Below are 72,089 nucleotides of genomic sequence, written 5' to 3'. Positions count from 1 at the left end.
GGATTTGTAATCACTCTCGGCTAGATTTGGAGTTTGGCGGTAAAAGGGCTGTTAACGCTCCGCGGGTTTTTTTCTGGCCGCACCATAAATTTAACTCTGGTATCGAGAGTTCAAACAAATGCTGCGTTAGGCTCCAAAAAAGGAGCGTAGAGCATTTTTACCGCAAATACAACTCTCGATACCAGAGTTGCTTACGGACGCGGCCAGCCTCAAAAACGTGCTCGTGCACGATTCTCCCATAGGAAACAATGGGGCTGTTTGAGCTGAAAAAAAACCTAACACCTGCAAAAAAGCAGCGTTCAGCTCCTAACGCAGCCCCATTGTTTCCTATGGGGAAACACTTCCTACGTCTGCACCTAACACTCTAACATGTACCCCGAGTCTAAACACCCCTAACCTTACACTTATTAACCCCTAATCTGCCGCCCCCGCTATCGCTGACCCCTGCATTACACTTTTAACCCCTAATCTGCCGCTCCGTAAACCGCCGCCACCTACGTTATCCCTATGTACCCCTAATCTGCTGCCCTAACATCGCCGACCCCTATGTTATATTTATTAACCCCTAATCTGCCCCCCACAACGTCGCCGACACCTACCTACACTTATTAACCCCTAATCTGCCGAGCGGACCTGAGCGCTACTATAATAAAGTTATTAACCCCTAATCCGCCTCACTAACCCTATCATAAATAGTATTAACCCCTAATCTGCCCTCCCTAACATCGCCGACACCTACCTTCAATTATTAACCCCTAATCTGCCGACCGGAGCTCACCGCTATTCTAATAAATGTATTAACCCCTAAAGCTAAGTCTAACCCTAACACTAACACCCCCCTAAGTTAAATATAATTTTTATCTAACGAAATAAATTAACTCTTTTTAAATAAATGATTCCTATTTAAAGCTAAATACTTACCTGTAAAATAAATCCTAATATAGCTACAATATAAATTACATTTATATTATAGCTATTTTAGGATTAATATTTATTTTACAGGTAACTTTGTATTTATTTTAACCAGGTACAATAGCTATTAAATAGTTAAGAACTATTTAATAGTTACCTAGTTAAAATAATTACAAATTTACCTGTAAAATAAATCCTAACCTAAGTTATAATTAAACCTAACACTACCCTATCAATAAAATAATTAAATAAACTACCTACAATTACCTACAATTAACGTAACACTACACTATCAATAAATTAATTAAACACAATTGCTACAAATAAATACAATTAAATAAACTATCTAAAGTACAAAAAATAAAAAAGAACTAAGTTACAGAAAATAAAAAAATATTTACAAACATAAGAAAAATATTACAACAATTTTAAACTAATTACACCTACTCTAAGCCCCCTAATAAAATAACAAAGACCCCCAAAATAAAAAATTCCCTACCCTATTCTAAAATACAAAAATTACAAGCTCTTTTACCTTACCAGCCCTGAACAGGGCCCTTTGCGGGGCATGCCCCAAGAATTTCAGCTCTTTTGCCTGTAAAAAAAAACATACAATACCCCCCCCCCAACATTACAACCCACCACCCACATACCCCTAATCTAACCCAAACCCCCCTTAAATAAACCTAACACTAAGCCCCTGATGATCTTCCTACCTTGTCTTCACCATGCCAGGTTCACCGATCCGTCCTGGCTCCAAGATCTTCATCCAACCCAAGCGGGGGCTAGACATCCACTGAAGAAGTCCAGAAGAGGGTCCAAAGTCTTCCTCCTATCCGGCAAGAAGAGGACATCCGGACCGGCAAACATCTTCTCCAAGCGGCATCTTCTATGCTCTTCCATCCGATGACGACCGGCTCCATCTTGAAGACCTCCAGCGCGGATCCATCCTCTTCTTCCGACGACTAGACGACGAATGACGGTTCCTTTAAGGGACGTCATCCAAGATGGCGTCCCTCGAATTCCGATTGGCTGATAGGATTCTATCAGCCAATCGGAATTAAGGTAGGAATTTTCTGATTGGCTGATGGAATCAGCCAATCAGAATCAAGTTCAATCCGATTGGCTGATCCAATCAGCCAATCAGATTGAGCTCGCATTGTATTGGCTGATCGGAACAGCCAATAGAATGCGAGCTCAATCTGATTGGCTGATTGGATCAGCCAATCGGATTGAACTTGATTCTGATTGGCTGATTCCATCAGCCAATCAGAAAATTCCTACCTTAATTCCGATTGGCTGATAGAATCCTATCAGCCAATCGGAATTCGAGGGACGCCATCTTGGATGACGTCCCTTAAAGGAACCGTCATTCGTCGTCTAGTCGTCGGAAGAAGAGGATGGATCCGCGCTGGAGGTCTTCAAGATGGAGCCGGTCGTCATCGGATGGAAGAACATAGAAGATGCCGCTTGGAGAAGATGTTTGCCGGTCCGGATGTCCTCTTCTTGCCGGATAGGAGGAAGACTTTGGACCCTCTTCTGGACTTCTTCAGTGGATGTCTAGCCCCCGCTTGGGTTGGATGAAGATCTTGGAGCCAGGACGGATCGGTGAACCTGGCATGGTGAAGACAAGGTAGGAAGATCATCAGGGGCTTAGTGTTAGGTTTATTTAAGGGGGGTTTGGGTTAGATTAGGGGTATGTGGGTGGTGGGTTGTAATGTTGGGGGGGGGGGGTATTGTATGTTTTCTTTTACAGGCAAAAGAGCTGAACTTCTTGGGGCATGCCCCGCAAAGGGCCCTGTTCAGGGCTGGTAAGGTAAAAGAGCTTGTAACTTTTTAAATTTAGAATAGGGTAGGGAATTTTTTATTTTGGGGGTCTTTGTTATTTTATTAGGGGGCTTAGAGTAGGTGTAATTAGTTTAAAATTGTTGTAATATTTTTCTTATGTTTGTAAATATTTTTTTATTTTCTGTAACTTAGTTCTTTTTTATTTTTTGTACTTTAGATAGTTTATTTAATTGTATTTATTTGTAGCAATTGTGTTTAATTAATTTATTGATAGTGTAGTGTTAGGTTAATTGTAGGAAATTGTAGGTAGTTTATTTAATTATTTTATTGATAGGGTAGTGTTAGGTTTAATTATATCTTAGGTTAGGATTTATTTTACAGGTAAATTTGTATTTATTTTAACTAGGTAACTATTAAATAGTTCTTAACTATTTAATAGCTATTGTACCTGGTTAAAATAAATACAAAGTTACCTGTAAAATAAATATTAATCCTAAAATAGCTATAATATAATTATAATTTATATTGTAGCTATATTAGGGTTTATTTTACAGGTAAGTATTTAGCTTTAAATAGGAATCATTTATTTAATAAGAGTTAATTTATTTCGTTAGATAAAAATTATATTTAACTTAGGGGGGGTGTTAGTGTTAGGGTTAGACTTAGCTTTAGGGGTTAATACATTTATTAGAATAGCGGTGAGCTCCGGTCGGCAGATTAGGGGTTAATAATTGAAGGTAGGTGTCGGCGATGTTAGGGAGGGCAGATTAGGGGTTAATACTATTTATGATAGGGTTAGTGAGGCGGATTAGGGGTTAATAACTTTATTATAGTAGCGCTCAGGTCCGCTCGGCAGATTAGGGGTTAATAAGTGTAGGTAGGTGTCGGCGACGTTGTGGGGGGCAGATTAGGGGTTAATAAATATAACATAGGGGTCGGCGATGTTAGGGGCAGAAGATTAGGGGTACATAGGGATAACGTAGGTGGCGGCGATTTGCGGTCGGAAGATTAGGGGTTAATTATTTTAAGTAGCTTGCGGCGACGTTGTGTGGGGCAAGTTAGGGGTTAATAAATATAATATAGGGGTCGGCGGGGTTAGGGGCAGCAGATTAGGGGTACATAAGTATAACGTAGGTGGCGGTCGGCAGATTAGGGGTTAAAAATTTTAATCGAGTGGCGGCGATGTGGGGGACCTCGGTTTAGGGGTACATAGGTAGTTTATGGGTGTTAGTGTACTTTAGGGTACAGTAGTTAAGAGCTTTATAAACCGGCGTTAGCCAGAAAGCTCTTAACTCCTGCTTTTTTCAGGCGGCTGGAATCTTGTCGTTAGAGCTCTAACGCTCACTGCAGAAACGACTCTAAATACCAGCGTTAGAAAGATCCCATTGAAAAGATAGGCTACGCAAATGGCGTAGGGGGATCTGCGGTATGGAAAAGTCGCGGCTGTAAAGTGAGCGTTAGACCCTTTAATCACTGACTCCAAATACCAGCGGGCGGCCAAAACCAGCGTTAGGAGCCTCTAACGCTGGTTTTGACGGCTACCGCCGAACTCTAAATCTAGGCCTCTACGAGGTGTTTTGTGTTTATTCGTGGGTTTTTCCCCGTTCATTCTGTTTTTACAACTTTGAGCCTTGTCTGGCTCCAGATTTCCATCATGTTAGTACTCACGGTCCATGCCATGTCTAAGACAGCAAGAACCATTGAATAAGACAAGCCATTATAGTACAACACATGACAACATTACATAACCAACAAGCATACAACCAGATCAAAACAAGACAAGGCAAAACAAAAATAAAACAGAGCAAAAGAAAAAAAAAAAAAAAAAAAAAAAAGGGGGAAAGTATCGGTTACTCTCTACCCCCCCCCTCCGATTACCAAATACCAAGAAGGACTATTTCTGAGTTTTTAAATGGGAAAATCAGATAATCAATTTCCCTTTCATGAAATGTTTTTATAAAGGCTGCCCATTTATTAAAGAAATTTTTTATATCTGATTCCTTGTCAATGTTTGTGTCTTTCTGTTCTAGTACGCATTGTTTTTTTAAGTAGTTCTTAACTTCGGTAATAGTCGGCAATGTTCTCATTTTCCATTTTTTACAGATCAGATATCTAGATGCTAAGATAGTGAGATTTACTAACTTTTCGTTCCTCTGATAACTATTTTCTATATTTAAACATAATATGATTCGATATAGTGATAGAGTGATTGTCTCGATTTTCAAGGCAGTTTTAAGCCAGTATTCTAACTTGTTCCAGAACCTTCTAATTTTAGGACATTGCCAAAACATATGTACCAGGTCTGCCGCAGGATAAGAGCATTTTGGACATTTGTTAAATTGTTGATTGTGCACTCTGAGGCCTTTCTCCGGGGTGAAATAGGCCCCGTGAAGGAGCTTAAGATGTGCCTCTCGCCAGGTAGCTGACAAGGTGGTTGATGCTACTTTGTTAATTGATAGCTGAAGAGTTTTTGGTTCTATGTTACTCTGGAGTATTAGGGAAGACCATACCGCTGCCATCTTGTCCAGAGTAAGGGCACCCTGATTAGCACTGAGTATACGATAGCAAGGGGTAATAGATGTGTATCCATTTTTAGCTAAAGTTAACCAGCTTTCCAATTTACCTAGCGCCCAAGACCAGCCCGCCTCTTTAGTTAATTCAGCGATATAATGTCTTATTTGCAGATATGCAAAAAAATCTTTATTGAGAAGATTAAATTCATTCTTCAGTTCTTCAAAGGTCTTAGTACATTTTCTATCGCTGTCTATTAATTGAGATATCCTGACAAGGCCGTTATTATGCCATCGATTAAAGACTGCTGAATTTATACCTGCTTGGAACTGTGGATTCCCTGTCAAGGGAAAATAATTTGAAACCGTAGTATTTATTGCTAGGACTTTGGTTATTTTCCACCAAGCCTTGATGGGATTATATATAGTTTTAAGTTTCTTGATCTCTACTGGGAGCTTCTTTGGTAGACAGTGAATCATGGTTAATGGAAGGTATGGTTCGCAGACATTCATTTCTAACTCATTGTTAAGGATATAATTCTTAGTAAAGATCCAATCCGTAATTATACGTGTTAAGAAGCTAAGGTTATAAAATCTAATATTAGGTATTGCTAAGCCTCCAAAATCCCTTGGTGCAGTAAGTTTGGCAAGGGATATCTTAGATCTTCTCCCTTGCCATAAAAATTGTCTAAGTATGGTATTGAAGAAGCGAATGTCTTTCTCTGATAAGATTAGCGGGACGTTCTGCAGAATATAGAGAATTTTAGGAAGAAGAATCATTTTGAATAACTCTGATCGGCCAGATATGGATAGAGGCAGGTGCTGCCAATCTTTTAATTTCTCCTTAAAGCTAGTTAATATGGGTGAAATGTTAAGTTTATATAGGTCTTTTAAATCAACTGGTATGTAAATCCCAAGATATTTAAAGGATTCATAGACCACACTAAATGGAGTGTTTAAAATGGAACTATTATTTCTCCTCAACCAAAGAATCTCGGACTTTGTTTTATTTACTTTATATCCTGAAAATAGACCGAAGTGATCAGTTAATTGAAGAAATTTTGGTATGTTAAGCTTTGTATTGGAGAGGTAGATTAAAAGATCATCTGCATATAATCCCACTTTTATTTCATAATTCCGAATTTTTATACCTTCTAAGGATGCTCTTATCATAATTGCCAGGGGCTCAATAGCTATATCAAAAAGAAGCGTAGAGAGAGGGCATCCCTGGCGTGTCCCCCTGTCTATTGTGATCGGGGAGGAAATAATATTATTTATTATTAATCTCGTATGGGATTGTTTATGTAGATTTTCTAGGAAATTGGAGAAATTTCCTGTAATCCCAAATTTTGTTAAAGATGTTATTATGTGGTTAAAAATAACCAAATCAAACACTTTTTCTGCGTCGATTGACAGGATAGCTAAATCAGGGATGCCCTCTCTCTCCACCTCGGAGGAGGGAAGGTTCTGGGTATAGTCTAGAGTGACAAGAAGTTCTCTAATTTTTGCAGCAGAGTTTCGGTTATTAAGAAAGCCAGCTTGATCCGCGTGAATTATTTTTGTTAAGATATTCTGTAATCTATTCGCTAAGATAGATGTCATGATTTTGTAATCAGAGTTTAGGAGGGCAATAGGTCTATATGACTCTTTTTGTGATGGGTCCTTCCCTCCTTTTAAAATCAGGGTCGTAAGTGAGGAAGAGAAGGAAGGTGAGGCCGGTTTGCCGTTAATATACATCTCATTAAAGAGATTGCTCAGGTAAGGTGTTATTTGAGCTGATAGAATTTTGTAAAGTTCATTTGGGAGTCCGTCCGGGCCTGCTGCCTTATTAAGGGAAAGGTTGGAAATTACTTTCTCTATTTCTTCTTTTAAAATGGGAGAGTTAAGACTGGATGTCTCTTCATCCGAGGCTGATGGGTAAGTGATTTTACTCCAGAATTCTGATGCTTTCACAGCATCATAGCCTCTGCATGTGTATATGTCACGGAAGTATTCTATAAATATACCCGCTATTTCTTCTGGCTTCGTTACCTGTTTTCCATTGTGAGTCAGTTTTTCTATCGATGGTTTTTTTCCTTCATTTTTAACTAGTTTGGCAAGCATTTTTCCGGATTTATTGCCAAATCTATAAAGTTTGGCTTGAAACCTAAGTTCTCTATGGGTTTCTTGGGTCATTACGAAAGTGTCTCTAGTGCTTTTGGCACGGATATATTTCGCCCAGTTTAAAGGAGTTTTTTCAAGTAAAAAACAGTTGTATGAATTGATCAGGGAATTGTTCATCTCCCTCTCTCTTAACTTTACCTTTTTGGATAGGGTGGCAGAGTAGGCGATAATTTCACCTCTAAGAACTGCTTTCGCAGTCTCCCAGAATATGTCAGGGCGCTGTATATATTCTTTGTTAAAATTAGCATATTCAGCAAATTTATCCCTCAACCATTTTTTAAATTTTAATTCTGTAGTTAGATGATAAGGAAAGAAAAATCGTGAGGTATTAGTTTTGAATTGATCAAGACAAAGTTCAAGAGTAATGGGTCCGTGGTCAGATAGAAGGATTGGCATTAATCCTGCTTTTACTTTTGTTATTGCTATACGTTCATCAATTAGGAATAAATCAATCCTAGAGAGGGTTTTATGAGCTTTTGAGAGGCAGGTGTAATCTTGGGCGTCAGGGTTCTGGACTCTCCAGATGTCACGTAATGCTAAGTTATGCTTAATTTTATTGAATATTTTAGAGTCTAGATTATCTTTTTTCTGTTTTAACTGTTTGACATTATTTCTGAGTCTGTCTAGGGGACAATGTGGTGCCATATTGAAATCACCTCCTAAGATCAAATGTCCTTCAGTAATTAATAGGAGTTTTGACTGGATTAGGTTCCAGAACTCTGGGTCGGAGATATTTGGTCCATATATGTTACATAGTGTATAAATTGTCTGTGCGATCTTCAGCTTTACCAGAATGTATCTCCCCCCGGAGTCAGCCTCAGAGTGCAATATCTCTACCTTGGCTCTTTTTCCAATCAGTATAGCCACACCTCTCTTTTTCCCAACACTCGGTGCTGCAAGGACCTCTTTGACCCATTGTGCCTTTAGTTTTAGAGATTCTTCTGAATTTAAGTGGGTTTCTTGTAAGAAACCGATGTCGGTTTGGGCCTTCCGCAGGTGGGTAAGTATCGCCTTTCGTTTAATGGGAGTCGAGATGCCTCCCACGTTCCAAGATACTATTTTTAATTTATTAATCCCTTGTGTCATTTACATGTGGAGAGGGGGGAGGGAGAGGGTCGAGAGGAAGGAGAGGAAAAAAAAAAAAAAAAAAAAAAAAGGAAAAGGAAAAGAAAAAAGGGAGGAAGAAAGAAAAAGAGTGCATACATACAATAGACAAAAACCACCCTATCCCAAGGGGGTTCCCTAATCACAGGGCCTAACTTCTCAGTGTATAACGAAATCATTTTTTAGTGAGGTTGTGAGTTCAAGGTTTTAAAGAAATTTTCAGCCAATTGGGCATCTTCAAATATATGTGTTGTATTATTAACTACAAGTCTGAGTTTGGAGGGGTAAATTATAGTGGCGTGATGACCGTTCTGCATGAATTTGGTACAAATTGGGGCCAGCTCTCTTCTCTTGGAAGCTGTGTATGCAGAGAAATCTTGAAAAATTAAAATCTTAGCGCTTTCTATGAAGATGGGCTGGTTTTTCCGAAAATATTGTAATATCATATTTTTGTCCTGAAAGTTAAGTAGTCTTGCAATAACCGGTCTAGGACGATTGCCATTTTTGTTATCTGAACGAAGGGTGCCTAACCTATGGGCTCTCTCCACCAGAATCGGGTGATAGGTTGGAGGAATTTTAAGGGCCTTTGTGAGTGTGTCTGAGATAGAACAGCATAGGTCATCGAATTGTTTGTCTTCTGGAAGACCAATTATCCGAATGTTATTTCTTCTGGAGCGATTTTCCAGATCCTCCAGCCTATCATAGATTTTTTGAGTATTATTGCTCAGACTTTCTAGTTTAGAGCTGTGCCCTGACGTTAGATCTTCTAGGTCTGACACTCGCTGCTCCATTTCTTGCAGCCTGTTGGAGAATTGTCTAATCTCTTGGGTGAGTGACGAAATGTCCTGTCTGATCTCTGCCCTAAGAACATCAAATTTAGGTGTGAGAGCTTCTGAAATGCTTGCAACCAGACTCTGTAGAGTGGAGGGTTCCGGCAACGCTATTGTATGGGCTGAGGTTGATTGTGACTCAGTGATAGAATCCTGAGTGTTTTTAGGTTTCCTGTCCCTGTGTCTAGCTGCCATGTTTGGAGAGGGTGTCTTAGATGCAATAGATACAAATTTATCCATAAGCCACGTGTCTATTTGTGATAGTGACGGGGAGGGTGTTAGTAAAGAGCACTTCCAAAAGGGGTGAAAGAGGAAAACCAGGGGGAATTAAGTAGAAGTGATATTCCTATATGAGGTTAATCCAGAGAAGTGACAGAGTGTGAGGACGCGGTGAGGTGGAGGATAGTGAAAGAAAGTTGTGTTTCAAGAAGCAGTATTTGTGATCAGCAATAATGGGTAAATAAGTGAGGTGTAGTGTGCTTAAGCTAGTCTAAGGTGGCTAATGCAGGGTTCTGTAAGAGATAAGTTTAGTCTAATTACCGAAGTAAATGATAAGGTGTTAGTGCGGGTGAAGCTAGGGTGTTTATGATTTTGGCAGAGTAGCAATTATGTGGGATTAATGAAAGTTTCAAATAATAGGATTCTGCAAAGTGCTCAGTCCCTAATGTTATAGCCACAACAGACAATTACGTAATTCTCTAATATGAGAGTAAGGGGATTTTAGACAAATGCTCACTTCCTCTCTTCTTCAGGAGATAAAGGGTTTCTTATCTGCTAAGGAGTGACAGTATAGGTTACTAGCTCCCTAGATAAATTAATTCTAGAAGTCAGCACTAAGTTATTTTAACAGATACTCTAGTTATAGTTCTCTTATAGAAATAGTCAAGTTTTCTGTATGTTTGGATTTTATGGTTTCAGCTACAGAATGGTTCAGGTGGAAAGACCAAGGATTTTCAATTTTACTAGCCCAAAAGTAATATAAGAAACATTATAAAAAATGTTAGTTAAACAGTAACATTTCTATGATAAATTTTGAAGTTTTGAGATTTACAAACAATGATATAATAGATAGTAGTACTATATAGGTAACCAAAGTAGATAATAGCTATTCATTCTCTTAGTGATGCCAGAGACTATGAGCAGTTTTAAAGAGAAGAGCGTTTAGAGAGTTGTATTCATAATGTACGAGATAAACAAAATCAGAAATGGAAACAGTATGGTGTCGTCTTAAAGTGATGTACTGATCCTATCTGAGCAGTATTGTTTTGATTGTATAATTTTATGTGTACCAATGTCACTAAGTGGTAGTAGTACAAAGTTATTAATATATTGGCCAAGCAACTTTTTATAGGCCTGTATAGTGCTAGAATGATAGTTACCTGTCTATAGGCATAGGTATGGCCCCTTTATTAGTAACAGTAGACCAGTGTTGCTCAGTAGGTCTCACGGTTCAGCATACATTTAAGATCCTATATAATGACAATCTAGCAATGTAGTCGTGTTGTTCATAGGGTATTATAAAAAGATCTAGAGCTATAACCTTATGTTATGATAGAGAAACAGTAAAATTATAATACTCATATAGCATTATAAGTACAATATCAATATAGTTATATTAGAGCATTTCTCAAGGTGATTTCTTTTTTTGTGTTTAAGGAGCACAAGAAGAGACGGGAATCATGCATAATATGTCCATATATCTAAATTCTGTACACTATTTAACAGATATAGTAGAGTCCCAAATTGGATACTTGGTAGTTTGCAGTTCAGTATTATTTTCCCTTTGTTTTTTTCCTTCTTTTCTGTTCCCTTTCCCTTACTTTTGCCCAAAGTCTTGTCATAGAAAATGTTAGCAGCCAGACCTTGGGGTATTGACCTAGGTAAGAAGGTTTTTTCTCTTTTTTTTTTTCCTCTTTAAGGGGTACAGAGCCAGTACAGTTCAAACAGAAGCATTAATGGCAGTTTGCTTGTAATATACAGTTAACATGTAGAGAGGTTGTGTTTGGAAAAAAAAAAAGCAGGAGTAAGAGGACACAGGTGTAAGTCAATTAGATACTTTACCGGCCCCTGGCCATAGATATGGGGTGTCCACGGAGATTTCCTTAAGAGACCAGTCTCCCCCTACACGCAGCACCGGTGGGAGGGGGAGTACTAGGTAGGCAAAAGTAGCTGAGGAAGTCCTGGAGATTACTGCATGCTAGAACAAATCCAGAGAGACTGCAAGAAGGGTCGCCGTGACTCAGGACAGGACCAGCAGCGCAACAGATGGACGTGACCCGGGCCCCTCACGCAGCACCGGTGGGAGGGGACGTCCGGGCCAATGGGGAGCAGCGCCCTGGAGATCCCTGCGCCTCCTCACTGCCCTGTCATCAGGGATGCTGCGGCTCGATGTATCCGGTGTGCGGCACTCACCCGCAGTCCTCCAGGCGGCCAGGGACTCCCACCTCAGAGCCAGGTAAGAGTGCAGGGGCAAAAGGGAGAGCTGCACCACAGACCGGTGCCCGGATAAGCTGTTAAGTTCAGCTCCACTGCCACAGATTGTTTAGAGGGATAAGAGTGAGTTGAAGTCCCAGATGGCTGAGGTTCCCGGCGTTAGACACGTCTTGTTTTATATCTAGGCAGGTGGGGACATTCTACACCTAGAGCTGGTAGAGTTTTCTACGTGTACAGCTGTCAGGAAAGAGGTGTTTGGGGCAGTAGCAGCATTAAGTATGGACAGCGGGCAGAGAGTCGTCCTCTTTTTTTTTATCCTCCTTCCCAGCTTTCTGCCAAGGTATAGCGGTTTTGATTAAATCTCTACTAGGAAATGATAGGAGAGATTAGGTCCTTATAAGGCTGCTACATGCAGCTTAGTGCAATGGAGTGGCACCACAAAGGATTCCGGTAGCGATAATTCTGGCTATGCAAGCCGCCCAGGGTCCAAGGGCTTAGGCGCAGAGTTCCCGCCACTGAGCTTGCAGGAGAGGTGAGCCAGAGCAGGTGTCTCACGTGACCACACACCTGAGCTCCTCCTCTTTAACATCTATTTTTACCGGACATATTTACCAATACCTATATTCCTACATTTTATACTTATACCATATTAACAGAGTATTTGCCCATCAGCTACCATTTCAACGATCTTGTGCTCTGTGTACTTTTAATTTCCACGTTAACACTGTTGTTTTTATTTTTAATTTTTTGCATGGTTTCACGATTTTAGCCTTGGTGACTTTTTTTGAACCTCCAGGGCCTCTGTACTTACGCTTGCGCATGCGCAGTTGCGCTAGGAGGACGCCACAGACTCTGGCAGGATCGTCACCAGGTAAACATTTAAATAGTTCACTGTATTATTTGTTTTGTAAGGTCTGAGGAAGGGGGTGACCCCGAAAACGTTCACCAAAGTAAAGTTATTTTACTAAAGTATACGGAGAGTGCCTTTCTTATTTCTTTTTATATATATATATATATATATATATATATATATATATATATATATATACTTACATACATGATTGTACATAGGTATAGATATATACACACACATATATATATATACACACACACATATATATATATATATATTTATAATTACTTGTAACATATTCTGCTATGTGCAGAACATTGGAATGTGAAATATTTACAGTATATATATATATATATATATATACATATATATATATATAGAGAGAGAGAGAGAGTTAAAACCTTTATTAAATATGAATATTGCATAAATATGCTTGCATTTTATTTCATGTACTTGACAGCAAAGGACTCCAAAGCACTTACATATATGTCTATATATGTATACATATGTATTTATTTATATGTGTATGTCTTTAAATACATAAATACATATGTACACACACACACACACACATATATATATAATATATACTGTATATATATATATATATATATATACACACGCACATACATCTTTAGACATGTACAGTATATGTATGTATCTCTATGTTAAAGCCCTTATAACTTTTGTGCGCAATAATTTGTTTTTTAAATACATTTTATTAGATTGTGTTTTCATTAGTGTAACTGTATTTTGTAATATATTTTTATGTGTTTTGTGAAACAGTTAACCAGAGCTCTGAGGATGTGGTAATCATTCTAGCGTAAATCGCAATTGCGCTCAAGCGATCGTGTTTACTTTCAACTTGTAATACAAACGGTAAACCCGGCGACTGCAAACAACTGTCACATTCAATCCGCTCATCGCCGTTTCACCGCGGCTCATGGATCTCTTCTGTGTCACGTCACGTTGCCTAGCAACGTGACGCGGTTGTTCTGTACACTCCTCCTGACGTTGACGTCTATCTCTCCCTTCAAAAGTCCGGCGGGAGATCTTCTCGGGGCCCGTTTGTCTTCCTGAATCAGAGCGCAACCTGACATCCAGCGTGTTCTTCAGCTCGGCGTGTGACTTCACAACATGCCTGCAGCTAGTCTCTCTCTGCTTCTCCCATCTGCCTGATACATTTGATCTACTCCGGAGTGTTACAGCTTCTCTCTCTCAGTAAGGATAAAACCGGTTCTCATCAGGACATCAAGATTACGGTACCGTACATCCTCCTTATTGTCTGTTCAATGAGTCTGTGTTAACACCGCATACAAGGACTGTTTGAGCTGTCTTAAGACTTCTATAATTACCTCGCTATCTGTTTGTTTGCTAACCTGCTTAAAGGGACATTTGCTTTATCAAACCTGCTAAAAGGATTACCTCTCTGTTTGTTTGCTAACCTGCTTAAAGGGACATTTGCTTTATCAAACCTGCTAAAAGGATTACCTCTCTGTTTGTTTGCTAACCTGCTTAAAGGGACATTTGCTTTATCAAACCTGCTAAAAGGATTACCTCTCTGTTTGTTTGCTAACCTGCATAAAGGGACATTTGCTTTATCAAACCTGCTAAAAGGATTACCTCTCTGTTTGTTTGCTAACCTGCTTAAAGGGACATTTGCTTTATCAAACCTGCTAAAAGGAATATCTCTCTGCTTGTTTGCTAACCTGCTTAATGTGACATTTGCTTTATCCAATTCTACAAAAAGGAATTCCTATCTGTTTGCTTTATAACCTGCTTAAAGGGACATTTACTTTTATCATTCCTGAGTGGGTCACGTCCTGGATATTTCTCAGTGTGCTAGCGTGTGTTTTACTTTTCATGCTAGCAGTTGGGTTGAATCCTGGGCTGATCCTTTTCGGCTGATAGTACAAACGGGCCAAAAATGGACCCCACTGAATTATCCATGGTCGTGACCCACCAGGGACAGTTTTTGGGATCTCATGCTACCCACTTGCAATCCTTGGACGCAAAGTTGGATCAGATAACTACTTTACTTCAGAATATGGCTGCTCCTATACCTCCTAATCCTATTCATTTGGATCCCTCTCCTCCTACGAATCCTACCAACCAGTCACAAGGTCAACTCAGTCCGAGGATACCCCTTCCGGACAAATATGATGGGAATCCTGAGGATTGTAGAGGTTTTCTGAATCAGTGTCACCTTCATTTTCGGAATAGTCCTCTTCTTTTTGCAACCCCCTCTTCTAGAATCACTTTCCTTATATCCTTAATGAAAGGTAGAGCCTTAGCCTGGGTATCACCTTTGCTAGAAAAGAATGATCCAATACTCCAGGATGTGGATACATTCCTCTCTGTCTTTTCAAATGTCTTCGATAAACCGGGGAGGTCCGCCGCTGCTGAAGCTTCCCTCCTAGATTTACGACAAGGTGGTCAATCTGTATCTCAATATGCCATTGAATTTTGCACCCTAGCTTCTGAGACTACTTGGAATCAGGGAGCTCTTAGAGCAACTTTTCGTAAAGGACTCTCTGAACGTCTCAAAGATGAGTTGGTCTATCGTGAACTTCCAGAATCTTTAGAAGCTTTGATAAATCTTTGTATTTGCCTCGATTCCAGATACCGCGAACGCCAACAAGAAAGAGAAAGAAGTCAGAGATCTTCTAATCAACCTTTTCGTCTGGTTCCTCGCCTCTCTAACCCTGTAACTCCCGCTTCTCCACCTTCCGACCAGGCTGAACCAATGGAAATAGGCACCATTAGATTAACCAAAACTGAACGTCTGAGGAGACGCTCTCTTGGACTGTGTTTGTACTGTGGCCTTAAAGGACATTTATTAAAGGATTGTCCTACCAGACCGCTAAAAGCCAGGGCTTAACTTCTGTCCAGGGAGTTAAGCCAAATAGGATTTCATTCCCTCAATAATAAACTTTTTGTTCCGGTATCTCTTCAAATTGGAGGAGACAAGATTCATGCTCAAGCCCTTATTGACTCGGGTGCTGGCGGAGTCTTCATCGATTCCACATTTGTAACTTCTCACTCTATTCCCTTAAGTAGAAAAGAGTATTCTATTCCTGTCTCCACTGTTAGTGGAGATCCTTTGGGTCCCGGACTCATCCAGTTTGCTACTAGACCCATTCTCTTTTCTGTAGGAATTCTTCATTCGGAGACAATATGTTTTGATGTTATCTCGACCCCTCAATTTCCCATAATATTGGGTCTTCCCTGGCTCCAGTTACATAATCCTGTCTTCTCTTGGACTCAAGGCGAACTCACTTCCTGGGGATCTGCATGTCAAAATAGTTGTCTTCAAAGACCCACTAAAGTGCCTCTCACTATTGCTCTCACTACTGACTCTTCTGGGTCGTTACCCACACCTTATCAAGATTTTGTTGATGTTTTTTCCAAGAAAGAAGCAGAACGTCTTCCCCCTCATCGTCCTTTTGATTGTCCCATTGATCTACTTCCTGGTGCCACCTACCCTCGTGGCAAGACGTATCTGCTCTCAAGGCCTGAGAATGAAGCCTTGGAGGAATATATCCAAGATAGTTTGGCTAGAGGTTTTATTCGACCTTCCTCTTCTCCTCTAGGGGCAGGTTTCTTTTTTGCAGGAAAAAAGGATGGAGGTTTGCGACCTTGTATTGATTACCGGGGTTTGAATCAAATCACAGTCAAGAATAGTTACCCCTTACCCCTTATTCCTGAACTGTTCACCTATCTTCAAGGAGCTACAATATTTACCAAACTGGATCTTCATGGTGCGTACAATCTTATCCATATGCGCAAGGGTGATGAATGGAAAACTGCCTTTAACACTCGTTTTGGGCATTATGAGTATCTGGTCATACCTTTTGGGCTATGTAATGCCCCTGCTGTGTTTCAACACTTTGTGAACGAGATCTTTCGGGATTTTTTGAACACTTTTGTCATCATATATCTTGACGATATTCTAATTTTTTCTCAAAATTATAAGATCATGTGCACCACGTCAGGAAAGTTTTGCAACGGCTAAGAGACAATCACTTGTTTGCCAAATTGGAGAAATGTTCTTTTCATAAAAAATCCATACCCTTCTTGGGTTATGTAATATCTGAATCTGGATTTGAAATGGATCCAACTAAACTCTCTTCCATTTTGGATTGGCCTAGACCTGATTCTCTTAAGTCTCTACAACGTTTTCTTGGCTTCGCCAGTTATTACAGGAAATTTATCAAAGGATGTGCAACTATTACTACTACCCTTACTTCGCTCACTAAAAAGGGGCAAAACTGTAAAGATTGGCCTCCAGAGGCTGTTAAGGCTTTTGAGTCTCTCAAAAAAGCCTTTTCTTCTGCGCCCATACTCCGCCACCCAAATCCGGATTTTCAATTTATCTTAGAAGTGGATGCTTCTTCTGTTGCTGCTGGGGCTGTTCTCTCTCAACGAATACCGGACACAGGAAAGATTCATTCTGTAGGTTTCTTTTCCAGGAAATTTACCTCTTCCGAATTAAACTACGACGTAGGCAATAAAGAGTTACTTGCCATCAAGATGGCTCTGGACGAATGGAGGCATTGGCTGGAGGGTACTACTTTACCATTTTCCATACTCACAGATCATAAAAATATTCTTTATCTCCAAACTGCCAAACGATTGAATTCCAGGCAGGCTCGTTGTCTCTATTCTTCTCACGTTTTCATTACAATCTTTCTTATATACCTGGTTCTAAGAATATAAAAGCAGATGCTCTTTCCAGACAATTTCAATCTATCTCTACTCCTGAATCTGGTACCATCCTTCAACCACATAAAGTCATAGCTCAGTTATCAACTTCTTGCTTACTGGATTTACAGACTGCTCAAAAGGACCTTCCTTCGTCTTGCAAACCTCCTGATGGTTTACTGTTTGCCCCTGAACGTCTTCGCTCCAAGATCCTACATTGGGCCCATGATAGTCCTCTCTCCGGACATCCTGGCATCAGTAACACTGCTCGGAATCTCAAACAGTATGTCTGGTGGCCTACTCTCACTCAAGATGTTAAAGACTATGTATCTGTTTGCACCCAATGTGCTACCAATAAGACTCCCCGTCAACTCCCTTCTGGTTTGCTTCAGCCTTTGCCCATTCCTCACCAGCCTTGGACCCATTTATCTATGGACTTTATTACTGACCTTCCTCTTTCTGCTGGAAACAACACTATTTGGGTGGTTGTCGACAGGTTCACTAAGACAGCTCATTTCATTCCTTTGCCTGGCCTACCCTCTGCCAAAAGCCTCTCATAGCTTTTTCTTTTGCATATTGTGAAATTACATGGGTTTCCTCTGGATATCGTCTCCGATAGAGGAGTACAATTTGTTTCTCGGTTCTGGAAATGGCTCTGCAAACATTTTGGTACTACTGTCTCTTTGTCTACCTCACATCATCCGCAGTCTAATGGCCAGACTGAAAGAGTTAACCAGTGTCTGGAGACTTATCTTAGACATTATGTGGACCATCATCACTCTAATTGGACTCATTATCTTCCTTTGGCAGAGTTGGCTCATAATGCCCGATACAATTTGTCTCTTCAATCTTCTCCTTTTTATGCAGCTTACGGATTTCAACCCAGAACATTTCCTCTGCATACTACTTCCACTGAAAATCCTGCTTCTGATCAAACTGCTCAGAGATTAACTCGCCATTGGCGGATGATACGTCGTCTTCTATCCAAAGCCTCTAGTCGATATAAGCTCTTTGCGGATCACCGACGGAAGAAAGCACCTAAGTTTCGTCCTTGGGACAAGGTTTGGATTTCTACGCGTTATCTTCATCTCAAGCAACCTTCTACTAAATTGGGTCCACGATATGTGGGTCCTTTCCGAATACTGGGTCAAGTTTGTTCTACTTAATACCGAGTTGCTCTTCCCAAAACTCTCAAAGCTCACCCTGTCTTCCATGTTTCTCTTTTGAAACCTGTGTTATCTAATAGATATTCTAAGTCTCTGCCCAAGCCTCAACCTCTCTTGGTACAGAGACAGCCTGAGTTTGAGGTTGCTCACATTCTGGATTCCAAACTTCGTGGCAAGAAATTATACTATCTCATCCATTGGAAGGGCTGTCCAGTCATGGAGTGGACTTGGGAACCAGCCCATCAAGTGCACGCCCCTGCTTTAATTAAGGCCTTCCACAAAATTTATCCTGCTAGGCCTGGTCCTGTCCCCCGGAGGGGTCTTGAGGGGGGGGTGCTGTCACATTCAATCCGCTCATCGCCGTTTCACCGCGGCTCATGGATCTCTTCTGTGTCACGTCACGTTGCCTAGCAACGTGACGCGGTTGTTCTGTACACTCCTCCTGACGTTGACGTCTATCTCTCCCTTCAAAAGTCCGGCGGGAGATCTTCTCGGGGCCCGTTTGTCTTCCTGAATCAGAGCGCAACCTGACATACAGCGTGTTCTTCAGCTCGGCGTGTGACGTCATAACATGCCTGCAGCTAGTCTCTCTCTGCTTCTCCCATCTGCCTGATACATTTGATCTACTCCGGAGTGTTACAGCTTCTCTCTCTCAGTAAGGATAAAACCGGTTCTCATCAGAACATCAAGATTACGGTACCGTACATCCTCCTTATTGTCTGTTCAATGAGTCTGTGTTAACACCGCACACAAGGACTGTTTGAGCTGCTTGAGACTTCTATAATTACCTCGCTATCTGTTTGTTTGCTAACCTGCTTAAAGGGACATTTGCTTTATCAAACCTGCTAAAAGGATTACTACACGTTATCTTCATCTCAAGCAACCTTCTACTAAATTGGGTCCACGATATGTGGGTCCTTTCCGAATACTGGGTCAAGTTTGTTCTACTTAATACCGAGTTGCTCTTCCCAAAACTCTCAAAGCTCACCCTGTCTTCCATGTTTCTCTTTTGAAAACTGTGTTATCTAATAGATATTCTAAGTCTCTGCCCAAGCCTCAACCTCTCTTGGTACAGAGACAGCCTGAGTTTGAGGTTGCTCACATTCTGGATTCCAAACTTCGTGGCAAGAAATTATACTATCTCATCCATTGGAAGGGCTGTCCAGTCATGGAGTGGACTTGGGAACCAGCCCATCAAGTGCACGCCCCTGCTTTAATTAAGGCCTTCCACAAAATTTATCCTGCTAGGCCTGGTCCTGTCCCCCGGAGGGGTCTTGAGGGGGGGGTGCTGTCACATTCAATCCGCTCATCGCCGTTTCACCGCGGCTCTTGGATCTCTTCTGTGTCACGTCACGTTGCCTAGCAACGTGACGCGGTTGTTCTGTACACTCCTCCTGACGTTGACGTCTATCTCTCCCTTCAAAAGTCCGGCGGGAGATCTTCTCGGGGCCCGTTTGTCTTCCTGAATCAGAGCGCAACCTGACATACAGCGTGTTCTTCAGCTCGGCGTGTGACGTCATAACATGCCTGCAGCTAGTCTCTCTCTGCTTCTCCCATCTGCCTGATACATTTGATCTACTCCGGAGTGTTACAGCTTCTCTCTCTCAGTAAGGATAAAACCGGTTCTCATCAGAACATCAAGATTACGGTACCGTACATCCTCCTTATTGTCTGTTCAATGAGTCTGTGTTAACACCGCACACAAGGACTGTTTGAGCTGCTTGAGACTTCTATAATTACCTCGCTATCTGTTTGTTTGCTAACCTGCTTAAAGGGACATTTGCTTTATCAAACCTGCTAAAAGGATTACCTCTCTGTTTGTTTGCTAACCTGCTTAAAGGGACATTTGCTTTATCAAACCTGCTAAAAGGATTACCTCTCTGTTTGTTTGCTAACCTGCTTAAAGGGACATTTGCTTTATCAAACCTGCTAAAAGGATTACCTCTCTGTTTGTTTGCTAACCTGCTTAAAGGGACATTTGCTTTATCAAACCTGCTAAAAGGATTACCTCTCTGTTTGTTTGCTAACCTGCTTAAAGGGACATTTGCTTTATCAAACCTGCTAAAAGGAATATCTCTCTGCTTGTTTGCTAACCTGCTTAAAGTGACATTTGCTTTATCCAATTCTACAAAAAGGAATTCCTATCTGTTTGCTTTATAACCTGCTTAAAGGGACATTTAATTTTATCATTCCTGAGTGGGTCACGTCCTGGATATTTCTCAGTGTGCTAGCGTGTGTTTTACTTTTCATGCTAGCAGTTGGGTTGAATCCTGGGCTGATCCTTTTCGGCTGATAACAACCATGATAAACCCCTAATAACTTGTTAGTAACTGTCTCAGGGTTTTTTCCCTGCTTTGTTTGCCATGTGCTGCGTGCAGCCATTTTACTTACCTCTTACTGAATCTGGTGCAGAGTGTCTGATGCTGCTCATTTCCTGCACGTCCTCTTATGGCCGGACTGGTGTACATCATCCGTGTAAGACAGGTTGCAGTCTCAGAATTGTGATGTCATCACTTATTATTTAAAGGGCCTATGTTCAGTATGCTTTGCCCTTGCGTTGTCTCAGACCTGTTTGTGAGTTCCTGTGTATTACCTGGCTCTCTGACGTCCCTCCTGGTTCCTGACTCGGCTCGTCTGACTACTCGCTTTGGCTCCTGACTCGGGTCGACTGACTACCAGTTCTGGCTTTGACTACTGGCTTATTTGACTTGTGTGATTATTTTTGTACTTCTCGTCTCAGTCTGATTCCTGGCACCCTGACATTACGCAGGGGTCATGAATCCTGATGGTACTTATAATCCACCTTTACCTACCATCATTTCCAGGATGGATGAACAGGATCACCGCTTGGATGAATTTGCACTAGCCCTGCAAACCCTGCTGGCTCACACTGCACATTTGGACCAGAGTGTCCCACAAGTTATGGCTGCTCCTGTTTCTGCTGCTGCACCTAGTCCTACCAGGAGCATGTCCAGTTCTGCACCTCTACCTCAGCGATATGGAGGCGATCCTATACAGTGCAGAGGGTTTTTGAACCAGGTTGGCATTTACTTTGAGATGTTAACTCAGGCATTTCCCTCTGACAGAGCTAAGGTGGGATTTCTCATTTCATTCTCTGACACAGCTCTTGCCTGGGATATTCAATTGTGGGAGACTAATAATCCTGTGATTTCACATTACCCTGAATTTGTGGCCTCCTTTCGAAGGATTCTTGATGTTCCGGCTTGCTCCTCCTCTGTTGCTAAACGACTCATGTCCATTCAGCAAGGTACGAGATCTGTTGCTCAGTATGCCATTGAGTTCCGTACGCTTGCCGCAGAGGTAGGTTGGAACAATGAAGCCCTTTTTGCCGCCTTCTTTCATGGGCTCTCTGATTAAAGACGAAGTTGCTGCCAGAGATTTACCAGAGGATCTTGAGGCATTGGTGTCTTTTTTAATCCTAATTGACATCAGACTAAGTGAGAGGCCCTCTTTCAAGGAGCGCTTGCGGAAGCCTCCTATTATGTTGTCTCCTACATGTTCGTTCCCACCCATGCCTCCCTCTCCTCCCATGCCACCTGGTCCAGAGTCACCAGGTACTGCTGAGCCGATGCAGTTGGGATTCACGCATCTCTCAACGGAGGGCCTTTAGGAGGAGAGAGGGGCTCTGCCTCTATTGTGGGTTACAGGGCCACCTTTTAAAGTCTTGTCCTACATGGCCGGGAAATGCTCGCACTTAAGGTCCTGTCGGGGGCAGACCTTGGGAGGTTTATCCTTGTCCCCAGAACCGCTAAAGGAGAAACCTTTGGTCATGGTTGTCCTTTCCTGGGTGGACTCCTCCATAGTCACCCATGCTCTTGTTGATTCCAGTGCTGTGGGCTATTTCATTGACAGTGCTTTTGTATCAAAGCATTCCATTCCTGTATTGCCTTGGTCCGTCCCGCTTGCTATTGAGGCCATTGATGGCAGGCCCCTTCAGCCTGCACACGTTACTCATGAACCCACTCCATTGTCCATGGCTGTTGGGGCTCTCCATTTTGAAACCCTCCAGTTCCAGGTGATAAACTCATTTTCCGGTTGTTCTGGGTTATCCCTGGCTCCAAAAGCACAATACCAGTCTCGACTGGCGCAGGCCTGATATTTTGTCATGGTCCCCGCAATGTATCTCCACTTGTCTTTGGAAACCAGTCAAAGTCTTGTGCACTTCTTCGGTATCTCAATTGCCAGAGGAGTACAGAGAGTTCCTAGACGTTTTTGACACGGTGCATGCCGGTACGTTGCCTCCTCACCGGTCTTACGATTGTGCCATAGACCTGCAACCCGGAGCCATTCCTCCTCGGAGCCGGGTTTACCCTCTGTCTGTTGCAGAGAATTGTGCTATGGAGGAATATGTTGCCGATGCTCTGTCATGGGGGATCATCCACAAATCCTGCTCTCCTGCAGGGGCTGGCTTCTTCTTTGTGAAGAAAAAGGGTGGCGAGTTAAGACCATGCATCGATTATAGGGGTCTTAATCTTCTTACCATTAAGAATGTTTACCCTACTCCGCTCATTATGGAAATATTTGACCACCTCAAGGGAGCTACGGTCTTTTCTAAACTTGATTTGAGAGGAGCATATAATCTCGTTAGGATTAAGGAGGGCCATGAATGGAAAACAGCTTTTAACACCAGGAGCAGGCATTATGAGTATCTTGTAATGCCCTATGGCCTATGTAATGCTCCAGCTGTTTTCCAGGAATTTATTAATGATGTCCTACGAGATATGTTGCAACAGTGTGTTGTGAGAACGGCCTGTTTTGTAAACTTGAGAAATGTGAGTTCCATCAGACTCAAGTAACCTTCCTAGGTTATGTAATCTCCATTGCAGGGTTCTCCATGGATCCTGACAAGTTGTCTGCAGTCCTGCAGTGGCTTTGCCCAGTTGGTCTTCGCTCTATTCAATGTTTTTGGGCTTTGCCAGTTACTATAGGAAGTTTATTAAAAACTTTTCTTCCTTGGTCAAACATATCACTGAGATGACCCGTAAGGAGAATGATCCACTCCATTGGTCACCTACTGCCAATAAGGCTTTTGAAAATCTTAAGACTGCCTTTGCTGCTGCTCCAGTTCTGGCTCATCCTAACCCTGTCCTGCTTTTATTCTTGAGGTCGATGCATCTGAGACTGGAGTAGGTGCCCTCTTGTCTCAACGTCCTACACCTGGCGGTTCCTTGCATCCGTGCAGTTTCTTCTCTAAGAAATTGTCTCTGACGGAGTGCAATTATGAAATTGGCGACAGGGAATTACTGGCCATAATTTTGGCACTCAAGGAATGGAGGCACCTTCTCGAGGGTACTAGCGTACCAGTGCTCATTCTTGCTGACCAAAAGAATTTGACTTATCTATCCGAAGCAAAACGTTTGTCGCCCCGACAGGCCAGATGTCGCTATTTTTGTCTCGGTTTAATTATGTGGTCTCCTACCTGCTTGGTAGTAAGAATGTTAGGGCTGATGCCCTCTCTCGACAATTTTCGCCTCTGTCCAAGGAGGAGTCCGTACCTATTCCAGTTATATCTCCTGACCATATTTTGGCTACCATACATACTAATTTGACTACTCCCTTGGGGGAGGAGATCCTGGCTGCACAAACCAATGCACCTCCTGAGAAACCTAGTGGTAAGTGCTTTGTTCCTGAGAGTCTTCAAACTAAACTATTGCACACTTACCACTATCCTAAAGCCGCAGGTCACCCGGGCAAGAACCAAATGATTTGGTCTGTCACTCGACAATTCTGGTGGCCAGGTCTTTGTTCTGATGTTGCTGCGTATGTTGCCTCCTGCTCAGTCTGTGCACAGAATAAGACTCCTCGACGTCTTCCTGTGGGTCTCCTTCAACCTATTGCTAATGGTGAGCGTCCTTTGACACATCTTTCCATGGACTTAATTGTCGAGCTCCATGTATCCAATGGCAATACTGTTATACTAATGGTGGTTGACCGTTTTTCTAAAATGTCACATTGCATTCCCTTGAAGAGGCTGCCTACCACTCAGGAACTTGCTTCAATTTTTGCCCGGGAGGTCTTCCATTTACATGGGTTACCCAAGGAGATAGTCTCGGACCGAGGTAGCTAGTTTGTCTCCAGATTTTGGCATTCCTTTTGTGCTCAAATGGGTGTCCAGCTTTCATTCTCCTCGGCATATCACCCTCAATCCAATCGGGCTGCGGAACGGTCTAATCAAGATCTGGAACAGTTCCTCTGTTGAGGATAGTGAAGCACCAGTATTACTAATTCATGGTTGCTTTATTTATAAAAATCAAGTTGGTCATCTTAATAAATGTATGTTGAAGACATTCCTGTAAGTTAAACTAGAAACCTAACATCATGCATTTTAAGATTTGCATCAAAGATACAAATTGGCACTTAAACCACCCAATTTCTCAAAATATAGGGCTAGGAGTTTGGTGATATACAATATTATGGATTTGCTATACATTCAGTTGATTTATATTGTGCAGTAGAACCTAGGAATGCAAAACCTGTTTGTTAAAAATAAATAAACAAATAAACAATAATAAAAAAAAAAAATCAGAGGCACATATTTTGCTAATCTTTAGAAAAAATATTCTATACCTGTCCTCATATAAATAACAAGGATTTGATGATGTCCAATCCTAAGTGTAGGGGTCTTAATCAGAATGACTGAGCTACTGGTGAACCCAATATTCTCAGATTTAGTAAAGCTCATAGCTCAATATCCTGGTCTGTAAGTGTAGTCAAGTTAGAAGAATATGTTATTACCCCAATAGCTGAACCTTATACATAATTGGAATAAAATAAACGTGGGCACAAACCATGATAATGTTATACACAGGGAACACATTTGCTTAACCTTTTGTACGCAGGTTGATATTGCTATTACAAAAGACTTTGTTTTAGTTAAACCCTGATATTTCACTTGTTTTACAAGGTCTTTCACAAAAGACATGTCCAACAACATTATAATTTTCCCTGTTTAAATATACTGTATTTTTTGGCAAGGTTAGCTATTTGAATTTGGAATAGTCAGCAAGAAAAATATTAATAACAGACAGGTTAATTATTTTCTAATGTTTGATTTAGACAGTATAAAAAGGATGAATTTATCTGAGAGTTTAGGCTTCTAAGAGGTCCTCTCCCAAAACATCTGCAGCCATGAAGTGGATAATCCTAACTGCCTTGCTAATTATTTCCACTGAATCAAAAAATCTATACAAAAGAGATTCAGGTAAGAATAAGAAGAATTAGCAGTCATCATTACAGGATGTTTAATTTTATAAGCATTTTATAAAATGTAATAATTATTTTAATAGATGTGAATATAGTTGTGAACAGATTATTACACTTGGTAACTGCATAAATAATTTAAAGAGATATATAAACATATTTTAATACTTTTAAACCCTTCCCAGTCAAATACCTTTAAACATGCAATACATTTTTTACTAATTTTAATATAATTATTATTATTATTATTGGTTATTTGTAGAGCGCCAACAGATTCCGCAGCGCTAATGCTTTTTGAATAGAAATACTTTAAATTCCAATGCTCATCAATTAAAAAAAAATGTTTTTTTTTTTTGTTTGTTTTAGATATTTTTATATATATATATATATATATATATATATATATATATATATATATATATATATATATGTATATACAATATCTATCTATATTCAAATATATATATACATATATTTTATAAAGAAAAAGTACAAACATATATATATATATATTTAAAGAAAATCTTTTAGTAAAGAACATAGGAATGTAAAAGTATTCCTAACGCACCTTTGGCTTTAGCGCAATAGATCTTGCGCAGTGTTTGGTTAGCGTGTGAGCAATAATTAAAAAAGTTTTTTTGTAGCACGCTCCATAGAAGTCTATGGGGAGAATGAGTTAGCGTGGTTGCAATATCCAAAATCCTGAGCCTACGTCTTTCGCACTCACACTAACTTTTTACTTTCAACTTGTAATACGTGTGTAAACACGGCCGCAATCATTTTTTACTTTGAGCGTAGTTAGTGCTCGAGCGGAATTTTTTTTGTCTCTTAATATTACTCACTGCATCACACCTTATGTCAGTCATGCCACCCTAGACATGGGCATTTTTAAACAGACATTTTGCACATAAGATTATTATTTATGTTGCACATGAGAAAGTGAATAAAACACCCATAATCCTTTAGTTTTATGTACACAATTTTAAGAATACAGTTAAATAACCATGTTTTCCTTTTTCCTTGTTTTATTTAGAGCCTCATATCAGGTTCCTTGGGGAAGTTTACAAGAAGGTGGATACCATAGACTTCCGAGGGCTGTACGTATTTATTTTTTTAAATGAGAAAACATATTTCTGTGTTTCTAACACAAATTCAAGTTAGCTTTCATTAGATATATTAAAGGGACATGAAACCCCAAATTTTTCTTTCATGATTTAAGTAGAACATACCATTTTAAACAACTTCCAATTTACGTCTATTATTAAATTTGTTTCATTCTCTTGGTATCATTTGTTGAAGGAGCAGCAATGCACTACTGGTTTCTATCTGAACACATGGGTGAGCCAATGACAATCGGTATATATATGTAGCCACCAATCAGCAGCTATAACCTAGCTTTTCTCTGCTCCTGAGCTTACCTAGATTAATCTTTCAGCAAAGGATAACAAGAGAAGGAAGCAAATTAAATAATAGAAGTAAATTAAAAAGTTGTTTAAAATTGTATGCTCTGTCTGAATCATGAATGTCTAATTATGATTTTACTGTCCCTTTAACGTTATATGAAAACCGCAAATTTGTTTTTCATGTTTCAGATAGAACATGACATTTTAAACAACTTTCTAATTTACTTCTATTATCTAGTTTTCTTCACTCTCTTGGTATCTTTTGATGAAAAGTAGGGACTTCATTTTAGGAGATTGCACTATATGGCAGCCATTTTATCCATTAGCATCAGCACTAGATGACAGCACTACTTCCTGCCATGTAGTGCTCCAGACGGCTACCTAGGTATCTATTTAACAAATAATACCATGGGAACAAAGCAAATTTGAGAATAGAAGTAAATGGGAAACTTTTTTAAAAAAAATTGTTTGTTCTGTCTGAATCACAAAAGCAATTTTTGGAAGTTTCATATCCGTTTAATAATATTCAAAATAAAATAAACTGAAATCTTATAGAATGATACCGATAGGATTACTCAACAATATGTTTCTGTTTTAAAATACACTTTGTTCATATGGCAAAAAGAATAGTTTTTCTTAAAAACATTTTTTTTTCTTTGTCGTATCTAAAACGTTTCAATGTGGATTACAGTTTTTTTGGTTAAAAGCAGATATTACTGTGCTATAAAATAAACATTTGTTTTTCTTATAATTTTGGGGCATGTGTGTGTGTCACTGCAACCAACAGAGATATAGAAGTCTTCTTTAACACAAAAAATTAGGTTGGCAATATTATGAAATATGAATAAAAGAGTTCAAATAAATTGCTGCATCCTACACACTCACAAACACCCACAGAAAACACACAAAGACATACACACACAAACACACACACAGACACCCACAGAAAACACACAAAGACATACACACACAGGCACCCACAGAAAACACACAAAGACACACACACACACAGAGAAAAACACCGACAGAAACACACAGACATACATACACACACACCCTCACAGAGACATCCACAGAAAATGGACAAAGACAGGCACACAAACCCTCACAGAGAGATCCACAGAAAAAAATACATACACACTCATAGAGATACCAACAAAAGCACAAAGACATAAACACAGACACCCACAGAAGGTACAATTTCTGCACATTGCCATCCCCTAAATCAACAGTGTGTGACTTGAATGATAAAAAAAATATCAGAAATTAAGAGATCACTTTTTAAAGAATCATATTTGTAAATGTGCAAACAAAAATACTTCTGTGAATTCAAAATTATACATTATTGATCTGTCAGAATGGGTAGATGAAGAGAAGTACTTTTAAAAGGTTGACATATGTTTGGGTCCCCCCCCCCACACATTTTTCCCAACAAAGAGCACCACTTCAAATCTGGTGTACAAATGTTCTCATCTGTCAGCTGTACTTATGGATTTTGAAAATGCTGTACTCTATATGGTCTTGGTGGAACCATAGGCGGTGGCATTAGGTCTCATACCATTAAATCTGGTTAAATGCAGGATTTAGGCTTGTTTGTTTGTATTTCAAAATTAAGTCAGCTGCAGTGTAAACTGAACAGTGTTAAGTTAACCTGTCTCATTTCAAACACTGAGCAATCTTAGCCTGAGAGTATAACATGTTATGCAAATGTAAAAATCTTAGATAAAATGCCTCCTGTCATCTGGGAAGTTCTTGCATAAAGGGGCAGTAAACTGGAATGATATATATATATATATATATATATATATATATATATATATATATATATATATATATATATATATATATTTATATATATAAAATCATATCTGCCAAAAGGGCACCTACCATTTGTGTATTAAGGAGGAAACATTTCTGCATGGTTTTAAATATAGAATTTCTACAGCATTGTCAAATAACCATAAATACACTGCTGCATATTGTAAAAAAAAAATGTGTTTTTATGGACCCCTGGCCCCACTACACAACTACCACATTGAAGTTAAAATCTGAAATTGCACAAATAAATAAAAAACATTTACTTAGTAAGTCCTACCTACACTGCAAATTAAAGTGATCTGCCGCCTGACTCAGGCACACACTGTACAAACTGAAGTGCCAAGTCCGTCTCACACCGTGCATAGTGGTTTAGTGCACACCCAGAAATCCTCTCAAATGCTAATGCTTTACTCCTTGTAATGATATTTCCACGCTCAATAGCAGTCTGCTGTAGCGCCCTCTGGTAACTACTACATGTAAACATTTTTTTTAAATTAAATAATAGTTGTGCTTGCCTCATGGGGCCACCTGGCCCACTGGGCTCCTGACAGGAGTCACCCTATTCACCCCCTGATGGCGGCCCTGCAACTAGGGTTGCCACCTCAGCCATGTTTTCTGGACACTTATAACTTACACATGTTGCAGGGTGTGCAGGGAGGAATATGTATTGTGTTTCTGGACAGCACTATTCATATTCCTCCCTGCACACCCTGCAGCATGTGTAACTTATAAGTGTTCTGAATTTTAAGGGACGGGTGGCAACCTTACCTACAACACACACACATATATATATATATATACACACACAGATATATACACACACACATGCAGATATACACACACACAGATATATAGACACACACAATGTTCATGCATTCTTTAATAATAAGCTATAACGCCTCTCTATTATTTCAGTTCCTGGGTGGGAACCGATAGGAGAGGATATATTTATGTAGATATTCCTCTTTATTCATACAATTATATTTAGTAAGTGAAGAACATGCAGTAATCCTTGGTTTTTAAAGTAACTTACACATATTTAACCTATTGTAATAGGAGTTATGGTTTATGAGTTCATACTGCCCTAGGGTCTCAGCTATATGTGTATCTCTAAATAAGATTCTTCTCTCTGCTTCGGATATTGCATCTGATTGCATATGTGTGTTTGCTTTTTAAATATCTTAGCAAAAAAAAGAGACATTTCCCTTACTTTCCTTACTGCACTATAATGTAGTCCAAGCCTACATTTCCAATACAATGTGAATGATATGTATTTTTTACAAGCTACCTGTATACATTGATTACTGTTCTTTAAATCTAATACATTATATAATTCACACAAAAAAATGTCTTTCTCAGAGTACTGATAACGTTCGCTCAGCACCTCCAGAAATGTCCATTTGAGGAACTTGCAAAACAGGTGGAGCAGATCACAACTCTAGCACAGGCCTGCGCTTCGGGTGCCAGACATGCAGACTGTGCAACACCACTGGTATGAGATTAATGCTGTTTTACATCCCAATTATATTGATATGTTCCTACACATGAGGCACTCAGTAACACTGCTCCCCCCTATATGTTTGAACTTTCTCCAGATACTCTCTCTCCCCCTTGGCTCTTCCCATGATCCTCTCCTCTTCGCTCTTGTTACCGCCTCACATTCCTGTCTACAGGACTTCACCAGTACAGCCCCAATCTTGTGGAACTCTCTCCCTGACTCCACAAAACTCTCCCCTAGTTTTTAAGGTTTCAAGCACTCCTTAAAGACTTTGTTGTTCAGGGATACATACAACGTACACTAACCTTTTCTGACCTCAGTTCCCCTTCTTTTTTTCATGGCTGTGAACCCCCTTAGCATGTAACCCTACAAGCCCTGCTGTCCTGTAGATCAACTTTATGTAAGGTGATCTCTGAAACTTGCCAGTGCCCTCAACCCATTTCCTTCTTATAAATGCTACCTTTGCATACTATACGTATGTTCATTGCTCTGCAGAATCTGTTGAAGCTCTACAAATAAATTATAATAACAATAATGACCAAAACTTTTCAAGACTTATCAAGATAGATAGGCATCCATCATAAAAACAAGTTTATTGTATTATGGGAACATCAAAATTAAACTTAAAGTGACATTAAATACTTTAAGATAGTAATATAAAATAATAAATCATATATATATATATATATATATATATATATATATATATATATATATATATATATATACGTTCATTATTTATTTTGTACCCTTTTCCTGTAATTCCATTCTGAAATTGTGAGAATTTCAGTTCCTGTTAGAAATGAAAGTGCTGACCACTTTTATATTCCACACAGCCATTGGCTGCACACTCTAGTGACCTATTTATAACTGTCCATAATTGGCCACAGGTGAGAAGGTAACCTAAGTTACAACATGGCTGATTCCATTGTTGTATAGACACTATAACTTTATACTTATTTTGTCAACTTTAAAAAATACATCTACATGTTTTTCTCAGGCTAATCTTTTCTTTGAATGCATCATTCCATCTAGCATTTGTTTAGTGTTTAATGTCCCTATACATTTGATTCAGATAGAGCATACACTTTTTCACTTCTTTTATAAACTGTACCTCTTTCTTTTGGTATTCTTAGTTAAAACTTAGATCACTCCCAAACAATATTGAGATTGTGAGTATTCATTTGTATTGAGCACTCTATGCATACCATTGTTACAAGCATTGCTGGAAACAATGATACCACAAAGTGATCCTGACACATATACACACTCTTGAGCCTACCTAGGTATGTTTTCATTGAACAGAGCTAAGTTTTAACAAAGGATACCAAGAGAAAAAGGAAAATGTGATAATAAAAGATATAATTAATATAAATCATAAAAATTTAATTTGACTTTCATTTTTCCCTAAATGACATAACTATTGTGTCCATCAGAAAATAAGGTTATGTTAATATTTTATAAAGAATAGTATTTACTTATTTATTTATTTTTGAAGGATGTATATATCTTAACTACTAATTCAGTTATGTTAGTTAGGTAAGTAAATCATTAAAAGACCATTAAATACAACAGAATTGCATAATCAACAAATGCATAATAAAAACACAATGCGATAACAATTTACATTTTTTAACTAGCCGTATATCTTTTCTCTTACAAATTTTGCTTACATATGTATATGAGCTGTGACCTCAAACAGATAATCAGTAGGAGGTCTACTGAGACTACATAACACCATGCTGCCCACTTGCTCTAGCAGTCATTTTACAGTTGTTTGTCTCTTTTAGGGACCACATTGTACATTGTTTCCAATAATAAAGGACTAAAAGTTAATATCACTGTTTTCCCCTCTAGACAACCTTGTTCCTGAACCGTATTTGTGCAGTCCCAGAACTAGGTGCAACATATGAATGGAGCACAGAATGTTGTGCAAAATCTGATCCTGAGAGACACCAGTGTTTTAGGGCTCACAGAAACCCTGCCCCAGGAACTCACTATAAGAGACCAGAACCTGAAGAACTTTGCGAGTCTTACAAAAAGAATAAAGAAGATGTTCTGGCACAGTAAGAATAAATATTCTGTTTAAACTATTTAGCTATTATTTTAATTTAAATGTATTTAGTTTTATAATACTCAGTATTTAAAGGGACATTAAATTGCTGGGTACACTTACATTAGCATGGTTTACCATACTATTGCATTTCCCCCTGTGTCTGCAGCTGTCTTTAAAGCCATTCTCTTATTTTACCTCATTACATAATCCAGCTGCTAAAGCTCTGCATTTTGTACTGGGTGCCGCCATCTTGTAGCACACGTATTGTTACATCATGTGACAGAAGCAGTGCACTTTCACAGATCTGTGATATTACTGACTTTTTGATAGCTGTACCTTGCACTTCAGTTTACCTATATAATAGAGAACAGATCCCAGAGAAGGTTTTACAACCATTTGTGCCATTATTGCACAAGTTATTTGTAAAACATTTCAGTGAGAAACCTAAAGTTTGTGAAAAAGTTAACAATTTTTTTTATTTGTTCGAGTTTGGCGGTGAAAGGTTGGCATGAAATATACCAAAATGGGCCTAGATCAATATTGGGTTGTCTACTAAAAAAAATATATAGTTTTGATAGGTAAATAAAAAAAAAAACAAGACTCTGTTTCTGTTTAAATGTAGTGATGGCAAAAATGCTAAAAATGCTCTGGTCTTTTGAGGAAGTTTTAGTCTGAAATGCCTGGTCCTTAAGGGGTTAAAAAACTTTCCAATATACTCTATTAACTAATTAACTTTGTTCTCTTGGTATCTTCAGTTGAAAAGCATAGCTAGGTAGGCTCAAGAGCAGCAATGCGTTACTGAGCTAGCTGCTGATTGGTGGCCACACATAAATACTTCTTGTCATTGGCTCACCAGATATGTTCAGCTAGCTCCCAGTAATGCATAGCTGCACTTTTAACAAAGGATACCAAGAGAAGGAAGCTAATTTGAATAGTTGTTTAAAATCACATGCTATCTGAATAATGAAATAAATGTTTTTTGGATTTGTGTACCTTAATATCTCTCTAACATTTCATTTCTGGTAAATAGTAAACATCTGCATTGTCTTACGGATTTCTATTGCCATAAACAATAACCAATTATTGCTTAAGATCATTGCTTTTGTACTTACAGTTATATCTATGAAGTAGCTAGAGGACACCCAGTACTCTATTCACCAGCAATTCTGGGATTTGCTTACCAATTTAACGGTATATGCGCACATTGCTGTGAAGAGGAAGACAAAGCAACATGCTTCAAAGATAGGGTAATTCATTTTCTATTTTCATTTATTATGTTTGTATAAATATTTTATAAACCAGTACAGTATAAATCAGTACAAAAAGTAAAAAATGATGCATACTTTCATGGTGCAAATGAAATAGAATTATTTTAGATAAGATTTTGCTCTAAGTACATTTAGAGAAAAGCATCGTGCACTGTGTTGCAGTAGTACAGCCCCTGAAAAAACTTCTGCCAACCCCATTTGCTCCCTCCAAACTCTTTATATGCGCTTTATTGTCTGCCCGACTACTTCCTGTAAAATAATATCATGATTTATTTTGCCTGCTTTTGCTGTAAAATGCCTCTGAAAAGTGAGTTTGTTCTAGTTCCATCCCATTCCCTCATATTAAAGTATGGAAACATTTCCATGAGCCTGTAACATTCTCCACAGTGATTGGTTAGCTTAGAACACATGACAACTTTTATCCTAATTTGCGACATTAAAGAAGTCCAGAGACATGTATTCCTCCAGCCTCAAGAGGACTATGGGGGCGAATTATCAAGCTCCGAATGGAGCTTGATGCCCCTTTTTCCACGCGAGCCTTCAGGCTCGCCGGAAACAGCAGTTATGAAGCAGCGGTCTAAAGACTCCATAACTTGCCCGCCTGCTCTGAGGCTGCGAACATCAATCCGCCCGATCCTATATGATCGGGCTGATTGACACCCCCTGCTAGCAGGCGAATAGCCCCGAATCTGCAGGGGGCGGCATTGCACAAGCAGTTCACCAGAACTGCTTGTGCAATGATAAATGCTGACAGCGTATGCTGTCGGCATTTATCGATGTGCGGCGGACATGATATGCTACATTGTATAATGTCTGTCCGCACTGTAATAAATCGGCCCCTATATCTGAACTGCTCTTGATTACCACAACCTTTTTAAATGGGCTTAGAAAATGTCAGGGCTAAATGATTTTTAAACATTTCATTTGCAATGTGGTTACTAATAAATGATATGGAATTAATGTCCCTATAAAAAAAAATTCAAAATCTTATTATAGACAATTTATTTAGTTTTTTGTTTTTTACTTTGTTTTCATTCTAGATGACACAACTTAAACAAGCACTACATATAGTTGAAGCTCAGCAGAAAGAGTCCTGTCGAATTCTGGACAATTTTGGAGTTCGAGTTCTCCAGGCTTTGTAAGTCTTAATACAGTAAAACAGTAGGTTATTAAGCTACGCTGTCGCTGATTAAAATTAACAAAAAAAAATATAACATGAGCGAAGTATAGAGAGAGTCTAGTACAAATATCATTGCCTACATTTAGAATCGACTGAGTGTATAAAAAAAACAACTTATAGGGTTATATATTATCTTATGTTAGTGGTTTTCAGCTGTTTTTCCAAGCGTTTCTAGCTTTCTCTCTCCTTTGAGGAATGTAACTTAGAAACTACTTTTGTATTTCCACCAAATATTGCCAAAAAAGCACTTTATATATGGTAGAGGTAATAATTTTTTTTTTTGTCTTTATAGTAAACTGGTTAAAATAAGCAAAAAGAATCCCAAAGCAACATTTGAAACAGTACAAAAACTAACAAGTGAAGTTACACATTTGAATGAGGACTGCTGCCATGGAGATATGCTGGAGTGTATGATTGAAAGGGTAATTATTATTCCAAATATAATGATTCATTATTAAAGCTCAGGATGCATGACACATAATACACAACAGTCAATACAAAAAACATCTATTTAATTAATTTATAGGTACATAAAAGTGCAAAAAGAAAAGTTTCTAATATGGTAGATTATTTTATTATTGCACTATCCCTGCTAATGGGTTAAATACATAGTTAAGAAATTAGAAGTATTGGTATCCTACAGCGCTGCGTTTGGTGACCTCTTGCTCCTGTCTAATGTGGGTTCCCCAAGTGCCCACTGAGTTAATAGAATATGAAAGAGTAAATAGATAGGAGCGCCAAAAAAATAGGCAGGGTCTTATGTGATTGATAATTGTAGTTTTGATGCTAGACCCTGGGTTAGGATTGCATATATTAGGTGTTTAGAAAAAATTCCTATGTGGAATCATGTGTTATAAGGATAGATTTAGAAATTAGGTATGATGTATTTAACAAAGAATATTTATTACAATTTGCACAAAATATCATATAATAAAAACAACCGGGTACAATTCACAGAATATTATATGGTTAAAACAATTAAGTACATGGATCCATGTTAATAAAATCCTATTACATATAAATGTGTCCTAAAAACTGATTAAAAAACGAATATGGCTGTTTGAATATAAAGTATTGTGAGTCTCACATATACAGTATGATGCTGAGGTCGTATGAGTGACCTCCCTCGTATCGTAAACACAACAATTGTGATGAAAAAAGTGCAATAATACTAGTATACCAAGAAGATGTAAACGTTGTGATCAAAAAAATATATATAAAAGTATTTAAAAACAGTCTCCAAAAAAGAGATCTACAAAAGCAGTTATAGTTAGCATGTGAATAAATTAGGATGTGATCCACAAAAACATATATGTGTATATCAAAAACAAATCGCAAAAAAGCTATTTTATAAAAATATTGAAAAAAATGATGAAAAAAAAAAAACTTTTGTGAACAACAGGTGTGTACTCAAACTAGTTGGTGTGATTAGAAAGTTATTAAAAAGTCATTGTTGGAGGTGTGGAGGTTCCTGAAATTCAGTCCATTTGGTATAATGATCCTTTGGAGATCCTTTATTTGTAATCCTAAAAAAGCATTAGAAGTCCTAAAAAATGTTTGAAGATCCAAAAGTGTAAAACTATAAAAATATACAAAATGTGTAAAAGTGTGATCGATGTATAGAAAAAATAAAATAAAAATGGTAAAAAATGGTGAAAAAAAGAGATAAGGATACTCTGGAAATTTCTCAAGACCTATAAATAAAAAGATACTAACATAGTGTAATACTGTTTAGGTATTTCAGAATTAGTAGGAATAAAACTCACCATATATCTGTCAACGCGTTTCGGCCTGCCAAGGAGGCCTTTCTCAAGACTAATTTTTTAGTTTTTACTATGTTAGTATCTTTTTATTTATAGGTCTTGAGAAATTTCCAGAGTATCCTTATACTCCTTTCCAGAGCATCCTTATCCTTATGCTTTTTTAGGATTACAAATAAAGGATCTCCAAAGGATCATTATACCAAATGGACTGAATTTCAGGAACCTCCACACCTCCAACAATGACTTTTTAATAACTTTCTAATCACACCAACTAGTTTGAGTACACACCTGTTGTTCACAAAAGTTTTTTTTTTTTCATCATTTTTTTCAATATTTTTATAAAATAGCTTTTTTGCGATTTGTTTTTGATATACACATATATGTTTTTGTGGATCACATCCTAATTTATTCACATGCTAACTATAACTGCTTTTGTAGATCTCTTTTTTGGAGACTGTTTTTAAATACTTTTATATATATTTTTTTGATCACAACGTTTATATCTTCTTGGTATACTAGTATTATTGCACTTTTTTCATCACAATTGTTGTGTTTACGATACGAGGGAGGTCACTCATACGACCTCAGCATCATACTGTATATGTGAGACTCACAATACTTTATATTCAGACAGCCATATTCGTTTTTTAATCAGTTTTTAGGACACATTTATATGTAATAGGATTTTATTAACATGGATCCATGTACTTAATTGTTTTAACCATATAATATTCTGTGAATTGTACCCGGTTGTTTTTATTATATGATATTTTGTGCAAATTGTAATAAATATTCTTTGTTAAATACATCATACCTAATTTCTAAATCTATCCTTATAACACATGATTCCACATAGGAATTATTTCTAAACACCTAATATATGCTATCCTAACCCAGGGTCTAGCATCAAAACTACAATTATCAATCACATAAGACCCTGCCTATTTTTTTGGCGCTCCTATCTATTTACTCTTTCTTAAATACATAGTTAAAGCAAGCAGAAATGCACTACTGGGAGTAAGCTGAACACATCTGGTTAGCAAATGACAAGAGGTATTTGTCAGTGGCTATCAATCATCAGCTAGCCCCATTAGGGATTTACTGCTCCCGAGCCTACCTAGGTCTACTTTTCAACAAATTATATCAAGAGAAAGGAAATTGTATAACAGAAGTAAATAGAAAAGTCTCTTAAAATTCCAATCTCTATTTTAACTATGAACGTTTCATTTTGATTATCATGTACATTGTACCTGAATAATGAAAGGAAAATGTAAGGTTTCATGTCCCTTTAAGGGCTGGCTCAAGACACTGTGCTGCCTGGGTCCAAGAATTAATTGGTGACCCCCAACTCTCTATCCACTAAAATATAAATCCAACCATTAGAATTTCAAAGAATAATGCTCAGCAGCTAGAAATTCCTCACAAGAGCTGGCACCCTTATGAGGGCAATTTCTCTTAAAACCCATTATTGTCCATAATATGCTGCCTGCATGTGCTACTCCTGTGAAATGCCATCTAGTTCCTGTGGTCCCGGGCCATTCATACTAGCTGCTCTGTTGATTTTGGGCATAATCCTCTAAATAATTCCTTTTACACCTGCAGCTGTAAGTAAAACTATCAAAATGTGTGAATAGAGAACTCTGGTAAACAGCCAACAAAACATATATATAGCAAGAGAAATATTGTTAAAGGTCTTTGCAAAGGCTTGAATAAAATGAAACAATGAGTTCTTAGGGATATTAAACACTAAACAGATTTAATGCACCTCCATCTAAATTCGGTGCCACCATTTTCGGTTACTCTGCAGGTATCTGAAGGAGAGTTACTGCACATGTGCAAACTCATCAGCCTTTAAAGGGACAGTATAGTCAAAATGAGAAATTCATCTTTCAGACAGAGAATACAATTTTAAACAACTTTCCAATTTACTTCTATTATTTAATTAGATTCCTTCTCTTGTTATCCTTTGCTAAAATGTTTATCAAGGTAAGCTAGCTGCTGATTGGTGGCTGCATTGGCGCACCCCATGAGGTATATTTATGAAACAACGAATGCTGCCTATTCCGCGCAAGCCTTCCGCTGCTCCTTAACTCATCCGCCACCACTGAGGTGGCGGACAGCAATCTTCCCAATCAAATACGATCGGTATAATTGACACCCCCTGCCAGCGACCGATTGGCCGCAAAGGTGCCGGGGGCGGCATTGCACAAGCATTTCACTAGAAATACTTGGGAAATGTTTAATTACCAACAGCGTATGCTGTCTGCATTTAGCGATGTCGGGCGGACATGATCCGCTATAGCGGATCATGTTCTTCGGACAGTTGTTAAATCTACCCCATGTGTTCAGTTAGAAACCAGTAGTGTGTTGCTGCTCCTTCAACAAATGATACCAAAAGAATTAAGCAAATTTGATAATAGAAGTAAATTGGACAGTTGTTTAAAATTGTATGTTCTACCTAAATCATGAAAGAAAAATGTTGTGTTTCATGTCCCTTTCAATGCAATACAAGTATAATTTCAACATGCCAGCAATAATGCAGGAGATAACCTCAATACAATGCATATACAATGCATTTAGTGTTTAATTTCCCTTTACTATTTCCCTTACTTGACAGATGGAGCTCACTGAACACACATGTGAACACCATGAAGATATATCAACCAAATTAAAAACCTGCTGTGAAAAGCCCCTCATCGAACGTACAAGCTGCATTGTCAACCTGGAAAATGATGATATTCCAGAGGATCTACCCAAGAAAGTGACAAAATTTGTTGAGGACCCTGAGGTTTGCAAATTATTTGCTGCTAAAAAGGATGTCTTCTTGGCAGAGTAAGGATAACTTTCTAAATCAATTCTAATTTATTTATATTGAGTTTGTACTAGCTGTTTTTTGAGCTGCCTGATTTTCTTGTAATTAAAATCTAAAAAATGTTTTATATTTAACGGCCATAAACCTGACCCTCATACATGCAGCACAGTATTTGCTTGATATGTTTTGTAGATGAGATAAACAATACTTAATATGATTCCCAATGGGTGTGTCTCTGGAATGCAAAACAATCCATATATTGTCAATAAAGTTACAGTTTTAAATGCTTAAAATCTTTTTTTTTTAAAGCAGATATTTTTAAATGGAGTGAGCATTTTGAATGTGCCAAAGTAATAGTTAAATAAAGCAATGCACTACTGGGGCCTATCTCAGTACATCTGGTGAACCAATAGCATGATGCATATGTGTGTATTCACCAATCACCAGCTAATTCCCTGTAGTGCATTTCTACTTCTAAACCTACCTAGGTATGCTTTTCAACAAAGGTTACCAAATGATCAAAGCAAGTTTTAAAATAGAAGTAAATTGAAACATCTCTAGTCTTAAAGGGATATTAAACCCACATTTTGTCTTTCATTATTCAGATAGAGAATGCAATTTTAAGCAACTTTCTAATTTACTTCTACTATCAATTTTGGTATATTTATTTGAAAAAGCAATAATGTAAGCTTAGGAGCTGGTCCATTTTTGGTTCAGAACCCTGGTTAGTGATTGGTGGCTACATTGGCTACACCAATCGACCAGCGCTATCTAGGTGCTGAACCAAAAATGGTCCGGCTCCTAAGCTAAAATTTCTGCTTTTCAAATAAAGACATCAAGAGAACGAAGAAAAACTGATAATAGGCGTAAATTAGAAACTTGCTTAAAATTGCCTGCTCTATCTAAACCATTAAAGAAAAAAAATTGGGTTTAATATCCCTTTAAAATTGCATGTTCAGTCTGAACCATTGAAAGTTTAAAGGGACATGAAACCCAAAATTTTTGTTTCATGATTCAGACAGAGAAAATGATTTTAAACTTTCTAATTTACTTATATAACAAATTTGCTTCAGTCTCTTGGTATCCTTTGTATATAAAATGAAACAACTTTGCAATATATTTCCATTATTTATTTTGCCTCCTTTTCATTTAACTTTGAAAATGTAGCAATTTCCATTACTCAGAACTTCAAATGCACCTGGTAACATATTTAGGCTAATCCTGCTCCATATACTGTATGTCCCTAATTGGTTTGAACTAATAAAAACTGCAAATAAATGCATTTTATACTAACTTTAACCGTGGCTAGCCTGGTAGTCTTGAGACTAAAGCCCAGATTGGCTCCTCTAAATATGGTAAATAGTGAGTTTGGCTATTAAAAAATAAATGTAGAAAAAAAAGAAGTAAATTTGTTTTAAAAACATTAAGACTTGGAGGATATGTTATTTTATAGCAACATAACAGAAATATCCTGTAATTACAATGTGTTTACTGTCCCTTTAAACTCAAAACTGAACTAACTACAAATTAATTAATTTATTTAATTAATGAAAATAAAACAGCATTCAAAATATATATTCTATATTTATTTTACTGCAATGTCCCTGTCCCAGCTATAGACCACAGCAGAGCATAAAGCCATTTAAAGGTAGCTCTTAAATGGTCACAATCAATTGAGATGCAATAAGCATACTTACCAAGGGTTTCAAGTGGATTATTTCTGATTTGCAAAACTCTACACTGTGCTAACAAAACAAAAACACAAACATATCTATTGCAATGTAGTGCTCAATTGCTGATGTATGCTAAATACAGGTAATATAACATACTTTCTATAACAAAGGGAATGATATATTGTTGCAGATTTCTGTATGAATATGCAAGAAGACACCCTGAGTTATCTGATCAGCTGCTCCTGAGAATAGCCAAAGGATATGAAGAACAATGTGAAAAATGCTGTGAACTTGAAAACTTTCTTGGATGCCTTAAGGACGGGGTATGATAATTTCCAATAAAACAAAGCTTCATTAATACATTTATAGGAACATTTTTATAGAAATAAACATGCTCTAATTACTTGTGATGTAACTATTTTATTCATGACCGGACTTTTAGCCGACGGACACTTGGCCGACGGACACTTGGCCGACGGACATTTGACCAACGGACATTTGGCCGAAACACAAGTGGCTGTCAGATAACAGTCCGGCCATGAGATAGATAGATTTGATAGATAGATACATAGATTAGATAGATAGATCAATAGATGCAATAGATACATTTGATAGATACGATAGATAGATAGATTTGATAGATAAATAGATAGATTTGATAGATAGATAATTTCCCAGACAGAGAATTACAAAACGTGTGGCCTGGGACCCATGGTAAGGTTCCCAGAGGCAGTTGCGGTGCCCGAGGCTCTGATTAGAACAGAGCACTCTGGAACGTATCTGCCCTCGGCCGAAATCGGAACATTCTTTAGCTTTCTGTCTGTCAGCCAAATGTCCGTCGGCCAAATGTCCGTCTGCCAAATGTCCTTCTGCCAAATGTCCTTCTGCATTTTGTCAGAGCACCATTTTATTAGTGAGTCTGTTTAACTATTTGTTTAACCCTTGCAGAAAACACATAGGTAAAGTCCCATTCCGGAACTGCAAGCCTTGAAGCTCCCAAACACCTTTTGCTTTTGTATAACAATTGTGCCTATACAACTACTACTAGGCCAGAAAGCTAATTCTGTAATCTTCACATGCTGCAAAACAAATACCTGGTTTAGGAAATTTTCAGCATTATGATAACGTAGGTTGCAGATTTTGCTTTTGACCTTATTAGGTGTTGTTGGACTAAACTCAATTAAAAAAAAACAAAAAACAAGATATGTTTATCCTTTTGGGTCATTGTAAGTTTAAGCTTTTTAATACATTTCTTAATAAGCGACTTTTCCCCCCACAAACAAACAGGAACACGTACTAGCAGAGGCAATCCAGGAAAGCACTGCATTGGTGGAAAAGAACTGTGAAGTCCAGCACAAATTGGGAGAATATTTGTTCCAAAATGTGTAAGTTTGTTTTAATAATTTTCCATAAAGTGTGAACTGTGAACAATATTTTAATGCTACTTATCACAAATATATTTTTCAAACAAGGTACTGCTATCAAAAAGTCTACAGTAAAAAGATAAAATGTAAAAAAATGTACTTATTTTTTTTACACTCACCAATTGAAATGGCTAAAAGTTCAAATTATAATAATATTTTTTTTTTATTTATATGTGAAATAATTATAATAAAGTATTAATAGTTAAAGGGACAGTCTACTTGAAAATAGTTATTGTTAAAAACAGATAATCCCTTTATTACCCATTCCACAGTTTTGCATAAGCTACACTGTTATATTAATATAGTTTTTAATTCTATGATTAACTGTATCTAATCCCCTGCAGACTGTCCTTTATCTGATTTTTACAAACTTGCATTTTATCCAACAAGTGCTGGTTCCTGAATAACCATTATCAATCTCTACGGGAGTGAGCACAATGCTATCTATATGGCACACATGAACTAGCACTGTCTGGCTGTAGTGCAAGATGTAAAAAGATCATATAAACACTGAAATAAGACACAGCCTGCAGGGCCTTAGAAAAATGTAAACTTAGAGGTTATAAAGTCTATTAATATAACAATGCCGGATATGCAAAGCTTTGTAATGGGTAATAAAGGCGTTATATATCTTTTTAAAAATAAAAAAAAATTCAAGTAGGCTGTCCCTTTAACTAACTAAAATTAACTATAGATTTTGTCCTATTTGTACATACTCTGTGATAAATTTCACTATATTTTCAACCTGCACAATGTCTGATGGTGTTAAAGGGACAGTCTACACCAACATTTTTCTTTTTTTAAAAAGATAGATAATTCCTTTATTACCCTTTCCCCAGTTTTGCATAACCAACACAGTTATATTAATACACTTTTTACCTCTGTGATTACCTTGTATCTAAGCCTCTGCAGACTGCCTCCTTATCTAAGTGCTTTTGACAGACATGCAGTGTAGTCAATCAGTGAAGACTCCTAAATAACTTTATGGGAGTGAGCACAATGTTATCTATATGACACACATGAACTAGTACTGTCTAACTGTGAAAAACGTTCAAAATGCTCTGAGCTAAGAGACGGTTTTCAACGGTTTAGAAATCAGTTTGAGCCTAGGTTTAGCTTTTCAAAAATACCACCAAAGGAACAAAGCAAATTTGATGATAAAAGTAAATTGGAAAGATGTTTAAAATTGCATGCCCTGTCTGAATCATGAAAGTTTAGTTTTGACTTTACTGTTCCTTTATGCTTTAAAATGATTTAACTTATGTACAGTATATCCGGCCTAATAGCTAGGAGTTACCATGTGTCCCTTCATAGCTTATAACTCTGCACTCCTTATTCTCTTTCCATTTGCAACATATTTGCCCATTCGTATTCTATAAGAAATGTGTGTATAGCGCTTGAACTAAAACCACCACTTAAGCCTCCTCTATAATAACCTCCTCCAGGTTAAAAGTTTTAAAAGTAAAAAATGTGTAAATTAAAGGAGATTGAGGGGGATTAAGACACGAGTTGTAAAGTGTAAACTAGATATAATGTAAACTGATTGAAGTATGGGAGGCAGGTTTTACAATTTATACAGCCTTATAATAAGTCTCAAAATCTGCCAACACCTAATAAAAACTAGAAAGGGAATTTTGTATAAAAATATTCTTTACTATTCAATTGTCACAAAACACATAAATATAATTGGACAAATAAAATAAAATAAAATACATATGACTTTAAAAAAACATTAATCACTTGCAGGTTTTGACACTGAAATGTCAAAAAGATTATTTGGACAACAAGATGTGAGAGCCCAGATTTAGAAGAATCGCAAATAATGCGTATAATTCAGTCCTTTGTAGGATCAAAATGATCAAGAGTTAATAAAAAGACATCTTTCCATTAAAATACTGATTTGTAAAATGGTAAACTTTCAAAACAATAATGATCTTGTAATATTGTGTTCAATATATCGTTTTTGGTGCAGCAATAAAAAATTACAGTCTTTCTTTAAAAGATTGATGATATTTTCAAGATATCCCTTTATTTAAATTGCGGTGAAGTAGTAGGTGAAATAGTAGTGGCCAGCCACTATTAAACTCTAAAAAATTCTGCTCTAGGGAAGATGTTCAAGCACAATGTAACAATGTGTAGACAAACCAGACAGATCTGTACCTTTAGGTGAGCTTGTGTTGTGCCTGCTATGCAGGTAAACTCACCCTTCCTCGTATGCGGCTGGATTCTGAATGGCTTCCGTAGTTAGTGCTTTTGTTGATGGCGGTTGCTGATACCGGTTTCTTCAAACTTGCGCAAGTTACCGTAGGGGGCCGGTTAACTCCTCCTGCACTTAGTACTTAAGTGTACGCAGGGAGCGATCTAATCTCCGGACTTGTTTCCTAACTCTCACGGATGATAGGTATTCTCCTCGATGGGATGGAAACAAAGAGTTGAAATTCAAAGTGGATACTCCTTTACACAGCTTCTACGCGTTTCACCCTAATTGCGGGCTTTCTCATTTGTATTCTAGGCTGCTGATACGCTACACCAAGAAGATGCTGCCAGTAACAACCCAAAGTTTAATTCATATCACAAAGCACATGACAGAGGTTGGCAACAAATGCTGCGCACTACCGAATACACAGAAGATGCCATGTGCTGAAGGAGGAGTGAGTCATTATTTAATTATTCTCCTAGGAAACTTAATCTGGGAGATTCAGAAATGTTATTTTGTTTTCTACTTTGTTAGTTAATGTATTAGCAAGCGCAACCCAGGTGCTGATCCAAAAATGTGCCGGCTCCTATGCTTACAATCATGCTTTTCAAATAAAGATATAAAATGAACAAAGTAAAATTGATAATAGGAGTAAATTAGAAAGTTGCTTAAAATTGCATGCTCTATCTGAATCATGTAAGACAAAATGTGGGTACAGTGTCCCTTTAAGATTGCACATCCAATCACATGTGCAACCCGCCCCCTTTTTGTGCAGCTAATTGCGCAGAAGGAGGGGTTGTTAGTCCTCCCCGACAAATAAGTCTTTCTGACGTTCACTTCACAATCTTTGATGTTGTGGACCTGTTAAGAAACAGCGGTCCCACCTAAACGTTTGGTCCCCGATGCTACTTAGGGAGCTTTATAAAAGGAGCCTTTATCTTTATTTATTAAGAGAAAACAAAGCCCTATAGCACCTACATTAAAAAATATATATATATATATTGACAGCTTACATCTGTTTTTAAACTTTCATTTAGAACTTTTTTATTTTTTAGAATATTTGTATTGTTTTAAATTATGTTTTATTAAAAAAAATAAAAAATCCTATGCATACGAAGATACACTTTTCTAGCAATTCCATTTTCTTAAAGGTACATAATACTCATATGCTAAATCACTTGAAACTGATGCAGTATAACTGTAAAAAGCTGACAGGAAAATATCACCTGAGCATCTCTATGTAAAAAAGGAAGATATTTTACCTCACAATCTCCTCAGCTCAGCAGAGTAAGTTCTGTGTAAAAAGTTATACTCAGCTGCAGGTAAAAAAAAATAAAAATGAAGAAATGAACAGCAGCCAATCAGCATCAGCAGTGCTGAGGTCATGAACTCTTTTACTGTGATCTCATGAGATTTGACTTAACTCTCATGAGATTTCATTGTAAACTTCCCTAATCTGAATAGGGAAATAATATGTGAGTGCACAAGGCTCATCCTTTCAGCTGTCCCAGGACAGACATACTGATTTGCTGCTTAGAAATCCTTTACAATGGGATGTGGCTACTGAGGAACTTTTGAGGTAAAATATCTTTCTTTTTTACATAGAGATGTTCAGGTGATATTTTCTAGTCAGCTTTTTACAGCTATGCTGCATCACTTTCAAGTGTTTAAACATTTGGGTATTATGGTCCTTTAAGTTATTTCTGGGGCAGGGCAAAAATAAAATATCCCCCCAAAAATAATATATCTCAAAACAATAATATCAATGAGATGTGCAGCATTAGCACGAGCACACTTATGCTGTTCATCATTTTAAATGGGGACTTATTGACCCTTATGATCCTGGGAGGGGGATTCATTAAAGGACAGAGGGAGTTTTAATAAAAGTTTGTATAATTTTTTTTATAGAACACACTGGTGAAGCTTTATGTGAGTCAGTCTTAATTTAGGCTACTGAATTCACTTGAAAGATATATCATAAGATGTGAATCTGTTTTATATGTTTATGCCATGTATTAATTATGAAGTACTGTATTATAATTGTTGTACAAAGGATAGTACAGTTTATCCAAAATACATTTTCAGTGAAAAGAGAATTGCTAACAAATGGCTACTCACAAGGGTGCACAATCACCTTTATATGTATATAGTGATACCAATATTTGTGGGTTCACAGTAACATTGAACTTACTGTATATACTCACTTAAAGGAGAACACACAATTGAAACTCAAGTTTCACTTATATCATTTAAAAAAAAAATTCACAACACAAATTAGCCACACGCGCTCTCTGCAGACTTCCTAGGCATAGGAACGTGCACATTATTATATTTGTTGAATTATTAATTTATTGTGCAATAGTTATTTAAATTAGTTACTAAACTTTTTTTTCTTACTGTGCTACAAAATTTAGTTAAGTTTGATCATTGGAGAATTCTGTGAAATGGAGAAAACTCACCCCATCAATGACCATGTTAAAAACTGCTGCTGGAAATCCTATTCTAATAGAAGAAACTGCTTTACTAATCTGGGACCTGATGACTCCTATGTACCTCCAGAAATAACTGATGATACTTTCCACTTTACTGAAGACTTGTGTACACTCCCTGAAGAAGAGCTTAACATTAAGAAACAGGGGTAAGCAGCATAGCAATTAGACCTCTATTATTATTGTGCCCCAATTAGGAAATCTGTCTTCCCGTGATTGCAGACAGCGGGCAGCATTGCTTTGCTCGCATTTATCTTTGTATGAGTGGCTGCTCGTGCACCGCTGCCTCCTACTCTCTTGCTGCCAGTTGCGCAAGAACATGGCATTCAATCACCCGGTCTGGCTAATTTGGGGGTGATTTTAAAATGCCTGCTCATATGCACCTGCCCCGAAGAAGCTCCAAAGTTGCATCCGTAGCTTCATAAACGGAGCCCTTAGTGTTAAAGAGTCCGGTTTTTAAATGTCCAATTTTTGCATTACAGAATCTAGCTAACTGTGCCTAATCCATTCAAACAAGCTAAACACATAGATAAAGTCCAGTCACAGCTACCAAATAGAACACTGCCAGTGATTGGCATGCTGTGTGACTGCCACTCCTAACTGGCTTGTTGTGATTTATTTTAAAAAAACCTCATGCAAATTAAGTTTAACACTTATCATACTCAATTAGAAGCCTAATTATCAAAAACTTGTTGGCATAGAGAGAAAACAGCCCAAAACTTTGAGCATTATATTGTAATGCAGACAATGCTCCTTCATACCCTTAATCCCACGTAAGGTTTGTCACAGCCATTTTGTTAGCAGAACTTCCTTGTTTTTCATTGTTTTATCTTATCACCTGCTGAGACCAATTTGGGTCAGATATATGTAGAAGGGTTCGACTTGGAAAGTATGCATGCTCAGAACTGGAAAACCCACATCAAATTAATCAAAAGGGGGGAAAATAAATAAAAAGTATATCTAATTGTATAGACAATGATCTTTAGTACTAAGTTCATATCAGCCAATGTATATGCAAAGGGGGAAGTGCATTACTGATACTGTTGTATTCATTTCAGTCTAAATATAAACAGCCTCTTTTTATCTGGAAAAAGTCAACTGTTTAAATGCTACACTTTTATGTGGATCATATATTTTTAAGTACATTCTCTCTTTAAGTCTGTTTTCTTCAGTGTACAAGGCATTTGTAAATACTATATTAAACAATTTATACTTTTGAATACAGATTCATTGTAACACTTGTGAAGGTGAAGCCTCATGTGACTGATGAGTTATATGGTCAAATTGCTGTAGAATTCACAAAAATGAGAGAAAAGTGTTGTGCCGCAGAGGACCACCAGGCATGCTTTAATACAGAGGTACAGAAATATAATGCTTTATATAATATTGTTTTATTGCTTTCCCTTTATAAGTACAATCTAAGCATTGTACTCTATTTTTACACTCATTGTAACCACCAGTTTCAATATCTTAGGTTTGTTTAGGTTTTATTTTTGACAAATATTTTTTTTAAAATCTTTTAAAAATAGTGAGCAATCTATCCTACAGACTAGATCTTCCTGTTAAATAAAAATAAAAAAACTCAGCTTTTACATAATTTTTTTAATAAAAAAAATATTTTTATTGTATATTCTCTGTCCATCATAATATTTTTTGAGCTTAAAGGGACATTTAACCAAAAAAAATTATTTCATGATTCAGAAAGAGAATACAATTTTAAACAACATTCCAATTTACTTCTATTATATAATTTGCTTCATTCTTTAGATAGGCTTAGTTGAAGAAATAGCAATGCACATGGGTGAGCCAATCACACAAGGCATCTGTGTGCAGCCACCAATCAGCCGCTACTGAGTCTATTGAGATATGCTTCTCAACAAAGGATATCAAGAGAATAAAGCAAACTAGATAATAGAAGTAAATTGGAAAGTAGATTAAAATTGTATGCTCTATCTGAATCATGAAAGAAAAAATAAATAAATTGGGGTTTATGACTCATTACATTTTCTCTAAAACATATATATGTGGAGACAAAGTGATTCAGTTTTTCACCCAGCAGCACCAAAATTTTCTGCAATATACCCTGTTTTATTACCATAACAGGGCCACAAGAATATTTATATTTTCTCCAGAGAGATTGAACGTTGACTTTTTTTTATTACTCTTATTACTTATTATGATCCTATTTAGTACAGAAGTTTGATACATCTTTATACAGACACATTTCCATAAATGTGCTATATATTCTTTTAGGCTAAGGTTGGAAAAAGCACATGGGGATATCTGCAGAATGGCCAGAGATTGTTGAAAGTTGTGCATAAGCGTTGTAAAGTGCTTACTGGTTGTACATATGAGTAGGACAGCCCCAGAGGTACCTAATGGAGAATGTAACTCCTGACTGGATTTTTACATAATATTGGTAGTGTATTTGGGGGTGTGTGTAAGAGCAGTAATGCTTATGCAACGAGTGTACGAGGAGGAGAGAAAATTGAGGCGTGGGTAGAATGAGGGAAAAAAACCTGTGTGTATTAAAAGGTGAAAAATGTAAGTGGTATGCACAGAATGAAAAACATTCAAGATGGCTGTGCAGAAGAGTAAAATTGTGCTTGTTAGGATTGTAAGGGAGGCAAAGTAACTGGGGCATTTGTATATGGGACAAGCTAACATTGTAAAATATTAGACATATTAACAATAATTTGATAACATATTGCCTTTTATAATATATATTAACATGTCTTTCAGGAACCAATTCTGATTGAACATTGTAAACAACTGGCTGCATAAACATAATCTTAATGAATTGATACAGGTAAGATGGTAACTCCTTTGTGTTATATTTTCTGACAAATATACTCTATATGATAAAAATTACCAGGTAGTTTTCAGATATACTATGTTGTGTATTTAAGATTATTACATACTATATTATAAATAAAGCCTTATGAATTATTCAGTGTATAGATATCAATATATCAATAAATTCATTCATGAAAAATTACAATTGCTGATATATTTTAATGTAAAAATGGGAAAGGAAATGAGATTGCTTCAAATTGGCATTGTTTTCTTTTTCTATTTGTTTATCTAAATTGTGTGTGTTTGTTGTTCTAACTGTACTTTCTACATATACAGTAACTCATCTGGAACAAGATTGATGAAGGACATTGAATCATAAACAAGATGAAGAAAATAAAGTTACTTTTTACCAACAAAAATGTTAATGTCCTGGAGTTTTTAACTCTTTGTAACAATAAATTAAACTTTCAAAGTATTTTTTGGTCCAAGTTTGAAGCATTTTCATATGTGTAAAGAATCTGTAACATTATGCATATTAAAACATAACTCAACATTGCAGTGAAAAAAAAAGAATATTCCTTTTATTCTTTTAAATTATGATGACAGGTATCTTTAAAGGGATATGAGCCAGTAAAGTAAACATAAAAAGAATCAGATTGTGTTAAAATCAGCAAACAACATACTTATTTTCTTGCAAAATTAGCACTTAGAAATTCTCGGTGTAGCCCTTGCCCTTAGCGAGATTAGAGAGGAGACAACTGATGGGGATCGGAAACTCAAAAATTATAGGGACAGTCCAGACCCAATACTTATTCTTTATAACTTACTGTTACATACCAGGGAAACATCTTGTAATGGGTTCCCCATCTATAAGCTTGTAAGAAGTACATGAAACTTTTTAAATAATCATCATTGTTAGCATAAAAAATTACCGCTAAGCTCCACCTACAGCATTTTTCTTGTCCAATGAGCTGTTTTGTTCTATGACAGTTTAACAGGGTTTCAGTTAGCTATTTAAAATTGCACATACACAAATCAGCATGTGCGAGTAGGAAAACGTATTCAAAAGTCGATTGTGATTGGAGAAACTTAATGGGATTGTAAAGTCCAAATTAATCTTTCATGACTTAGATAGGACATGCAATTTCAAACAACTTTGCAATATACATTTATCATCAGATTTGCTTTGTTCTCTTGGTATTGTTAGTTGAAAGCTAAACCTAGGTAGGCTCATATGCTATTTTCTAAGCCCTTGAAGACCGCCTCATATATGAATGCATTTGATAGTTTTTCAAAGCTAGAGGGCGCTAGTTCATTTGTTTCATATAGATAATATTGTGCTCATGCATGTGAAGTTATTTGAGTCAGCACTAATTGCCTGAAATGCAAGTCGCATGAGCAAGAGCATGGAAAAAAGTTGATCTTCTGTTTCTTTTGTTTTCACTACACACTAAGCTAGCTCAAGTTACTCTATAAGATTAATGACCTAAAACTACAGATGCCTTCCTGTAGAGACCCCAGCCCCCTTGTGTGTCTGTGACAGGAAGCAATTAACATTCAAAGAAAAGAAATACAATTTAAAATCCTTTTAAAATGTTAAACAATATACATTGGAATGATTTCTATTAAGGATAACCTACTGCTTAGTACTTTTTTATTACAACAATGAAATAGACTGTTGTATATCCCTTTAAAAGACCTATATTGTGTAGAAAAATAAACACAGTAGAAGAGAACATGAACAATTTTTTTATTGTCAAACTACTGGCCCCCTAGGGGGCAGAACCATTTTAATGGTTCCTCTTTGATTTTCATTTACCATCAAACTCAATCATTGGTGCATACTACTAACACCTAGATACACATAGATGAATTACATCTTTCAATAAAAATATATTTGCAATATAGATGTATTGGCAAAAATGCTTCTAGTAAAAGTTACTGTTTTAGTGTTAACATTTTTCTCTGTAGGTGCATGTGAAGCATAGCTAGATATTCTCTGTGCACAAGCATTTTAAATACTGTAGCAGCTAAGAGCACCAGTAATCTTGTATCATGTCAGCAATTAACAACTTGAGTCATTACCAGATGGCACAAGCACCTTAGACTCTCTGAGCAAGTGCTGTGTTTAAAATGCTGGTGCACAGTGCATACTTAAATATCCTTTTGAAATAGCTATAGCTTTTATTAGAAGCATTGTGCTAATACATGTATATTACAAAATTCTGATATTCAAAACTGAAATGCATCCATGGGAATTCAAACTTTGGCTGGAATTTCCCTTTCAACCTAAAATTGTCCCCTTACTAGCTAATGATTAAAGATATGCCGATGTAGTGATAAAACAGATTTCTAGCAGGGGTACCGCAAAATATTAGCAATGTTTCCAGCAGTTAATTACAAGTAGCCCATATTCTTATTTTATTTAACTCTTTAACTGCTGAGCCATATTCATTTCTAATGTTGGGGCAAAACAGAAAGAGAAGCAGTCTGCCAGGAACAAACAGCAGCATCAATAGGTTGTTCTATGGCCCGGTTGCCACCTGGGAGTAGCTTCTTTCTGCTCAATTAACGTTGGGGTTGGTCCCTGGTGGGGGTGTAGTGATTAGCTTGTTAATTGCAATTTGTGTCTGTTGATTTAGAGGTTGCTAGCTTTTGTTATTTTGTTAGAATAGCTATGTTATTTATAGCTTAAAATTAATTTTTATTTATTTTAAGATAGTTATATTGTAATTTTAATTTAAAGTTAGGAGGGTGTTAGGTTTAGGGCTTAATAGTTTAATTTAGTGTTTTGCGATGTAGAGGGGCGGCGGTTTAGGGGTTAATAGGTTTAGTTTAGTAGTTACAATGTGGGGGGCTGGAGGTTTAGGGGTTAATACTTTATTATAGTGTCTGCAATGTGGGGGGCTGGCGGTTTAGGGGTTAATAGGTTTATTTAGGTGTTGGCGATGTAAAACTATACATTTTTACAAAAACACTACCAGATGGGCTATATAAATGGATCATCTACAAAACATTTATGCAAAGAAAAATCTAATATACAATGTTCCTTTAGTAGTAATAGGGATGTTTGGTGTTTAATTGCAGTGGGAATCATAGTGGTCAGGTGTGGTGGGTAGGGGGTTAATGGTGGTGTGAGACCTGGTGGTTATGGAGTTAATAAAAGTAGGTGTCTTAGTGGTTAGGGTGCTCATTTTGGTGGCAGGCTGGTGTTTTAGCGGTTAATAATAATAAAAATAATACTAGGCGTCAGGTGGTCAGATTTTTAATTGTGGAGGTTCTTAGCTGTTAGTGTTAAATGTACAGGGTCTCGTGGTTAGTAGAAGTAAGGATCTTAAAATGCATGGGTTTATTGCTAATAGTAGTAGGAGGTTTCCATCAGTTACAAGATTTTTTCTGTCCCCAAACATTGCACTGATGCACTATACAGTACATAAGGCACAAAAAATAACTAGGTACTTATAATAAACCATATCATTGTAATGGGTGTGCAAATATGCAAATGTTTTAGATAATACAACAGCAAAGCTTTTATGTCCCACTTGTTAGGTGATCCTATGTCTTCTTATCTCTAACTTACATACATTAATATATTTATTACTTAAAGGGACAGGGGTCAAGTCCTACAATAACAATGCGGGAACTCACCAAGATTTCCACCCCCCCTCTCACAATTAATATTGTTTTATATATATATATATATATATATATATATATATATATATATATATATATATATATACACACAAACATACACACACTGTATTTATATGTCTATCTATACACTTGGGTTAATAAAAGCAAATTATATCCAATGAAGGGTTGAATGGTTGCCTCTGAGCCAGAGAATCCTCTTCTGTCACAGAGTCTCACCACTTAAGGTGCAATAGTCCTATTTCTGTTGAGGGGAGCTAAATAACCCTAGAGCAAGCCACACAGAAATGTAATCACAATGTGTTCCACACAGTGCAGGGGGATCACACAGCAGGACCACTGACAGGCTTGCATTTAGTGTATTGTAGGAAGTGTTACTGCCCATTGCTAGTGGATCTCACTATCCCTCTAACCAGACTGTGCTCCAGCTCCTTTCCATCAGCAGCAGCAGTGTTTACTGAAGCGTTTCTGTTCTCTGTCCAGAGGGAACTTAGTTCCACCTGCAAAAATAGTGCAGGAACTCGTTCCCATGCGTTCCCACTCGACTTGACCCCTGTAAAGGGACATGAAACCCATTTTTGCTTTATTCTCTTGGTATCCTTTGTTGAAGAAACAGCAATGCAAATGGGTGAGCTGATAACATGCACAGCAGCTTCTTGTTGTATCTAGGTATGCTTTTCAACAAAGGATACCAAGAGAACTAAACACATTAGATAATAGAAGTACATTGTAAAGTGGTTTAAAATGTAATGCTTTTTCTGAATCATGAAATAAAAAAATTGTTTATGTCCCTTTAAGAAATCTTCAAATAATTAGAAAAACAGCAACTGATAAAAAAAACAACTTAAAAATGTGAAATAGAGTTATAAATTTGTATTTTTTTTAACTGTTTTTATTTGTTATATTTGTTCTCTTTTTGTATTTTTTTATTTACACTCTTGTTTATTTAAAGATAATATTACATGTTGAAGCATTTTTCCCCATATGATAATTATATGATGGGTTTAAAACAGAACAAAACGTGTAGCATTTTGCTTATAGTCTCCTTAAAGGAAAGTCTATCATGCTTCAGTGTGTTATTAAGTCCTGGATTGCTGTCATTAAAACGTATTAGGTACATGTCTTAAAGATCCAGGTAGTTTCAATATGATACCTTAAGTATTTTTAAAATGGTAGGAGACCATTAGGTTTAGCTGATCTTTTTTTTGAATTGTCACAAGACAATAGCCTAGATCAGGGATAGCCAACTGGTAGCTTAAAGGCTTCATGCACTAGTATTTAAGGCCCCCTGCCCCCTGAACATTTTTAGGAAGTATATTATTAATTGTGTTTTTAATAGTCATACATTTATATGCGGCCCTTAAAGGGACATTAAACCCCAAAAATTGCTTTCATGATTCAGATAGAGAATACAATTTTTAAAAAGCTTCCAATTTACTTCTATTATGAAATGTATTTCATTCTCATGTTATTCTTTGTGGAAGAGATACCTAGGTAGGTAGAGTGCACATGTCTGAAGAACTACATGACAGGAAATAATGACCTGCGGCCCTTCCTGTGTTTGGAAGTTCGCCATCACTAGCCTAGATCAGTGGTTTTCAAAGTGTGTAGCTCGCCTACCCAAGAGGGCACTTGAGCATATAAGTGGATGCACGGGAGCAGGGACACTTTGCACTGTTCTATGGAAATCACAAACAGCTCATGTTGGCACAAGAGAGAACAGTTTTTAAAAGCCAACAATGGCACAAGACAAAGGGTAGGTGGATAAAAAGGTACTGTGTTTAAACTCGCACAGAGAAGGCTTTGCATTTGTTGTATTGATCAGTAACATGCATTTAACATAGGAGTAACAAAGTGCAAGTTGAAATGTGAAACACTCTTTTGGTTGAGCAGAAACAGCTTTTGAGAGCTGTGTGTAAACCCTGGATCAGATGTAAATTCCACAAATTAAAACTAAGTAACATCTTTTAGGGAGGGGGCACTGTCTTGTAAATTTTAGAGGGGAGGCGCACTACCTAAGACTTTGAGACCCCCTGTACTAAATTAAAAAAAACCTGATATTAAACTAATATCTTGCCAAAAAAACAACTAAAAATGTTGATATTCAAAGAGATTTGTATTCTGATTGGCATTCTCAAGGTCAGCTCTATTGAAAGCAAAGGACCCACTTTTATCTCCTTCATTGCTAACATTCCACTGCATAGAACCAATTCCACTGTCAAGGATACCAACATCACACAAATAGTTAAAACATTACAAAACTTGTAAATTGTCCTAATCTGCTAATCTACTCTCCTGGATTGCCTTTGATTCCTGCTTATGGATTCTGCTGAGAATTTGACTTCTTACAAGCTCATGTGCTTACATTCACACTTTTGTAACCTGTGCTAAATTACAGTCTGGGGATATAATACCTATATCTGGGTTCCAAAAGTACCAAGAGCAAGCATTGTACCAGCTTGCTGAGGCCTTTGTCCCTTACAGAATTACAGAATGCTGATCCGGTAGAGAGCGCATTCAGTGTAAGTAAATATACTGCAGAGGATACTTGTAGATATACCAGCAACTCCTCAGGTTGAGGCTAAGGGAGGGGTCTCCATGACGCCTGAGGGCAATTATGGCAGAGAGATTTACCCATGAGGGTACTTAGATGCCATAACTGAAGAAATATTTAACCCTACTTCACTCAGAATCTTGGAGAATTTATCCTGAAGTCTTCTCTGAGCAAAGATGGAAGAGAGGTACTTGGTCTCAAATCAGGTCTGAGCACCTCTCTCAACTTCTCTCCTTGGAAGTCAAGAAAAAAATGAGTGGGGAGAGGAGGTGGGAGGGATCAAAGTTCTTGTGAGGGTTCTTGACCTCCTCCTAGTGGCAAGAAATATATCCCACATGTTATGAACCTATGGACTCTCATCATCTTACGAAAGAAATTAACATTTTAGTACCCATATATACTACATTTAATAGGAGTGTAATTTAAGCAAAAGAGTAATGGAGTTTTTTTGTAAACAATTAAATACATTTCAGCACGATAATTGGGAACACATTAAAGGGGAGAACAGTTTACAGTAAACTGACCCTTTTAAAGGGACACTGTACGTTAAAAGTTGTTTTCCCTTAATTTGTTCCAACTGATTTGTTATGCATACTGCAGTGTATTAAATGTATGGCAAATAATTCCTTTATGTATATTTCTGTATTTGAAATAGCTATTTTCTCAATTAAACCCTCAACTAGAACATGCTCATAACAATGGACTGAACCTGCAAGTATTTATGTTGAATAAACAATAGCAGCTTTTTCATATACAAACTGTCTCTCTCCCTCATACCCCAGACTTGGAGATTAATCAGTGCTATTGTATACTATTTACATACACCTAGATTACGAGTTTTGCGTTAGAGGCTGTGAGGTGCTAATGAGCAGTTTATGCTCACCACTCACTTAAAGACAGCACTGGTATTACCGGTTTTTACAAACCCGGCGTTAACTGCAAAAAAGTGATTGTAGAGCAAAATTTTGCTCCACATCTCACCTCAATACCAGCGCTGCTTACATTAGCGGTGAGCTGGCTGAACGTGCTCGTGCACGATTTCCCCATAGGAATCAATGGGGGAGAGCCGGCTGAAAAAAACACCTGCAAAAAAGCAGCGTTTAGCTCCTAACGCAGGCCCTTTGATTCCTATGGGGAAAATACATTTATGTCTACATCTAACACCCTAACATGAACCCCGAGTATAAACACCCCTAATCTTACACTTATTAACCCCTAATCTGACACCCCCGACATCGCAGACACCTACATTATATTGATTAACCCCTAATCTGCCGCTCCGGACACCGCCGCCACCTACATTATACTTATGAACCCCTAATCTGCTGCCCCGACATCGCCAACACCTACATTATATTTATTAACCCCTAATCTGCGGCCCCCAATGTCGCCGCAACCTACCTACACTTCTTAACCCCTAATCTGCCGCCCCCAACGTCGCCTCCACTATATTAAAGTTATTAACCCATAAATCTAAGTCTTACCCTAACACCCCTTAACTTAAATATAATTTAAATAAATTTAAATAAAATTACTATTATTACTTAAATAATTCCTATTTAAAACTAAATACTTACCTGTAAAATAAACCCTAAGCTAGCTACAATATAACTAATAATTACATTGTATCTAGCTTAGGGTTTATTTTTATTTTATAGGAAAGTTTGTATTTATTTTAACTAGGTAGACTAGTTAGTAAATAGTTATTAACTATTTACTAACTAACTAGTTAAAATAAAGACAAATTTGCCTGTAAAATAAAACCTAACCTAAGTTACAATTACACCTAACACTACACTATAATTAAATTAATTCCCTAAATTAAATACAATTAAATACAAATAAATAAAATTATCTAAAGTACAAAAAAACCAAAACCTCCCCAACATTAAAACCCACCACCCACACATACAACCCTACTCTAAAACCCACCCGATACCCCCTTAAAAAACCTAACACTAACCCCTTGAAGATCACTTTACCGAGAGAAGTCTTCACCCAACCGGGCTGAAGTCCTCAATGAAGCCAGGAGAAGTCTTCATCCATGCAGGGCGAAGTGGTCCTCCAGACGGGCAGAAGTCTTCATCCAGATGGCATCTTCTATCTTCATCCATCCGGCGTGGAGCGGGTCCATCTTCAAGACATCCGGCACTGAGCATCCTCTTCCATCAAAGTCTTCTTACTAAATGACGGTTCCTTTAAGTGACATCATCCAAGATGGCGTCCCTTCAATTCCAATTGGCTGATAGAATTCTATCAGCCAATCGGAATTAAGGTAGAAAAAATCCTATTGGCTGATGCAATCAGCCAATAGGATTGAGCTGGCATTCTATTGGCTGATCGGAACAGCCAATAGAATGCCAGCTCAATCCAATTGGCTGATTGGATCAGCCAATAGGATTAAAGTTCAATCCTATTGACTGATTGCATCAGCCAATAGGATTTTTTCTACCTTAATTCCGATTGGCTGATAGAATTCTATCAGCCAATTGGAAATGAAGGGACGCCATCTTGGATGACGTCACTTAAAGGAACCATCATTTAGTAAGAAGACTTTGATGGAAGAGGATGCTCAGTGCCGGATGTCTTGAAGATGGACCCGCTCCACGCCGGATGGATGAAGATAGAAGATGCCATCTGGATGAAGACTTCTGCCCGTCTGGAGGACCACTTCGCCCGGCATTGATGAAGACTTCTCCAGAGGGCATCTTCTATCTTCATCCATCCGGTGAGGAGCGGGTCCAACTTTAAGACATCCGGCACTAAGCATCCTCTTCCATCAAAGTCTTCTTACTAAATGACGGTTCCTTTAAGTGACATCATCCAAGATGGCGTCCCTTCAATTCCAATTGGCTGATAGAATTCTATCAGCCAATCGGAATTAAGGTAGAAAAAATCCTATTGGCTGATGCAATCAGCCAATAGGATTGAGCTGGCATTCTATTGGCTGATCGGAACAGCCAATAGAATGCCAGCTCAATCCAATTGGCTGATTGGATCAGCCAATAGGATTAAAGTTCAATCCTATTGACTGATTGCATCAGCCAATAGGATTTTTTCTACCTTAATTCCGATTGGCTGATAGAATTCTATCAGCCAATTGGAAATGAAGGGACGCCATCTTGGATGACGTCACTTAAAGGAACCATCATTTAGTAAGAAGACTTTGATGGAAGAGGATGCTCAGTGCCGGATGTCTTGAAGATGGACCCGCTCCACGCCGGATGGATGAAGATAGAAGATGCCATCTGGATGAAGACTTCTGCCCGTCTGGAGGACCACTTCGCCCGGCATTGATGAAGACTTCGCCAGAGGGCATATTCTATCTTCATCCATCCGGCGAGGAGCGGGTCCAACTTCTAGACATCCGGCACTAAGCATCCTCTTCCATCAAAGTCTTCTTACTAAATGACGGTTCCTTTAAGTGACGTCATCCAAGATGGCGTCCCTTCAATTCCAATTGGCTGAAAGAATTCTATCAGCCAATCGGAATTAAGGTAGAAAAAATCCTATTGGCTGATGCAATCAGCCAATAGGATTGAGCTGGCATTGTATTGGCTGATTGGAACAGCCAATAGAATGCCAGCTCAATCCTATTGGCTGATTGGATCAGCCAATAGGATTAAAGTTCAATCCTATTGACTGATTGCATCAGCCAATAGGATTTTTTCTACCTTAATTCCGATTGGCTGATAGAATTCTTTCAGCCAATTGGAAATGAAGGGACGCCATCTTGGATGACGTCACTTAAAGGAACCGTCATTTAGTAAGAAGACTTCGATGGAAGAGGATGCTCCGCGCCGGATGTCTTGAACATGGACCCGCTCCGCACCGGATGGATGAAGATAGAAGATGCCGTCTGGATGAAGGCTTCTGCCCGTCTGGAGGACCACTTCGCCCAGCTTGGATGAAGACTTCTCCCGGCTTCGTTGAGGACTTCGGCCCGGTTGGGTGAAGACTTCTCCCGGTAAGGTGATCTTCAAGGGGTTAGTGTTAGGCTTTTATAAGGGGGTATTGGGTGGGTTTTAGAGTAGGGTTGGTTGTGTGGGTGGTGGGTTTTAATGTTGGGGGGGATTTGTACTATTTTTTACAGGTAAAAGAGCTGATTACTTTGGGGCAATGCCCCGCAAAAGGCCCTTTTAAGGGTTATTTGTAATTTAGTGTAGGGTAGGGCTTTTTTTTATTTTGGGGGGGCTTTTTTATTTTGTTAGGGGGATTAGATTAGGTGTAATTAGTTTTAAAATCTTGTAATTTGTTTATTATTTTCTGTAATTTAGTGTTTTTTTTTGTACTTTAGATAATTTTATTTATTTGTATTTAATTGTATTTAATTTAGGGAATTAATTTAATTATAGTGTAGTGTTAGGTGTAATTGTAACTTAGGTTAGGTTTTATTTTACAGGCAAATTTGTCTTTATTTTAACTAGGTATTTATTAAATAGTTAGTAACTATTTAATAACTATTCTACCTAGTTAAAATAAATACAAACTTGCCTGTAAAATAAAAATAAACCCTTAGCTAGCTACAATGTAACTATTAGTTATATTGTAGCTATCTTAGGGTTTATTTTATAGGTAAGTATTTAGTTTTAAATAGGAATAATTTAGTTAATGATAATTATTTTTATTTAGATTTATTTAAATTATATTTAAGTTAGGGGGTGTTATGGTTAGATTTAGATTTAGGGGTTAATAACTTTAATATATTGGCGGCGACATTGAGGGCGGCAGATTAAGGGTTAATAAATGTAGGAAGGTGTCGGCGATGTTAGGGACAGCAGATTTAGGGGTTAATAATATTTAACTAGTGTTTGCGATGCGGGAGTGCAGTGGTTTAGGGGTTAATATGTAGTTTATGGGTGTTAGTGTACTTTTTAGCACTTTAGTTAAGAGTTTTATGCTACGGCATTGTAGTGTAAAACTCTTAACCACTGACTTTTAAATGCGGTACCGGTCTTGACAGGAGAGGGTGTACCGCTCACCTTTTGACAGACTCGTAATACCGGCGCTATGCAAGTCCCATTGAAAATATAGGATACGCAATTGACGTAAGTGGATTTGCGGTATTTCCAAGTCTGGCCAAAAAAGTCAGCGGTACACCTGTACCGCCCAGCGGGCGTTAAAAAGCAGCGTTGGGACTGGCCAATGCTGCTTTTTAAGCCTAACGCCAAACTCGTAATCTAGCAGATAGCGTTTCTACAACGAAAATGTTTGTTACTCATATTTTCAGTTGTCAACAGGTAAAATTATCTATTTCAAATAGCAAATAAAGGTAAAGTAGCTGTTTACAAACAATTAAATACACTACAGCATGTAAAAAAAACAACAACAAAAAACATATATATAATATGTGTGTTTTTCACTTAAAAAAATTGCCTACAGTAGGGCTAAAAATGTGAGAAGCATCTAAAAACTGCAAAACAGCTCAGTACAGGGGTGGAAATGGCTCAGCAGTTAAAGGGTTAAGGAGATAAATCAATATTTAAATATACCTCCATATAGACAGAAAATAGGTGTTAATATAGATAGACACCTAAATGCGAGGAATGGATTACTGGAATTTTAATAATAAAAGTCAACATATGAAAAAAGTATATTCTTTATTTGCAAATAAAAGTATTTCCTAAAACTAATAGACCTCAACTAGGGGTGTAAGTAGACCTCACTAGGCCCTAAGGAAAAGGCTGTGGTGGATCCCCCATTTCAACAGAACTCATGGCAGAAGCTGAACCGGCAGCCATATAGGAGGAAATGGAGCTGATTCTCTGTGACAATAAGTTATCCATCCCTCTTATTCAGTTTGCACAAGATATACTTGCACACCATTCCTGTACATATATGTGGCAGGGTTTTCTGTACAGGAACACAGTGACAGCCATTTTGGAAATGTTGCAGCCATATTTTAAAGGCAAGCTCATATGATTTCATTAAACTGCATGTTTTTCACAAGGGGCAACAACAGTGCCAGAGATGATGACGGTGGAACCTGGGCTCCACCAGGCAGGCACAGTGCTATAGCGCTACTATTTGCAGTAGAGGTGTGGGCCCAGTCTCAATTGAGACCTCTGAGACCCCTGTAGTTACACCCCTGACAACAACAGACAAACTAAACACATGTGCAAATATCATAAACAATCACCTGCACATAATCCAATTAAATGGTTCCAAAATGAGAAATGATACGGAAATAAATGTTTGTAAAAGTTAATTTGATGATACTTAATTTAGCTCTGCAAATAGTGGATTTTGTCATTCTTAGACCTGGAAAAAACACCCTGCAGACATATCTAGGCTTATCTTGCTACATATCTTTCCCTAATGGTCTGCAGCAGATAACTACAAAACAATGCACATTATTTGTACATGACAGTGGTTAGCCTTGTTGTCTGCATGGATTGGCTTTTCCAAATAAGACAAGTAGTGTGTAGACTTTAGCTATTGAAAAACAATTGCAGCAAACAAGATGTTAATTTGTTTTCAAGAAATGCTCAGACTTGGCTGATCTGTTACTCTACAGCAAAACTGTTTATCAAGTTATTTAAGCTTTTAAAATTGATAAATCCCAAATCATATCAAAACTCATGTGAAAAGTGTTTTATTGTAGAGAATCTATCTTTCTATATCTATATTTTCAGATTCTATGTTTAGCATTATTTTCTCTACAAAGCTAAAAAGTCAGTTGGTGAAACTGGTATGAAGCAGATCTTAGGTCTCAATGTCTAGGTTTAAACAGGTAATGAAACTTTAAAAAAATACATCTACATTTTATTCTCAGGATAAATGAATATGCCAGGGGAGCTTTTAAAACCAAATTCTTTATTTCCAGTAGTTAAAAATCATTGATCCACCCTGCAAATACTCTTACATTAATCATATTATTTCTAACATATATTTAATATAAGGTTTGAATGAAGGAGATAAATGGGACATAAAAGAAAAGTGCGAAAAAAAATGAATGTTAGAAATAATAAGTTTAATGTAAAAGTATTTGCAGAGTAGATCACTTAGTAATGGCAAATGTGACATAGGTGGTTAAATGAAAGCCTATGACAAATAATAGACCTAATAGAAGTCAATGTTAGTGAATATCACCCTTATACTATTCTGTTTTCCATCTGCCAGAACAGTGGTTCTCACCCAAATTGACCTCAATGCACAGTAACTTTTAGCCGGACATCTCCAGGGCCCGGTAGATATTTATATAATATATATATATATATAATGACCAAAGGTATCTGCACTCTCACTTCACAGACAGTGGTCATCAACCAGGGTGCCAGATCAGAGAAGTATAATAAAAAGAACAAAAGGACTGCACTCACTGGATTTGTACAATTTGAGCATTGTTTGAAGATGGTGCTGCTAACCCTGAAACATCACTACTATGCAATAAATTTGCTATTGCTGACATTGTACAAATCCAGTGAGTTCAATCATTTTGTTCTTTATATATACATATATATTTTGATATAGATATATATATATATATAAAAGAACAAAAGAGAGAGATCTGCCGCTACATGCCCAGGGCACATGTGTAATGGCACTCTGACAGGCCTCTCTAGTATTTCTTATGTGTGGGCCTGTCAGAGTGCGCAGTGGGGGCATGTCGGGTCGTGGCCCACCAGCAGGGCTGTCATGTCCTGGTACTGGGCCATGGCCAAGCTGTTGAGAAACCAGTTGCTAGAAAGAGTAAAAATGTTGTACATGCAACAACACTTAGTGGAAAATGAACGTAGTATTGTATAATGAGAAAGATACTTATTTTTCTTATGCAAATAAGATGAAGCGGCAGTGTCAATTTGTTTTAGCCCAATGAGAGCGCAGCTCCTGTTTTAAGAATGGGGAGGTGTGGTGCATAGGTCATATAGTACTTTTAAATGTATTTATGATGTTTTTTGTGCAACCTTTTTGTCTATTGTTACAGTAATCCAGAGTTTTGGAGTCACTCTAACCCAACGCCATTAACGGGACAGCCTACACAAAAATGTTTGTTGGTTAAAAAGATCATCCCAATCCCTTTATTATGCATTCCCCAGTTTTGCATAACCAACACTGTTATATTAATACACTTTTTACCTTTGTCATTATCTTTTATCTAAGCCTCTGCAGACCCCCTTACTCCAATTATTTTGATCAGTGTGACTCAAAAATAACTCCACGTGAGTGAGCACAATGTACCTATATGATACACATAAACTACCTGTGTCTAACTGTGAAAAACTGTCAAAATACACTGAGATAAGAGGTGGCCTTCAAAGGCTTAGAAATTAGCATATGAGCCTACCTAGGTTTAGATTTAAAAAAAGAATACAAAGAGAACAAAGCAAATTTGATGAAAAAAGTAAATTGGAAAGTTGTTTAAAATTGCATGACCTATCTGAATCATGCAAAGTTCATTTTGACTTGACTGTCCCTTTAAATTCAATTGTGCTCAAGCAAACGTGTTTACTTTCAACAGTTAGCGTGCCACTCCTCATCTAGCCCTTTAATTTTAAATCAATCCAGTAAAATAGCAGTGGGTAAAATTACACTGTGTGCCACAATCACAAACATATGCAGATGAGTCAAGTAAAGCATGCAATTTAAAGATAAACTTTCAAATATAATTCTACTATCAAAAAGTATACTGTCTTTTTATATGCACACCTTCTGAGGCTCCAGCTCCTACTGAGCATGTGCAAAAGTGCACAGTATATACATATATGCATTTTGTCATTGGCTGATGGCTGTCACATGATACAGGGGAGTCTAAATTTTCCTATTATATCTGTGCCCATGCACTGTGAATAATATTGTGAAGTGGAAGCATCTAGGAGCAACAGTAGTGCAGTTATAAAGTGGTAGACAACACAAACTCAAAGAGTGGGGCAGCCGAGTGTTGAAGCATGAAGTATGTAAAAATCTCCTATCATATTTTGCATCACTCACTACAGAGTTCCAAACTACCCCTGGAAGCAACATCAGCACAAGCATTGCACATGCATTGGAAACATCATTAAACCAGTTTTAATGGCTGTACACAAGCCTCACACCAACATGTGCAATGCCAAGCTGGATTGTTGTAAAGCATGTCACCATTGGACTCTGGACCATTGGAAACATGCTCTCTGGAATCATGAGTCATGTTACACTATCTTGCAATCAGATGGAAGAAACTGGGTGTGGCAGATGCCATGAGAGCAATACCTAACAAAATGCATAGTGCCTACTGTAAAGTTTGGTAGTGGAGGGATAATGATCTGGGGCTCTTTTCAGAGTTTGGGCTAGATGAAGGGTCATCTTAATACTACAGGATACAAAGACATTTTAGACAATTAGGTACGTACAACTTTGTGGGAGCAGTTTGAGGAAGGCCCTTTTCTGTTTCAGCATGACAATGTCCCTGTAAACTTGAATGGCCTACAAAGAACCGTGACCTGAAACCCATTGAACACCTTCTTGACTTGTCTTATATCAGTACCTGACCTCACAAATGCTCTTTGAATGAATGGGCACTCTCCAAAATCTTTTGGAAATCGTTCCCAGAAGAGTGGCAGTTGTTATATCCACAAAAATTGGGCCAACTCCACATTAATGTTCAAGGTTTTGGAATGAGATGTCCAACAAGCTTATATAGGTGTGATGGTTAGCTGTCCACAGTTTTGGCCCTATAGTTTATCTAATTGGCCACAAACCTTTGTCCTGAGAGAAAAGAGTAAGAGTGGTCCATCATATGAAAATGGCTGGGCCAGTGAGATGATGAATGAGAGAAAGAATGAGTGACAGACAGTCTGCAAGGAGAGCTATCCTTATAAAATATAGGCTAGTAATAGACAGAGAATGTCAGAAAACACATAAACACTTTAAGACTTCTTGAATTTTTGATTCAAGCAAAGACCTTGTCAGTGAAATGGTGTAGTCAACCTTTTTGGTCATGATACCAGAATTTCATTCTCTTATCCTAGGGGGCTTTTATGTAATGGGAAGTATGCCCAATAGCCTGGTAAAAATGGATTGCAATTATATGCCCCACAGTTCTACTCAAATAATGTGCAAATTGCTTAGGATAATTACAACATGTTTTTCAGTATCCACTGTAAGTCTGTAAGACTCTTATATACTTTGTCAGCATTGCATTTTTTACAGTGTTGAGGAAGGGAAATTCTCTCAAGTATGGTTATTGATTTAGGCCTAGATTATGAGTGGAGCATCTCCCGTTCAATACGAACGTATTATGAGTTGAAAGTAAACTGTTTTTGCTCTCGCGGCTAATCCGACGAGCACAAAAAGACGAAATTAGAATATTGTGTGCACGTTCAAATATTCCCCCATAGAAGTCAAAGGAGCAAAAATACACTAACTCGCTTGCAAACCCTGACCACATATTCTCCTCATGTGCGCTAACCGAACATGAAAATATGAATATTTCTCATTCCAATGTTCTTCACATTGAAGAATATATTCTATTTAATCATAAATACATATTTCTACATATATCTGATAGTATTTTGGTACAATATATATCTTTACCTATATATATATATATATATATATATATATATATATATATATATATATATATATATATATATATATATATATATATATATATATATATATATATATATATATACACATGTATATATATATATATATATATATATATATACACACACTCACCAGCCAATTTATTAAGTACACCTGTTCAATTGCTTGGTAACATAAATTGCTAATTAGCCAATCACATGTCAGCAACTCAATACATTTAGGCATCTAGACATGGTGAAGACAACTTGCTGAAGTTCAAACCAAGCATCAGAATGGGGAAGAACGGAAATTTAAGTGATTTTGAACATGGCATGCTTTTTGGTGCCAGATGGGCTGGTCTGAGTATTTAAAAAACTGCTGATTTACTGGGATTTTCCCGTACAACCATCTCTAGGGTTTAAAAAGAATGGTCCAAAAAAGAGAAAATATCCAGTGAATGGCAGTTGTGTGGACGAAAATGCCTTGTTGATGTCAGAGGTCAAAGGAGAATGGGCAGACTGGTTCAAGATGATAGAAAGGCAACAGTAACTCAAATAACCACTCCGTTACAACCAAGGTATGCAGAATACCATCTCTGAACGCACAACACGTCAAACCTTGAAGCAGATGGGCTACAGCAGCAGAAGACCACACCAGGTGCCACTCCTGTCAACTAAGAACAGGAAACTGAGGCTACAATTCATACAGGCTCATCAAAATTGGACAATATACGATTGGAAATATGCCATCCTGCCTTGTATCAACGGTTCAGGATGGTGGTGTAATGGTGTGGGAGATATTTTCTTGGCACACTTTGGGCCCCTTAGTACTAATTGAGCATTGTTTAAACACCACAGATTATCTGAGTATTGTTGCTGACCATGTCCATCCCTTTACCACTACAGTGTACCCATCTTCTGATGGCTACTTCCAGCAGGATAATGCACCATGTCACAAAGCTCAAATCATCTCAAACTGGTTTCTTGAACATGAAAATAAGTTTACTGTACTCCAATGGCCTCCACAGTCATGAGATCTCAATCCAATAAAGCCCCATTGGGATGTGGTCGAACGGGAGATTCACATCATGTATGTGCAGCCGAACTATCTGCAGCAACTGCGTGATGCTATAATGTCAATATGGACCAAAATATGTGAGGAATGTTTCCAACACATTGTTGAATCTATGCCATGAAGAATTAAGGCAGTTCTGAAGACAAAAGGGGGTCCAACCTGCTACTAGCAAGGTATACCTAATAAAGTGTCAGATGAGTGTATCGATATATATATATATATATATATATATATATATATATATGTATATATATATATGTATCTATATATATATATGTATATATATATATATATATATATATATACATACATGATTGTACATAGGTATAGATATATACACACACATAGAGATATATACACACACACATATATATATATATATATATATATATATATATATATATATATTTATAATTACTTGTAACATATTCTGCTATGTGCAGAACATTGGAATGTGAAATATTTATAGTATATATATATATATATATATATATATAGAGAGAGAGAGAGAGAGAGAGAGAGAGAGAGAGAGAGTTAAAACCTTTATTAAATATGAATATTGCATAAATATGCTTGCATTTGTTTTCATGTACTTGACAGCAAAGGACTCCAAAGCACTTACATATATGTCTATATATGTATACATATGTATTTATTTATATGTGTATGTCTTTAAATACATAAATACATATGTACACACACACATATATATATAATATATACTGTATATATATATATATATATATATATATACATAAATATATATATATATATATATATATATACACACGCACATACATCTTTAGACATGTACAGTATATGTATGTATCTCTATGTTAAAGCCCTTATAACTTTTGTGCGCAATAATTTGTTTTTTAAATACATTTTATTAGATTGTGTTTTCATTAGTGTAACTGTATTTTGTAATATATTTTTATGTGTTTTGTGAAACAGTTAACCAGAGCTCTGAGGATGTGGTAATTATTCTAGCGTAAATTGCAATTGCGCTCAAGCGATCGTGTTTACTTTCAACTTGTAATATAAACGGTAAACCCGGTGAGTGCAAACAACTGTCACATTCAATCCGCTCATCGCCGTTTCACTGCGGCTCACGGATCTCTTCTGTGTCACGTCACGTTGCCTAGCAACGTGACGCGGTTGTTCTGTACACTCCTCCTGACTTTGACGTCTATCTCTCCCTTTAAAAGTCCGGCGGGAGATCTTCTCGGGGCCCGTTTGTCTTCCTGAATCAGAGCGCAACCTGACATCCAGCGTGTTCTTCAGCTCGGCGTGTGACGTCACAACATGCCTGCAGCTAGTCTCTCTCTGCTTCTCCCATCTGCCTGATACATTTGATCTACTCCGGAGTGTTACAGCTTCTCTCTCTCAGTAAGGATAAAACCGGTTCTCATCAGGACATCAAGATTACGGTACCGTACATCCTCCTTATTGTCTGTTCAATGAGTCTGTGTTAACACCGCATACAAGGACTGTTTGAGCTGTCTTAAGACTTCTATAATTACCTCGCTATCTGTTTGTTTGCTAACCTGCTTAAAGGGACATTTGCTTTATCAAACCTGCTAAAAGGATTACCTCTCTGTTTGTTTGCTAACCTGCTTAAAGGGACATTTGCTTTATCAAACCTGCTAAAAGGATTACCTCTCTGTTTGTTTGCTAACCCGCATAAAGGGACATTTGCTTGATCAAACCTGCTAAAAGGATTACCTCTCTGTTTGTTTGATAACCTGCTTAAAGGGATATTTGCTTTATCAAACCTGCTAAAAGGATTACCTCTCTGTTTGTTTGCTAACCTGCTTAAAGGGACATTTGCTTTATCAAACCTGCTAAAAGGATTACCTCTCTGTTTGTTTGCTAACCTGCTTAAAGGGACATTTGCTTGATCAAACCTGCTAAAAGGATTACCTCTCTATTTGTTTGCTAACCTGCTTAAAGGGACATTTGCTTTATCAAAACTGCTAAAAGGAATATCTCTCTGCTTGTTTGCTAACCTGCTTAAAGTGACATTTGCTTTATCCAATTCTACAAAAAGGAATTCCTATCTGTTTGCTTTATAACCTGCTTAAAGGGACATTTACTTTTATCATTCCTGAGTGGGTCATGTCCTGGATATTTCTCAGTGTGCTAGCGTGTGTTTTACTTTTCATGCTAGCAGTTGGGTTGAATCCTGGGCTGATCCTTTTCGGCTGATAACAACCATGATAAACCCCTAATAACTTGTGTGTAACTGTCTCAGGGTTTTTTCCCTGCTTTGTTTGCCATGTGCTGCGTGCAGTCATTTTACTTACCTCTTACTGAATCTGGTGCAGAGTGTCTGATGCTGCTCATTTCCTGCACGCCCTCTTATGGCCGGACTGGTGTACATCATCCGTGTAAGACAGGTTGCAGTCTCAGAATTGTGATGTCATCACTTATTATTTAAAGGGCCTATGTTCAGTATGTTTTGCCCTTGCGTTGTCTCAGACCTGTTTGTGAGTTCCTGTGTATTACCTGGCTCTCTGACGTCCCTCCTGGTTCCTGACTCGGTGTAAGAAACAACAAACACTTGTTTGATGTTTCTGAAAGAAATTGTTAACCAGTTACTTAGCAAACAAATATGAGTAATTGTTGGTTTGTAACACTAAGTGATATGATAACACTGGGTTCTGAATGTTATCAGTTGTATTAGTGTAAGGTTAGTTTGTTAAGTCAAAGAATCAGAATATCCCCAAATATTCAGATAAGAGACATCTTCTTTAACTCATAGAGTGAGATCAGAAGAGAACAATAATATAGGCACTGCAGGTTTTAAATACAGAGACAACATTTTGATATGTTTGGGATTTGAGAATCCGGGGTTGATCATTTCTGTGTTCTCATAACCATTGTTAGATGATTAAGTTAGGATCCTGTAGTTCTTATCCTGGTTTAACAATATTATTTGGTTCTGTGTTCTTATTACATGCATTACCCTTGTTTGCTGCAACACTTATACACCTTGTAGTCATTAATCTCAATATATTGGATTATTAGGTATCTCATACCGATACTAATGTTGTTATCTGTTAATATGTATGTTGTGTATGTTTCTCTCTTTCTGACTTTTCTTTTTTCTTTCCTGAGCACCCGTGGAATTCTACTAGAGGTAAAACTGGAGGTTGATTTTGGGGAGCTGGAAGATGATCCGAAAGTATTACGACTACTGTTGTGGTATGGTGTGGGGTTGGCACAGTGCTGCTGTGATGTTTATTCGCTTGGTAAAAGGTACTTAACATGATGTTTAAAATAATTACACACAATGTGAGGGGGCTCCATTCACATATTAAACGAAAGAAGGCTATTGCAGAGTACAAACGTAAACATGCCCATGTCATAATGCTACAGGAGACCCACTTTACTTCTACTCAATTCCAGAAATATTGGGATTCGGCCTTTCCGATCCAGTATCATGCTTTTGGTCATAAAAAAAAGAGAGGAGTTTCTATTATTTTACACGCTTCACTGAATTTCCAAGAGGAAGAAGTAATTAGAGACTCTAAGGGTAGATTTATAATACTTAGGGGGAAAATTCATGGTAACTCGATTGTACTAGTGAACATTTATGCTCCAAATGAAAATCAGGGTCATTTTTTGGCCAAGATTAGCAAGATATTGACTTCCTGGAAAAGACATAAAGTCATTCTAGGAGTTGACTTTAATTTGACGCTTAATGACAAAATAGACAGATCCAACCCCCCCGCCAATACCCCACCCAAAAAAATCTTAAGCGACTTTATATTGGACCATAACTTAATAGATGTTTGGAGGATCCACAACTTGGGAGTTAAAAATTATACATTTTACTCTGCAGCACATAACTCCTTTTCTAGAATTGATTATCTTTTTGCTAGCCAGATCCTTTGCCCACTCACTACGCATGCCAATATCACACAAACCAGTTGGTCTTATCATTCTATAGTGGAGATATCGATGAGAGGATTCTTTGACCCATCTAGAGATAGATCCTGGTCCTTAGACACATCTCTTTTGAGAGATGAGATAATATGCCAAAAACTAATTCAGCAAATTCGCCACTTTTGGTCGGACAATAAAAACTCAACCTCCAATCCCTTATTTATTTGGGGAGCGTTTAAAGCTTTCCTAAGGGGATTCTTAATTCAGGAAAAGGCAACCCTTAACAAACAAAAAAAAAAGCAGATAGAGGAAATAAAGCTAGAGATCGAACAACTCAATAGACTAT

The 72,089-nt window shown here is 37.5% G+C and overlaps 1 protein-coding gene across 1 annotated transcript; it reads left to right on the top strand.

The window, feature by feature from the left end:
* Positions 1 to 25,574: 25,574 nt before the first annotated feature.
* On the top strand, positions 25,575 to 50,536 carry LOC128649838 (serum albumin). The gene is made up of 15 exons (XM_053703319.1): positions 25,575 to 25,685; positions 26,718 to 26,781; positions 30,265 to 30,397; positions 32,261 to 32,469; positions 33,574 to 33,706; positions 34,768 to 34,865; positions 35,200 to 35,329; positions 39,288 to 39,502; positions 41,346 to 41,478; positions 42,443 to 42,540; positions 45,092 to 45,230; positions 47,191 to 47,414; positions 48,491 to 48,623; positions 50,008 to 50,074; positions 50,398 to 50,536. The coding sequence occupies exons 1-14, from the start codon at positions 25,613 to 25,615 to the stop codon at positions 50,047 to 50,049; spliced, it is 1,824 nt and encodes a 607-aa protein (XP_053559294.1). The 5' UTR covers positions 25,575 to 25,612; the 3' UTR covers positions 50,050 to 50,074; positions 50,398 to 50,536.
* Positions 50,537 to 72,089: the final 21,553 nt, after the last annotated feature.

This window comes from Bombina bombina, chromosome 2 (assembly GCF_027579735.1).
Source record: "Bombina bombina isolate aBomBom1 chromosome 2, aBomBom1.pri, whole genome shotgun sequence".
NCBI lineage: Eukaryota > Metazoa > Chordata > Amphibia > Anura > Bombinatoridae > Bombina > Bombina bombina.
This window is presented reverse-complemented; position numbering and strand designations above follow the sequence as displayed.

Excerpts from the sequence above, each read along its gene's own strand:
- LOC128649838 (XM_053703319.1), top strand. The coding sequence starts at position 25,613 with ATGAAGTGGATAATCCTAACTGCCTTGCTAATTATTTCCACTGAATCA. Across the intron at positions 30,398-32,260 it reads CAGACTGTGCAACACCACTG|ACAACCTTGTTCCTGAACCG; the intron begins GTATGAGATTAA and ends TTTCCCCTCTAG. Across the intron at positions 42,541-45,091 it reads GAATATTTGTTCCAAAATGT|GCTGCTGATACGCTACACCA; the intron begins GTAAGTTTGTTT and ends TTTGTATTCTAG.